Source organism: Salvia hispanica, chromosome 4, assembly GCF_029641045.1.
Source record: "Salvia hispanica isolate PSC_SH4W2 chromosome 4, Shi_PSC_v1, whole genome shotgun sequence".
Taxonomy (NCBI): Eukaryota; Viridiplantae; Streptophyta; class Magnoliopsida; order Lamiales; family Lamiaceae; genus Salvia; species Salvia hispanica.
Genome location: NC_142695.1, coordinates 16,150,760 through 16,211,707, shown reverse-complemented (window position 1 = coordinate 16,211,707; position 60,948 = coordinate 16,150,760). Strand labels below are relative to the sequence as shown.

Sequence of the window (60,948 nt, the reverse complement as noted above, 5' to 3'; positions counted from 1 at the left end):
CTATATATTTATTACAGAATGACTTTGCTACTCGGTTCTTCATGTTGTGGGAAGACTACATTTTTGAAGGCTCTTTCATCAAATTTGAGCAGATTACTCAAGGTGTCTTTTTTTTATATGTTTGAGCATTTCTTTTAGTTTTGTGATGATGATGATATTGTTTGTTGATGCTATTCAAATATTTGATTTTTATTCCCATAATTTTGGGGAGTATTTATTTGATGAAAGGATAGTTGATTGGAGAGGGTGTGAGTGATAGAGAATTGAGAGACAAATTAGAAGAACATTGAGTGAGAGAGTGATGATTGGAGGGTAGAAATTCCGGAGAGAGATGGTGAGATACAAGATTTGACTTGGGGAACTACATTTGAAAGAAGAGTAACAATTTCTATCTTATTGTTTTGTGATGATAATGATATTAGTTGTGATGATGCATTTAATATTTCGTTGTTTCAACATAAGATCCATATTTTCAAAATACCGATTCGTGCATCGCACGGGTGTAATACTAGTTTGTAGTAACATTTAGTTATGGTACGGGTTCTTATTTTTGTTTTGATTTATTTTAATGTAAATAATGGCATTTGGGTGTAATTTTATTGAATAATGGGGTAAAATTTTATGTGCAAATATGATAAATTCTAAATGTTACTCCAAACGTAGGACGAACTTTTATGGCAAAATGTTACTACAAATCTGTGACGGAGGGGGTACTTTTTTGTATTTATAGGAGCATGATTCATGTACTAGTACTTGAGAAGGCTTCTTCTCACTCTTCATGATCCATGATCCATGAGTTAGTGTATCTATTAAGAACATGTTAGTGTATTTATAATATGTATTGCATTACTTGAAAAGTAATTGATATTCATACAAGCAGAAAGAACTGTACAACGATATTAGTTGCAGGGGGAGTGATCAATTGCTAACTCATCATTTAATTGCTAACTACAACTAATATAAGGCCACGTGATTTTAAAAAACGTGTGGTCTACAATTTGCCACGTGTAATTTTTGTTTTTATTAATTAAATCGAAAAAGAATTAAAAAACGCCAAATTAGGGTTTTGGATGAAAATGTCAATATAGTGTTTCGAAAATATCAACACAATGCTTTGAGAATGTCAACACAAATTTAGGATTGACATTGTATATGCTTTATATTGACATATTATCTTAGCTGTATTGACATTAGCCTGTGTACGAAAAATAAGAAAATTCTAGATTTTTTTTTTCAAATTTTGACGTCGGAACATATGCTTGTAGTATATCGTTGGAATCCTTATAAAATTATCTTTAATTTGATATATGTTATATGAATTTAAAGTTTTGGGATTTCTTTTAAAAGTTAGTTATAACTAACTTGACATTAATACCCCTATTGATTTTTATTGGAATTAATCCTATAGCCTTATTGACGTTTTTTGTTGATCGTATTGACATTTTGTGGTTAATGATCTAGGCCTTTAATTTAAATATCTAATGGCTATTATTGAGTTGTAGTTAGCAATTAAGCATTGAATTAGCAATATAACACTCCCCTTAGTTGCAGCATGTACATTTTTTCATGCATGTTAATTTATATGGAATGATTGGAGGGAGATTGATAGATAGTAGAAATAATTTGCCAAATTTGAATTTCATGGCACATTCCTTTCTTTTTTGAAAGGAGCTAACCATCCACTATTATTATTTTAATTTTAAATTGAGTTCATCTATTTGATCATATTATGGAAAATTATACACTATATTTATCTCTCTAGCATTTAAAACGCTCTATCATTTTATTCAATAAATTGCATCATGATCTTATGTGACCAAATAGTTGCAAATTCCAATTTCCATAATTCGATCATAGGTTTCATAGCATAGTAGTCACTCATAAAATAATAAAGTACAAATAAATACAAAAGGAAAAATCATGTTTTAAATATTCGTCAAAGTGAATCATTTTCCTTTTTTATATCTTAAGTTAATTAACTCAAATTTGTAGTAAAAATAAACTTTTACTAATATTTTTTTATCTTTCTCTATAACTCTACATTTGCTTTACTAATGGGGTCTAAGCTCGACAGGCTGCTTCAAGATGCAGCCCTCCATCTGAATCCCTCCCATTGACGCATATTTGTAATCAAGAGGATATTTTCCGGCTCGAGTTGCCCACTGCGAGCCATCCCAGATAGTCGCATAAACTGACATAGGCTTTGATGGATAAGCAGGGGATATGGCATTACTGTGAATGACTTCTCTTACGGGTATGTTGTCCACCAGAAACCTGCATGTTTCACTGTCAATTTGGGAAAGCGGGGAGGTTTAGTGGCCTACATACACTATATGGTGATTGTTCCAGAGAATGCTGTAGTCGTCGAAACCCTGTGTTGGATCGAACCACTGGTAAAACTTCTCTTCCCTTCCTGTCTTCACGCTTCCGTTTCCGTACATGTTGGTCTGCAGCACCCATTCCCTTCTCTTCTCATTCTCATCATGGTTGTGAGGAAAAGCATCAAAATTTGGTAGCTGGAACCAAAGAACACATTAATCGAATAAAACTTTCAGTTAATCTCTCGACATCCGGAGGCCTATAGACAGGTCCCCGGGAGTATGCATGGACTGTGTTGCACAGAATAACAATTGATAGTAATAGATTTTTGTGGGAAATGGCCATTCTTGCAATATATGGGAATGGATTTAATGTTGGTCGCAATATTTATATAGACTTTGGACATAGATTTTGTGCTTAGTTGTTGCAAGCTGCCTTTTTTTTTGGCTCTTTTTCAAATTGTGAAGGTACATGTGATGGAGGCAGCTTATTAAGGACTTTCATTTGCGATGAAATATGAGATTAGCAAGATGTTTTTGCACTTTTTTCGAATATAATCAACTCTCAAAGTAAAACTACTCGTCCATAGAAGTCTAATCGATAGATAGTGACCTGATGATTCACTAAATTTATTAGCCATAATAATATTTTTATTCAACATCTATTAAGTAGTACTATATGAACTAGAAAATGAAATTGATAATGAGGCTAATCAATTGAACATCAATCAATACAACTGTAAACAGAATCATTCCCAAGTGTAGCTTTCCTGGATACAATTTTGTTGAATTTCAAAAATTGAAACAGGCTTCCATTTTATGTAGATTATCACCTATCTACATCTCTATTTCCACAATAAAATATGACCCTATATCTTGAGTGTATTAATTCCTAATTTTGTTAATTAAAATCGTTGAAACGTTAGTGATGTCACATCCATGAATGGTGAAAATGTTGTGTCTTGAATTCATTATTGATATAAAACAAGTAAAAATCAAGTAGGAATGAAGACAAATCCTGAATTGTTGGCAATATAGTTCAACCCTAAACTGTGGGAAAATAAACAACCTGGATCTCTTTCTGCAGATGCTTGACATAAGCTACAGCTTCTTCTAACATGTCGGCGGTGTTTGTTTGCTGCAAGCAGGAAAATCAAAAGACTCCATATTATTTCAGTACAGTGTAGGCATGCTAGATTTCGTGACGTTTCAAATATATGGTGTTTCCTATTCATTAATAAATAAATAGTGACTCTCAGCTGCTATTATATACATATGAAGTTCAATATGGGGTACCAACTATCATCACTGTGATTCCAAATCAATGCACACATAATACTCCTACTATAAATTATATCACCAGCGAGTTTATACTATTCCTCACATGCAATTGCAACTAAAATGCTTTCTTGGTTTCCTTTTCACTTTGAATTTTTGGACATGCGTGCCTATGTACTTCAAATTTATGTTACCAAATATTCAAAATATAAATCATCAATAACAACTCATTAGTTGAGAATAAAGTTCATGCCTTCAAATAAGAACTCCACATTGAGAACAATACAATTACTTTCTTCCATATAAATTAACGTCAGAAAAGAAGTTTGAGGCAAAATTTCCCAACTCAAAGAGGAATTTGTAATTCCTAGAAATTAATCATCAGTAGTCATTTTATATAAAATCGATAATTCACTAATTTCCTACAGTGTCACAGTTAGTCAAATATTTCCTGTTATAATTTGCTCAAACCTTTTAAAGCAAAAGCACAATTAGCAACGAAGAAGTAATCCACGAGCCAAAATAGAAGGAAAAACACTGATGCTTCTTGGCTGAGCTATAATATAGTAGGAGTATCAGTTATCACTAAAACTTGATCTAATTCATACCACTTGAGTAGAAGAAGACGAAGACGGCGACATTTTCGGCGAAATCCCATCCAAATCCTCCGCCTCGCGTGCGCGCTTACCTTGATTCGCCGGCACGAGTGAATCATGTCCTTAATTATACCAAAATCGTAAAGTTTTCTGCAGTCATGTCCTTTTATACCAAAATCGTTAATATGACTCACTAGATTCCTCGATAGCGATGGGACTCACCAAAATAGCAGCCACACTAGCACTTTTCTTAACACGTATATTGACTTGTTCACATTTTTGTGCTAGATTTTTTATTCTTGTAATCAAAAGGGGAATTTTGTTACAAGTAAATTAAAATAAAGAAAATTGCAACTTCTTAATTATATATAAGGTGAATGATTCTAGAGTCCAAACCCTCCAAAACACTAATTCTGGGAGTGAAATGTCTACATAAAATGAAAATAGAGAAAGGTCACAAATGCCTAAAGAGGCAAGATTTTTACAAGCTGAGATTTTGATGTAAAGAGAGAATCCAAAATGGTGTTTAGTAGTAATCAACAGTCCAAATCTATAGGCAACCATCAATACATTTCATAACTACGAAAAAAGATCGTCTACGATGCTTCAGAGCTTGTTCATTCCATTATCTCCCGATTCGAGTTAACTTACCATGCACCAAGCAAAACCAACAAACTCCGTATAATCTAGAATTAATCACATTTGATATTCCTGTAAATTCTCCTCACAAACAAGTTGGAGCCCAGATATCCAACGGCACCTGAAATTCGAGGAAATTATGTTATTTTTGTTCGTTTTTCTCATTTAAGCTGAGCTCAAAGACAAACAAACTTACCGCAGAGGATTCCCAGACCGAGACAGAACATCAGAGTGTATCCAAAATAAAAGCTGGTCTGGAAGAAGCCTGACATCTTAGTCTTGACATGATAGTAGTATATAGAATAGAAGTATACATATAGAGCGGTGGAAGCTGCAGAGAAGAACGAAGTCCATTGCCAGTGGTAGTTTTCGGCATTCAGTAAGAAATATGTTCCCACAATCGTCACACAAACGGTGACAATGATCAGAATTACAAAGACAAGAAGCATGAAGCCGTAGACATAGTAAACCTGCAGACAAGAACACCACATGAATTATCCAGGAGACTGCTGACTGTTTATAAGGATAGGAAGAAAACCATGTTCATCTTATAAAACTAAGTAGCTAGGCAATTCAAGGTATTCAAATTCAACCTATAGCTAGGAAATAATAACACATCAGAAAAAAAGAAAAAAAAAACTCTAGATAACGCAGGATCATTGACATAGTCACAACCATACAAGGAACAGAAAAGATGTAGTTATAAAAACTAGCAGCCATATAATTGCTTACAAATTTAATTTAAAATAAAGAAATGAGCTCATAACATTTCAAGAAATGTAAACTACCTTGTAATTCCAGAAGGAAGTGAAGACGAAATACATTTCGATAAAAATGCTTCCAAAAGGGAGCAGACCTCCCATGAGAGAGATAATTGATGGGGTCAAATACCATTTCTTCTCAGGAATTGGACGAGGAATGGTCTTGACTCGGCAAGGATTGTTTGGCGCACCACTCCAGTTTCTTCCAACAACAGTGCCAAGAAGAGCCAAGGGGAAAGAAATAAAAGCCCATATCACAAAAACAACCACCATGGTACCAAAGGGAATGGCAGCTAGAGACCCATAAAATATGGCAACTGTGTTTAAGATGAACCCAATCCCAAAACACAAGAATGGGAAAAGGGATGCCGTGAGGATCATTGATGTTATCCACTTCTTACCTAACAAGATTTAACAGAAGTAAGCAATACTAGACACACCAGCGAAGTATATAATAATTTATTTATGTAAAATGGTACAATCATAGTACAATTTTTTTTTTCAATAAAGACATTATAGGCTTTTTAAAGAGGATGTGATTACATACCCCCATGACGTGAATACATGCCACCGCTCACATAACCAGCTATAAATGAGGTAAAAGCATAGCACACAATAAAGGTAGTTACAATAGCTCCTCTCCTGAGACATAAAATCACAGCAGGCGTAAGTTTAAACAACAAAGATGGAAAAGAAACTGAGAAGATAAACAAATTTAGCACAGTACCAGGGACAAATCTTCAATGTGGTAATAAGTAGAAATAGATGTTCAAGGAGGAGATAAAAAATTATGTACTTAAAGATGCAAACAAATGGTAAATAGGTAAATAGGTCTTCTGCTTCTATGCAAACAAATGGTAAATAGGTAAATAGGTCTTCTGCAGCTGTAGTAACAGAAGTTACAGAGAACAGAGATTAAAATTTCATTGGAAAGGGGTGCACAAAATTTGGGGTCATAAAATGTCAGAGGGGTGATATTGGTCCAAATTTTCGTAAGGTGAATAGTGCATTTCCACAAAAGAATGTTCGAAAAATTATAGTAATATCAATGATATTTTCAGAACGGGGCACACAGGATTCAGTAACATTACTGTAGTATAATATAAGGAAAAGGATAATTCTAAGCTTTTTTTTTTTAATGTAGAAACAAAAATGGCATCTAAAGAGTCTCTGACATACCCTATGTACAACATTCCAACAATAGCTAAAATGATGACAAGCAGAACCAGCGTTGCTAGTTGAGCACCAGTGCCAACAACAGCAGTGAGTAGAGCCAAATTTTGGGGAGGCCGAAAAACATCACCATGGACAAGTTTCCAACCAGATTCTTCACTTACATCTCGTTCCTACAAAAAATAAAAAGAGTAAAACAAGCTTGAAAACATAGAATCTATACATTAGAACAACTCTTTGACACACTTTCTACAGATACAAGCTCCAACGAACGTAACACACAGAAGTCAATACACAAATTTCTACATAACAGACAAGTACCAATAAGGTACGCAAAGAAAGGTAATATTCAGAGTTCGTTACCAGAGTCTCTAGATCATCATCTTCCCGAGCATATTTTGCATAATCGTTGCGAAGTGTGCGCATTAATATCATAGACACCAAGCCAGTGAGGAAAATCACCATCATGAAAGAATTGAAGACAGAAAACCAATGGATCTGCAAAGTGAAAATGCTTGGATGAGCTGGTTGTGAGAAAAGTAATTGTTCCAAATACAAGAACGGGAACACAAGAGTAAAGTAGATTGCTGATTGGATGTGCTCACACAAAACTTGATACATATAAGAGCATGTACCTGGTGCTCAAAAAATGGGTAATCCAGATATACATCAAAACGGCGTGCAAATGTGGTGTTAGTTGGAGTCCATTTGACAGAGTAAGTCATATCCAGTGTTCTCCCCTCTTCAAGTGGCTTAGGATTTTCTTGAGTGAGATTGACATGAATAATCTGCCAGGTGCAAATTTCAGTTCAGAATTTCAAATTGAGCAATCATATAAATCTTGTTTGAATGAATAATCACATAGTAAAAATCCTCTCTTTTAGGCCAACCTGATTCCCATTGTAGTTAATTACTAGACTTTTGTGTGTAAAGAGCACATGCTTGTTATCACGATTCCTATCAGGAAGAACCTCACCAATAAAACCTTCAGAACAATAGGCAGCTCCATTAGAGTTATATACAGTTCCATAAGGGCAATAAACTATTATGTACAGATAAAAACATACCCCACAATGGCAGATCATCTGATTACAGGCCACCACCAAAGGTATGCAAGAAAAAACACAAGTTAAAAAGGAACAAAAATGTCAGTGCGAGAAATGTATCAAGCTTACTCAGCAGTAGTGTAAAGGAAGAACGAGATGGGACTTACCCATAAAAAACTCAAACCAGTAAGAATTGTCAATGGCATCCTTGAACTGTTTAACTTTTGCTGCATCTAGTTCAATTTCACAGATTACAGTCTTGTCGACGTCCTCTGCAAAAAAAATCGGTCACGAATTTTACCCAAAATGGTAGGAAATGAAAAGAGTAGGGAATCAAAACCAGAAACGAGCTATTACTCTTAAACTTTATGTCGATTTGGCTATCGATAAGTTCATTCCCTCCAAGAACCTCGCCAAGCCCACCCCACTTGTGAGCACCACCATTCTTGGATGGATGGCAAAACGGGAGGCTATAATAGTTATAGGTCTCCTGGGGGTTGTTATATGGGCCAACCTTGTTCACCCATAGAGTGACGGGATCATTAGCTTTGAACTGCAGATTAATAAAATATGTGTCAATCATAAAAGTCATAATGCTGTCAATCCTTTGTGCATGCATCCGAAACTACAAATCTCTTGAGCTGAAGGTTAACCGGAGCAGTAGAGATCTTGTGGACAGTAAAGAGAAAAAACTTTTTCAGATTATCATACTTTTTTCATTTAGAAACTAAACGATATGTTATCACATATAACTAAATGGATAGCTATGAAAATTCGAGTAATGCGGTGCTGATAAATGGATGAAAACAGCATATCATAAAGTGCGTCATTAAAGAAGGCTTCCATTCACCTGAAATATAGAAAACTTTATTACTGCTTTTCTTCCCGATCATTACCCTCAGCTAACTAAAATTAAGAAAAAAAACCCTCGTCTCCCAATCTAAATCACCAGGCAACCAGATAGATAAAATACGCATCGAACAGAAACCAAATTGTGGCACCGATGTGAAGACGGTGAAAAGATCCACCTAAGGCGAGCAATTCAGAAGCAAAACCACAACAAAATCACAAATTCCTCACCTTGCCGAAAACAGGAGAGGCTACGGACGCGAAGACGATGATGAGAACGGCGAACGATCGGACAGATGACAGCATCGCTTCGTTGTCGACAAGGTCTGGCGGATCTGATTCGAGAAAAAACTGGCCTGATTGGAGATCGCAGAAATGCGGCAATTCGTGTATCCCTGTGTGCTGGTTTCAACGGAAATTGAGTCAGATCTCACAAATTGATCGGATCCCCTTGCGAGAAAGGGCTGGATTATGCCGCCATTTGACTGAATCTGCGATTTTTTGAGCGTAGGGGATAGAAGGAGAGGTGCAAATCTGGGTTTATGGCTTTCCCCGAGCGCTGTGGTCACAGTAAATAATTAGTCTTCGCGCAAATGTTTCACCGAAATTTCCATATATTTTTTTTTATTAATTGTTTTTTACTCCAAACCATTAGATTGGAAGAAGTACTCTTTTAAAATAATCCTAATAATATTTTCATGCTTCTCATAAATTCATCAAATACTATTGAAACACTTTGGTGTGCGTTTGGCGCATGGCAGCACCTTAATTATGTGCAATATTAATAGCGTTGATTATTACTACTACTATTAATCAAGTCAACTAGGTCTTACTTACTTCGTTCTGACTGAAATCACATTTGGTATGAGCGCAAGAAAGGTAAAGAATAATAAATTAAAAAAATTAAAGAATGCAGGATGTCAAAAACACCTGCATAATTTTACTTAATATTTTTTGCACTTGTGTTCTTACTTTGAAACGAAAATTTGCATATTTGTTTCTTCTCTATTCTTTTGTTAATGGTTGTCCACACAATATACGAAATGTAAAGTTGGATATAAGATGGAAAATTGAAGACACCGACTTGATTTGAGTGAGCAAAAGCAAATCGTCGTCTAGATCTATTAGAGCATCCACAATAGCGGCTAGCCCACTGGCTAGCCGATCCGCGTCGCTAGCCGGTCGGCTAGCCGAACTATTGTAATCGGCCAGCGCCGAATCTGCGAAAAAATCGGCGTGGGAGGGCGCTGGCTGCCATTGTGGCGTGCCGATCGGCCAGCGCCAATTTTCGTTTCTTTAAAAAAAAAATGAAAACCTATATATAAGCGATTTTAGTTTCATTTTCATTTGCACCACTTGTTTTAACGAGTTTTCTCTCTCTCTAAATTTTTGTACAAGAGCAACATCGAGCGATGAGTAACGCGGGTGGTAGCAGTGGTGGTAGTGGTGGTGGTAGTGGTGGTAATGGTGGGGATACTGAGGAGTACGAACGGCAGATGAACGAGGCTATGGAGGCCTAGATGAACCGCGAGCTAGAGCAGTACATGCGAAGGGTCGAACAGCAGGCGGTACCTCGCCCTCCACCGGTTGTCCACCGCCGAGCAGTGATTGATCGGGATCACGTAGTTGCATATCAGCGGCTACATGATGATTACTTCGCTCCGGACCCACGGTTTCCAGCAACCATGTTCAGGCGGCGTTTTAGAATGCACAGGGAGTTGTTTATGCGTATCGTTGACGCTTTGGAGCGTCGATATCTTTATTTCCGCTTCAGGCACGATGCGGCTGGCAGACCCGACCACACCCCTATCCAAAAGTGCACGACGGCAATCAAGCAGTTGGCCTACGGAGGCGCGGCAGACATGTGGGATGGGTACCTCCACATCGGTGAGACGACTTCTCTGGAATGTCTGAAGTTTTTTTGTCAGGGCGTGATTCAAATTTTCGGTGAGCAGTACCTTCGAAGCCCTACCCCCCAAGATTGTCAGAATCTGATGCAGATGCACGGGGAGCAGCATTGGTTCCTCGGGATGTTAGGCATCATAGATTGTATGCATTGGGAGTGGAAGAACTGTCCAACTGCCTTAAAAGGGGCCTACACGACCGGCTACAAGGGAAAGAATCCCATGATGATCCTCGAGGCCGTAGCTGATTACCGGCTGTGGATCTGGCATGCGTATTTTGGGGTAGCCGGGTCGAACAACGACCTCAACGTCCTCAACTCGTCGCCCCTCTTCAACGAGAAGTGTCAGGGCATCGGTCCAGTCGTCTCATTTGTGGCCAACGGCAACCGGCATGATATGGGCTACTACTTGGCGGATGAGATATACCCTAGGTGGCCTGTCTTTGTGAAGACGATCAGGCACGCGGCGGATGACAAGAAGGCCTACTTTGCGGAACGGCAGGAGTCGGCGCGCAAGGACGTGGAGCGCGCATTTGGTGTGCTCCAGTCTCGATGGGCGGCAATTAAGGGTCCAACGCGTTTGTGGGATGTCAAATGCGTTGCTGATATAATGTACGCCTGCATTATCATGCACAACATGATCGTCGAAGACGAAGGCGTACAACTGACTAGTTGGGCCAATGACGATGAAGCCGGTCCAAGCCACGGAACAGCCACCCCTAGCGTACGACGTGGGGTACCTCACGATGAAGTCGGCCGCCTCCAGGAATATGCCAACATGCGTCAAGTGGATGCCCATATTCAACTCCAAAATGATATAATTGAAGAGTTGTGGGCACGGAAGACTGCACAGCGATAGTTTTTTTTCTTTATTATGTAATTTATTTTTTTAAATGAATGTACTTTTTTTTAGTGCAATTAATGAATTTTCCCGTATATGTCGTAAATTTAATTCCGTAATTTAATCGTAAATTTAATTCCGTAAATGTAGTTGTTTTGAATTATTTTTATTGCGGCTGGCCTATTTGAGTAAATGCTGACGTTACAGGTGGATTTTTAAGTGCTGCTGGCGTGGCAGGGAGAGAGAGTGGCTGGCTTATTCTTATTGTGGATGCTCTTAGGTATGAATCCTACATCCATTAGAGCATTCCCAATGCTCTCCCTAAAAACTCCCTTATTTCTTCTCCCTAACTCCTGCCACATCAGCGCCACATTAGCACCAAAATTTATCCCCAGTTTTTAGCCAACTTTTAGCCAACTGCTCCAATGGTTTCTCCCTTATTTCTCCCTTATTTTTCCCTAACTCAACATTTCATTTTTACATCATCACTAATATTGTTTAATTTTCCCTACAAATGTGTTTAATAAATAGATTTTCATCGACAACAACGAGTTCATCCACTGCTGATTTGTTTCATCAGTGGGGTCCGGAATTTGCAGATTCGGCTCTTTGCCCTTACCTTTTCGGGAATGTTTCCTACTTGAACTCATAATTTTGAAGATTGAAGATTGAAGATTGAGATAATGAGATTGAAAAATTGAGAGAATGAAGATTGTGTGTGATGAATGGAGGAAGAGGAGGAATTATATATAGGTTTGGAATTATAGCCGTTGGAAAAAAAAAAACGCCGAAAAATCGCCGAATCGCGCCTACAGTGGGCGCCGATGATTCGGCGATGAAACGGGAGTTGGCGTTAATTCGGTAGAATAACGCCGAAACACTTCCAACGGTCGGCGATAACTCGGCGATTTTCGGTGAAAAATCGCTGAGTGTTATCGCCGGACCATTGGGAATGCTCTTAGTAAGCACAAACTAGGATTCATTTTCCATCTTTATTTGGTTGATAATTTTGTATATACTTTATGTATTTCTTATATAAATTCCAAAAAACTATATCTCAACTATATACTTAGATCAAACTTAACAAAAAATCAAATTAGTCAAAAATTTAATATGTATCAAAAATCAATAAAATGAACAATATTTTACATTTTTATTTGATTCAGATCGAATAAAGTAGAGAAAAGAGAATCAACTCATGTCACAAATCCTCAAAAAAATTGTCCCCTCCCTCATTTGTGTCTATCTCTCAAAATGATATTTTCTTCTAATTTCTTAGACTTAGGGTTTGATAGAATATTTCTCACACAATATTGTAGTCTACATAAATAAATCGACAAGAAGATCTAAGATCCTAAATTGTGTTTGGAGTGACGAGAATAGTAAGTCTTGGTCTACGAAAAGAAGATATACAAAAAAAGTTATATATATTCAAAATTCTAGGAGCATGTCAAGGATTTCTCCTTTTGATTTGTTGCCTATCAATTTAATTTCTTATTGAGATTAATTTTGTGAATAAAAAATTTAAATTTTTGGAATCATCTTATAAGATCATTCGAGAACGCATGCAAAGCTTCATTGACTCCCAACACTAAGAAGGCCCTAAGTCTAACCAACCCATATGCATGTATTTGTAAGAGCTAAATGTGTGAAATATTGGTGGGCTTTAAAATACTGAATTTTGGGGAAATCACAAATTGACAAGAATTATTATGTTTTTTTCGCATGAAAGGACAATAATCTTCATAGCAATTATGCTTAGTTTTAAATTCAGTTCTCATGAAGCTATACGGGCCCATGGCCTGCTTCTTTTCTTCCCAAACAAACCCAATGGGCTTTCTGAAGAAAATTGGGCTCTAAAACTATTATTAGTACTCTATTCTTCCATCAATACAAGACCAATTTATATCGGCCATGAATTTTAAAAAAATATACCGACGTTTATTGATGAACGGAGAAAGTACTATGTTGTGATGTTACATCATATTCGAGTCTTTTATGTGCAGAGTAGATATTTCTTTTAATTCCCACAGTGCATGGACATTTTGTGCAAATTAAAATACTAAAGCCCCTAGACGTAATTAAATTACAAAAATTTATAGTTTTGACATTCTGAATTCGATATATAGAAAATGTAACTTCCTTCCACTAACCTTTACTTCATCCGACCGTCGACAAACGTTGTATATGTAAAAACAATTAAGTTACGTGGCAATATCGTGAAAAACGTGTTGGGGTTTCGTGACATGGTCTTGGGTGGATGACTATTTCAATAATACCTTGGTGGCTTGGTGCAATACTATGAAATTTTGCTCAACAATTTATATAAAAATTATTTATCTTAGTAGAGACTTAAACATACATGTGAAGCCATTTCCTACTAATTTAAACTTTTTTGCATGCATTCAGACTTAACGAGCTCTAGTGTTGATCCTAATTCTATATTTTCTTTAAAAACTCTACTAATTAATCTATTTCTAATACTATTACTCACTATTCGCTTTTTTATTATTATTTTTGAATATTTGCATAAGTAATCAAAGAGTATTATTCATAAAAATGATCACCGCACTTCTCTAGTTTTTGTGAGATTGTCAACGCAATTTTTAGTGATAATCACTGTACATATATATAATTGTTGCCCATTATGGCTCTCTTTGAGCATCTCTGACTATTTACACTAAACTCAAATATATTTTGATGGAAATTTCATAATTTTACTATAACCATTTACACCAAATTCAAATTTAAAGAATATTTTCCATATTACGTTTTTTACTCACAAAATTTGAAAAAAAAAAGTTTTGGTTTAGTGTAAACCCAAAGATAGATATTTTTTACTCAAAAACCAAAAATGGGATTGGTCTTTTAGTACCATTGGAGCTAATAGCATCTCCAACCATTACACTAAACTCAAACCCATTTTAGTGTAAACGTCATACTAAATATTTATTTTACTCCAACCATTTACACTAAACTCAAACCCAAAAGAATATTCTCTACTTACTTACTCCCTCCGCGCGCGGTAGTGGAGGCGTTTCTTTTCGGGATAAAATTTAAGAAAAAATGTGTTAAGTAAGTTAAGCAATGGAAGAATAAAGTATAGCAATGAAAAACATATAGAGATGAAGAAAGAATAAAGTAAAAGAAAGTAAAGTAAGTGAGAAGATATTTGTTGACTTACTAAAAATAGAAATGACTCTACTAGTATGAGACGTACCAAAATTGCAAAATATCCACTACTGTGGAACGGGGGGTGTACTTATTATACTTTTCAGTCATACTCATTTTTTTTAAAATTACACACAATTCTCATGACACTTTGTTAATAACTTAAATTAAATTAAATTGAATAATATAATAATATTTATTAATTAAACGATATATTAAATTTATTATTGACAATTAATGATTCATGATTCTGTTAATTTTTAAAATTAAAATAACCAATCCTTAATATTTAAAATTATGAGAGTGTAGAAGTTCTCAAATATTAATGCACATTTAGTTTTAATTTAACTAATCTGTACGTGTTGTGTACGTAATTTAATATATTAAGTAACTTTTTCCAATTTAACTATATGGCCCAGCCCACTAATTAATAACTAACTAAATATTAATATAATTAAATTAGGTTATTCTTCGTATCTTCTTCTCCACATTGCTCTTCTTCTTCCTGTAAGTTTTTCTGTCTCTATAATTTTAATTTCTCATCCTTCCTTATTTTATTTTGATAAATATAAATTGATTTGAACTGAATGAAATAAATAAAAATCTAAAAAGTATATTTTGTATAGTTTTAGTATAAATTTAAAGATGAGTATTTTTTCTTAAAAAACCTATAATAGAATTGATTTTATCAGTACTGTTGAAAGTATTTATGTACTACATTTTAAGTTTTACAATATTGTTGAAAATAATCTAATTACCTATTCATTTTAGATTTTAGTATACCGTTAAAAATGGTGTTATTACTTCACTCATCCCTCTTGGCTCATCATCTACTACTAAAGTCGCAACAATTTTTTGTGATATCACTACTGTTAATACAATAATTTCGGATTGTAGTATCAAACTTTTGATTCCGTCAGTTTGAAGTCTTAACCATCCTGCCGATTCTGTAGGGCCCATAACTCAATAAGGTTACATACTTATTTAAAATTGAAATTACATAGTAGTACTATATGCATGATATTAAACACTAACATTAAAATACATGAAGGTTAAGGTGAATCATTAAATAACCTCACCAGGTGTTCAACGCTAACTTTGCATGCACACAAACGTATGTCCACGTATACATGACATGCAAAAAAATAAATTAAGTGGACAAGTCAAAATTAAACCCCAGCTTCAAATATTTGCGGGATTTCACTTGTAAAATCTGCAACTGCAATCAGTCTGCAAATTCTCCACTGAAATGTCGCAAAACGACGTCGTAAACGGAATGGCGGATTATTCGGGCCGGCCCGCCAAACGGTCCCACTCGGGCTTCTGGCGCTCTGCTTCCTACATCATGGGTAAGTACCACATTCTTGATTGATAGTAATTGTTGTCTACTCTCTCTCTCTCTCTGATCTCAAAGAAATTTGGATGTGGAGTTGCAGGGGCGGGGGCGGCGGAGAGGTTTGCGTATTTCGGGGTGGGTACGAATCTGATATCGTATCTTACCGGGGAGCTGGGGCAGTCCACGGCGGCAGCGGCGGCCAGCATTAATTTGTGGGCCGGCGCCGGTTTACTTCTCCCACTTTTGGGTGCTTTGGCGGCGGAGTCGTTTCTGGGCCGCTATCCCACCGTCGTGTTTTCTTCACTTCTCTATATATTGGTCACTACTCTCGCTCTTTCTTCGTCTAATTCTTATTAATTGTGGAATAATATTTGAGATTCAATCTACTATGTCAACATGCATTGTAATTATGGAGCAATTTAGTCCAATATTTGAGATAATCCATGCAATCCATCTCTTTTAATCTTGAATTTGAGAAGATGAATTTCTTTATTCGGTTTGATGATGGGGGTTTTGCATAAAAATACTCCATTCGTCCCTAAAAAATAGACAACATTTGAAACGGCGCGAGTTTTAATACACAATTGGTAAAGTAAGAGAGATAGCGAGTTTTAATACACAATTTATAAAGCAAGAGAGATAGAAAGAAAATTTGATTGGAGTTTCATTAGTGGAGAATTAGACTCACGGGAAAAGTTTTCTAAAATAGAATTGGTCTATTACATTTCAAAATGGCAAATGTGATCTACTATTAAGGCACGGAGGGAACATATGATAATGCGATGATTTTATATAGCAACAATTTTTTTTTTATGATGGGGTTTTTAAGTGTTGAAATTATGACAAGCGTTGGTTTGTTTTCCATATCTAGTTTGATAAAAATAAACTAATTTAAATGCACACATTTAGTAACTCTTTCTATCATCAATTAATGTTTAGGATTGAAATCTCACTAGATGCAGTAGTTTTGTTTTGCGAAGTCTAAATTAAATCATGTGGTTTTTGCTGTGTTAATTGACCAGGCACTTGGATTGTTGACAACATCGGCTTTTGTTGATGAGCAAGGGTCACCTAGTGAGCTTGACATTGGGTTCTTTTTTGTGTCACTGTACCTAATTGCCCTTGGACAAGGGGCGTACAAACCTTGCATCACGGCATTTGGAGCCGATCAATTTGATGAACAAGATCCTCTCGAGCTAAGAAGTCGAAGCTCCTTCTTCAACTGGTGGTATTTTGGTCTTAGTGCAGGTCCACTAGTACCACTATTGGCCTTGAACTATGTTCAAGATAACATTAGTTGGGTGATTGGATTTGGAATCCCTTGCGTTTCTCAAGTGATCGCACTCGTAGTTTTCCTTCTGGGGAGGAAGTCCTATCGGTACAACATCAAGAGAAACGAGAAAAGTGCATTGAATTGGGGAGTTGTGTCTCCTACCATTGATGCTTATAGCGACGAAGAAGATCAAGTGGGGCTCGAATCGATCCCTCATCTTAAGTGAGACATTTTTTCTCTTAGTTATATAAATCCATGGAGTTCTCGTCCACAGTCGTGTTGTACTGACGTGACATGTGCCATGATATAAATCTATGGGAACCATCTTAAAAATCTATTGGTGATAATTGGAGTAACTCATCTTGTTCTTTATTTACATTGATGTTGGCCATATACTTATTTCATTTGCCAACAATGACAGGGACTAAATTTCATTTTCTCATATGAATGGTTTTAATTCTCCATTTCTCATGATCATGTTCAAACAGGTCTCTTAACAAGCCTTTATTAGTATCCGGAAAAATGGAAGAGGCGAAAGAGATGCTAACTCTAATTCCATTATGGGCGGCATCCTTGCCATTTGCCATTGCCATATCTCAATCCGCCACTCTATTCACCAAGCAAGGCATCACGATGGACCGGTCCATTACTCCAAGCGTTGACCTACCGGCCGCCTCACTTCAATACATAATCGGCCTCACCATCATCATTCTCATCCCCCTCTACGACCGGGTTCTGGTACCACTTGCTAGAACACTGACAGGATCTCCCTCCGGATTGACAGAGCTTGAGAGAATCGGGGTAGGTATGCTTCTATGCACTCTTTCCTTAGTCGTTGCAGCTCTAGTCGAGCAAAAGCGGCTTCAAACTGCCATACACCACGGGCTAGCCGATATACCCGGGGCTAGGGTTCCCATGAGCTTCTGCTGGCTAATACCTCAATACATATTGTATGGTTTCATGGAAGTCTTTGCCTATATAGGATTGCAAGAGCTTTTCTATGATCGTGTGCCTTGTAGCTTGAAATCGGTTGGTCTCTCAATATTTCTAAGTATAATGGGGATGGGGCAGATCTTGAGTAGCTTGCTTATATGCTTGATTGAGGAGATTACTAGTAAAAATGGTGGAAATGGGTGGTTCTCGGATAATACAAATCGAGCTCACCTAGATTACTTTTATTGGTTGCTTGCTAGCCTTAATGCAATAGGTTTTGTAGCATTCTTGTATTTTGCAAAGTCTTTCAAAAATAGATCTGAGCTTGTTGTTATCATTGTAAATTAGCTAGGGTGTATAATGAACCAATGATATGCATATATATGTGACTTTCATACATTTGTGTTCAAATGGTAACCTGATTTTTTTTTAATAGGAAATCGAAATGCGACAAATAATTATATTTGACTGTCTATGTTGATGCATTTGTTCATGTATAGATGTTCAAAATCGCGTATCCCAATTTTTTTATTGGATTGTGACCTATAATGGGAGCTGGCAGCAAATTATTCAGCGACATTACTTTCAATTTGGCCAATTTATTATTTTGAATGATGGAAAATGACTTAATTTTTTAATTGGCTCAAGCAATTTTTTTAGTTTTTTATAATCTTTTAATTAAATCGTTTTATACAAATAAAAGGCATTAAAATATTTATACATAATTAATTAACAAGATCAGGAGGAAATATTTAAAGAAAAAGGCAAAATCTTTCAGGGACAGAGTGTGCATTCATATACAAATGAAAAGAAAATAAAAGTTTTATGTGAATAACTACTATAGTATATGCATGGTGGGGGTGGGTGGCGTTTCATCATTTTCTCAAAGTGACAACATTGCAAAGCCTAAAGCGGCCCCTTAATTATCGCCATATCCAACTCCCTTTTCTTCAACAGGTGTCTCTTGATTTTATTAAAGCATAATTATGTACAATATGAATGATGGTATTACAAATTAAAATTCAACGGTGTGTACTTGATATAACCCCAATTGCTACTGTCGAACCGACTGTGAAACGTGGCATAGCGAATAAGATAATTGAGAGTTCAAAAATCATTAGTATCAATCATTTATTTTACAATTAATAGTAAAGTAAAAATTTAACAATTGGTGTCGTTCCATCGTGACATCTCAATTTAAAACGAAAATATATCACCATTGAATAGTACTACTAGTACAACATTTTTTGCTACCAATATGATCTTTTTCTATTATATTGCTTTTTGAAAAGAACATAGAAACCCTTTCGAAAATCGACCCAATTCGAAGAAACAAATAGAGTCACTCAAAATTGATTACAGTTGAAATAAATAACAATATTCACATATACTCCCTCCGTCCCCGAGTAGGAGTCACACTTTGACCGGGTACGAGTTTTAAGAGATGTAAAGAAAAGTTGGTTGAAAAAGTTAGTGGGATGTGAGACCTATTTTTTTATATTAGTTTTACAATAAAATGTGAGTGAATAGAGATCTACTTAATATTTACGGTAAAAATGAAGTGTGACTCTTAATTGGGGACGGATCGAAATGAAAAAGTGCGACTCTTAGTCGGGGACGGAGGAAGCATTTAGTGATGAATAAAGTAATTCTTCATTGAGATCTTGAGCAATTAAATATATTTGAATGAATTGATTGTCAATGTCTTGTTCCAAAAGATTACAGATATGATACAGGCATACAGCATTGAAACAGTAGTAGGAGCATGTTTCTACGGCATACAGCTTTTAATGATTGATGGTTGAGAGTTGCCGTTTTAATAAAAGCAACAAATGAACTTTTCAAACATTGGTGTAAATACTTGTAATGGAATTTGCGACAACTGTTCCTTTCATGTTATATCCAATATCACATCAATTGATTAAAAAATTTCATGCACCTAATTCCCAATTTCTTGAATTGGGCTTATATTCCAATTCTAATGCGATTCAATATTAAATGAACTTACAGTCATGAAACTCGATCGTATTGATATTTTTCATCGCTCCTTACTTTACTACTAATTTTGTGTTAAATTTCATGTCGATTATGGTTAAGGCTATTTTTTATGGAGGAAAATTATATGTTACATCTCATTCTTGAATTTAATGATATTACAAATGTTTGAAACATTACAATCAGAAGAACAATAAATTCAGTCAATTTTGCTAAAAATGGCTACTCTTTTTATTTAAATTCAATATCTAACTTTTTTAAATTTATGGTCCCATTTTCTTGTAAAATGCAAACCAAACTGGAGTACTATAATTATTTTCTCCAACGGTTTCAGACAATGCTAGGCCCTCACAACGTTATCTATTGTTTAAGGATTTTCATTTCCTCGTTACAGTGTTAAGAATTTCAAAAAAGTTTAGAATTCAAAAAATATTTTTTCCTCAAAAAAGTTAAGAAAAGACATCCAGCAGCTTTCACTGCTATGAATGTATCAGGGCCTACTCATCAACCAATTGTATGTTAGGACAGCACCATAAATCCGTTACCTATGCTTACATAATTTTGTATATATCCATGTTACTCTATATTTTCTCCTAAATTTGAAAATTTATTTGGAAACAATGTAATCATGTGAGATATGGCTGTTATAGTTTATACTTTTATCCCAATCTTTATAGTTTTTCCAAATATATAATAATCTTCATAAAATATCAATAGTCTATCTGATATTTTAAAATAAGAAATAATCATTTAAATTTCGGTACTCATATTAAGTTTAAAATTAGAATATTAAATTACTCCTACAAGGTTTCACTTTTTTTTTAATTGTTCAATCCAGTTTCAGTTTTTTATTTTTTTATATAAATTCTTCCATCCAGGGATAAAAATATAAAATGTGCCTTTTAATGAAATTCAAAATGACATATTTTATTTAAATAAATATTTTTCTTATCTTTTTTAATACTACAAAACATTGTCTTATAAATAATAGTTTTTCAGCTACAATTTTCAAATTGGCTGTGTTCAGTTCATTTTTTCGTACTCTTTTTGAAAAACATTTGTAGCATTGTGCAAATATGGAATGCAAAGTTTAATATTTTGAAATAGAGAATCCTTTGAGTGAAGAATATCATATTTATTTTTATTTTTTAGAAAAATGACACATGGGATACACATATTTTTTTGTTATTTCTAAAAGTATCAAAAAATTACTACTACTAGCCAGTAATAGTACGTATTACTCCTATGTCTACTACTAGCTAGTAGTAGTATGCATTACTCCCTTTGTCCACTGTACATGTCTCACTGCCTGAGAATCCTATTTTTATATGGAGTACTAGTTTTATACTTCTTCCATCTCATAAAAATATGGGCATATGTTATAGCACGAGAACTTTAATAAAATTGGTAAAGTAAGAGAGAAAAGATGGATGATAGTTAAAGTAGTGTTAGTGGATTATGAGACCCATATTATTATTAGTATGGTAGTATAAATTTGATATAACTTGATGTATAGAGTACTTAATAAATTGAGATAACCTTCTATAAATGAAATTTCCATATTTTTATAGAATAAATAAAAATGGAAAGTATACATATTTTTCTGGAGCATATGGGGTAACAAAATTTGTCTGAAAATGAGTTAGTAGAATAAAAGGTCTACAACTAAAAATGGTAAAAATGAAATGAAACAATTAATATAAGAAAAACCGAAATATAAAAATTGGGACACCTACGGTAAAGTATGAATTTCATATTTTGTGAAAGTTGGAATATATTTAAAAAGGATACCCCAAAAGAAACTATAGTTAACCATAAAATTAGATGAACCAAAATTAAAATTACCAAATTACATGCATTTGATTGGCTAATAGATCTTCTCAACCAACTTAACGATTCTAGTGGTATGATATTAAATAGTATCACACAACAATAATTGGAAAATATTAGTAGTATTTTTATAGTGTACATAGATTGTAATCTTTGATCGATTAAAAATCAAATTTGAAGTCTTAAAGAAAAGGGCCAGAATATATTTGTTCAAAATAAGTTGTTAATCATCATTAGTTGTAATAGTCGGCTAATTAAAAAATTATGACGATAATTAATAACAACCAAAAAATAGCATGGAAATATTCAAACGAAGCAAATATGAGATAAGTTGACAGCCTATCACAATAACAACTATGCTTCTTGGATTACACGTATCACTAAGAGAATGTTTGGTTTTATTGTTTTTATTCAAATTATTTGACAACCATGCCACCAAGTTTTTGGCTGGAAATTAAAATTGAATTTAGAAGAGAATCAAATCTTCCCAACGTGAAATCCAGAACCAAACCAAACTTCACAAATTAAATTATAAACAAGATAGTGAAATCCAGGGGCACCCAATTTGGGAGTCTTATCATTGACAACAATATTATTAATTTCATTTTAATAATTTGTATTTTGAGCTTTCCACAACAATGACACGATAACGATACCCATTATACACACGATACTTTCAATTTGTACAAACTAATGTTACAATTTTTAATTTCAATTTTTTGTGTAACAATATTTTTTAAACTATTTAATTGGGAAAATTTAAGACAAATCAGCCTATTCGCTAGATAAATAAACCACACACGATCACTTGAGAGTGAAAGTTATATTTTTTTCAATACAACTAATTTGAGGATAAGTTAGTGAATTAATAGATTCAGTGCAGGTACATTATTACAATAATGTTTTTATTTATTTATTTTAACGATACTATATAATTAATTATATATTGTCTCCTCCTATTTTTATCTAGTTATTCTCAAATTTATTTGGCACTTTGTTATTGTCCAACTTTAATTACGATGCATTTCATAGGATATCGTCTCGTGTTAAAGGAATAACTAGTTTTCATATTACACGCAATCATCAAATATGTTTTCCCTCAGTTGAAACATGTTTACAATCACGAAAGTTCGTTTTAAAATACGGTACTCCATATTTTTAGAGACGCTAAAATATTACTCGTATTTAATATGACATACATCTAACGAGAAATCTAGATGAAATTACTTATTACCATACATAATGTTACTACTCTTTTGGCAATGATTATTATTTTCGTTCTTAGCCTATCATCCATTGCTAACAACGATCACAATATTGCTTTTGGTCTTCTAAATATCGATGCTATTGACTACTTTTTTCTTTATGTTTGATTTAGTAAAGTTGATTGGATTCATCAGCATGTATCTTTCAAATTACTTAAAACGTCGTAATTAACTTCCTTTCCATTCTTGCCTCATCACACGATGTAGAAATGTAGAAATGGATGTGTAGTGGAGTACTTAATTTTTGGCTCATCATTAAACCGAATAAATACCTGTTAGCTAAAAATAGAAGGATGAATGAGCAAACAAAATATAATCGTTAGAATATTCGGTGCCAGTACTATTTATTTTCACTCCAATAAAAATTGGAAAAATAAAATAAAAACCAAAAAGTTTGTATAAACGGGCCGTGCTGACGAAAACGGGCCCAGCTAATCGAGCTGGCAAATTTCAACTCTTCAACAGTCTGTTCTGTTCATCTTTCACACACACACTACAGAAACCCTCCACTCCCCATATTAATAGCTCCTCACGTTCCCTATCTCTCTCACCCATCTCTTTCTCTCTCTCATATTTCGAGTTTTGTTTGCTCAATTGCAAAAAAACAGTTTCTTGTTTCCTTCAACTTTTCTACGTCCTAAAAAATCGTTCATCATTTCTTCTGTCATGGCCGAGGAAACCAAGAAGGCAGCTCCCGAAACCGCCGAGGAGGTCGTGGTTTGTGACGTGCCGGTGGCGGAGGAGCCCACCAAGGCCGTTGCGGAGCCGGAGAAGGCCGTGGAGGGAGAGAAGGAGGCAGAAGTTGCCGAATCTGTTTCCTTCAAGGAGGAGAGCAACAAAGTCGATGATCTCATTGATCCAGAGAAGAAAGCTTTGGACGAGCTCAAATCCTTGATTCAGGAGGCCTTGAACAAGCATGAGTTCACCTCTCCCCCTCCTCCGCCCGTTACAGAGACGGCGGAAGAGCCCAAATCCGAGGAAGTGAAGGAAGAGCCCAAACCCGAGGAGGAGGAGAAGAAGGAAGAAGAAAAAATTGAATCTTGTGAAGCAGCCCCGCCGGAAGAGAAGGAGACACCGGAGGAGGCGGTGGTTGAGAAGGTGGAGGAAAAGGTTGAAGCTGCTGAGGAAATCAAGGAGACCATAGTTCAAGAAGTGAAGGCGGAGGAGGAAACAGCGCCGCCGGCGCCGGAGGAGGTGTCGATTTGGGGGGTCCCACTTCTCGCCGACGAGAGGAGTGATGCAATCCTGCTCAAATTCCTGAGGGCTCGGGATTTCAAGGTGAAGGAGGCTTTCGCCATGGTGAAAAACGTGGTGGCGTGGAGGAAGGAATTCAAGATCGATGAGTTGTTGGTGGAGGAAGGAATTGGAGAAGGGCTGGAGAAAGTTGTGTATGTGAATGGAGTGGATAAAGAGGGGCACCCAATTTGTTACAATGCGTTTGGAGAGTTCCAAGATAAGGAGCTGTATAGCAACACTTTCTCTGATGCTGAGAAAAGAGCTAAGTTCTTGAGATTTTATATTCAGTTCTTGGAGAAGAGAATTAGGGGGCTTGATTTTAGCCCTGAGGGGATTTGCACCATTGTGCAAGTTACTGATTTGAAGAATTCGCCTGGGTTGTTCTTCACCAAGAAAGAACTGAGGCAGGCTACCAATCAAGCCCTTCAACTGCTGCAGGATAATTATCCAGAATTTGTTGCCAAACAGGTATGTGTGGAACAAGAGATTGAATTTTTATGGTGTGTTCTTGCAATTCATTCATCTTTTCTTTGTGGGATGATGCATGATTTTGTTTGAGATGTTTTGGTATATGGGTTTTGGTTGTGTGCTGCTAGATGAACAAGAAAAGATTCATTCTTTATGATTCGGACAAGCTGAATTAAAAAAAAAAGATTCAATCTTTATGTTGTGTTTTTGCAGTTGTGTTTGTTTGGTGATGTTGTATGTTTTTTGGATGTTTAATTTATTGGTGTATGATGGGATGAAGGTGTTCATCAATGTGCCATGGTGGTATGTTGCTTACAATAGGATGATCAGTCCATTCTTGACTCAGAGGACTAAGAGCAAGTTTGTGTTTGCTGGTCCAACCAAGACTGCTGAGACCCTCTTCAAGTTAGTAGTCTCGATTTCGCTTCACTTACGAGTTTTTAAACGATATACTTCTAAAAAAATGTTGTCTTGGCTTGTCTCATGTTTAGGTATGCTGCACCGGAGCAAGTCCCCGTGCAATACGGTGGTCTGAGCAAGGCCGGCGGGGAGTTCACCACTACCGATACTGCAGTAGAGGAAATTATTAAGCCAGCAAGCAAGCACACAATTGAACTGCCAATTTCTGAGGTTGGAATTTGATTAAGTCTTATGTTTTTGTGCCTACTGTTTTATGGGTGTGCCGTGTATTTACATTGCGATTTACTCGTCGTAGGGTGTCACGTTGGCGTGGGAGGTTAGAGTCGTCGGTTGGGACGTTTCCTATGGTGCGGAGTTTGTCCCGAGTGCTGAGGGCGGATACACGTGGATCGTCCAAAAATCGAGGAAGATCGGGCAGGTGGACGAGGATGTATTGAGCGGCTCATTCAAGATTGGTGAACCGGGAAAGGTTGTGCTCACATTTGACAACCAAACATCTAAGAAGAAGAAGCTTCTCTTTAGGTCCAAAGCCAAGTGCTCTGAGTGAAGATGAAAGAGGGCTTCTTTGTTCATTCATATGATTCTTTTTGGGCTGATTTATATTTAAAACTTGTTTCTGAAATTTTAAGGTTGTTTGGGAGTAGTTTATTTATATTTCTTTGTTGTTTTTGTTAAGTTGGATTGATTATTTACATGTCCGAAGAAACAATTGGGAATTCAAAGATAGAAATTTCTGTCAATACATCACTTTATGTTGTCCTTTTCTGCTGTAAATTTGGTTCTATGATTTTTTTGGAGGTTTTGTCGTTGCTTTTGTTTCTTTTCATGAATGATGATATTGAATTATTGAGTCTTTACAACACATTCTTTCTAGCTAACATTATTTATTGCCAAACAAAATGATCGATGTTTTCAAGGTAGGACCGAACTAGCTAGCTTTATTAAGGTTATACCTTAGTCTAAGAATGCAACAAGATGATATAATAGTATAGTATTATATCACTAGTTTTATCATTAGCATTGGAGTTTGTACTTACCTTTTGCAAAAGTGCGTTAAAGATTCTTGTAACAATTTGTTTAAAATAAATTTAGTAATTTACCAAACAATAGAACTTGGTACTAGTAAGTAGCAGGAGTACTTACTCTATCCCCGCCACAAGTGAACGACTTTTTTTATATATAAAATGAGTATTATTGAGTTAAGAGAAGAGAGATCAAAATGAAATATGAGATCAAAGAAGTATGAAAAATAAAGAAAGAATAAAATAAAAGAAATAATAAATCAAAAAAAAGGTAAAATATTGTTTTATTTTATTAAAAAGGAAAATCAATCACGAACCAATAATAATCATCACGACATCAATAATAATCATTAAGTTATTATGTTAAGTTATTATGATAAATATAAGTATGTAACAAAAAATAGATAATGCTAAACATAATACTAATAGTTATTATAGTCAAATACTCCTAGTTATTATAATCAAATACTCCTAGTTATTATAAATAATGTTAAACATGGACTAAGCAAGCTCACCAATAATGTTGATTTAACATATTCCTATAAATAGTTATGCTAATATAAATACATAATTGCAAATTTCGAGCCCACAGCTTTTTAATTTATTAGTTCTGCTCTAATTTGCACTAAACTTAGACGAGCACCATTAGAAAAATGATCGGTATAGCAACAATTTAAGCGTGAAAAAGGTTTAGAAAATGGAGTGTATTTTATACGCTCTTCGTCTCATAAAAGTGATTGATATTTTTTTTGGTTGTTCTATTACAATTTACAAAGGATAAGTTTTATCTTTTAGCAAAAAAAAACCCCTATTTTATTCTCTCTTTATTATTAATTTTATTCTTTTACCATAATATATTTTTAATTTCAATGCCAAAAAAAGTTAATCAATTGCCATGGATGAAGTAGTTAATATTTGTGGACCATAATAACTTTAGCATTATTGGGCCGGCCCATGATAATGGAGTAACTAAAGCCCAATTGTTTTTATATTACGGAAAATGTAATTAACTGCGAAATTCGATCAAGTGAGCAACCCTCAAAAATCGAACTTGATTCTTGAACAACAGAATTTGGGGAAAAAAAGCTGTGGAGATTTCTGATCGATATTCTGAAATGGCGGACGGAAGCAAAGCGGAGATACCTGCGAAATGGGATGCGTGCCTCGATTTAGGCCTCCGTCGTTTCGTCTACTCTTCGCTCGCCGGCGCCGTTTCGGGTTTCCTTATCTTCCGTGAGTATTAACGCCGTTCCTTTTTTTTTTTTTTTTTTTTTTTTTCTCTCGTTTTCAATTTATTTCTCTAATTTGAGGGGGTTTCTGTATATTTCGGCAGCTCGTGTTTAGTAGTTTTGTTGAATTTCGATCTTGAATTGATATTTTGAGGGAATTTTCTGAACAATGCTAGTGGAGTTGCTAGTTCGCTGATGAGTTCAATGATAAATGTCACACTTATTAGATACGGAGTATTTGAAAATTGCTGTGATACTATATGCATTTAGGTTAATTTTAAATGTGGCTTAAATTTTAGAAGGGAGCTGGAAGTAATTGTGGTTTATTTACTTCTGTTAGGAGATTTTTTATTAGATCTCCTTTGATAATTTCGTTACTAGTTACTAGTTTTTGACTATTTCGGAATAGATTGTAGAGGAAGTTACTGATGTGGCAAAGATTGCAATTTACTTATGGAAATGAGTATTTGATGCAAAACCACGGGCAAAGAGTTCATGATCATTCTTTGTAATGTGAAGTGTGTCATTTGATCACTTACGCTTGTCAAAACTAGTGCACCTTTTCTATTTCCTTGACACGCTTCAGAAGCATCACTGCATAGTTTTCTTTATGATACCAAATAGCCTGTTTGGAACAGGAGCATATTTACTGGTTTAGTTTACCTGGTCAACTTTTTGATGGTATTTATGTTTTAATAGAGTTAGAGTAGATATGTACTCACCTTTTTTACAAGTGGCAGTGGTCTTATTGTATCTTCCGACTAATGAGAGAGGTTACATTCGCTGTTGTTTCAGGGAGTCCAGCAACACGGTGGGCGTCTATAGCTTTTGGTGCTGGAGTGGGGATAGGTTCGGCTTACTCAGAGTGCTCTCTTAAATTTGACGAATCTCCCCCCAAATTGACTTCTAATGTAGCCAGTACTCCTCTACCTGAGGTAATTAGAACATGTAATATTGTCTTCTATTTTTAGTTCACTACCTTTGTTCTTCCCAGTTTCAGATTTTTGTTTTAATGAACACTGCCTTTACTCGAAGTAAGACAAAACTGAAGGTTATAAGTTGCTCCATCTCTTATCTGTATAGTATGGATTATAGGTGAAAATCTAATGGATAATAGGTGAAAATCTAAGTAGTCCTTGGTACCATGAATTTGTTGTTTTGGCTATATGAGTTGTTTAGTGCGAAATATAGGTCAAAACTCAAGTAGGTCTTCAAATCTTTGTTCTATACTCCCTCCGTCCTAAGGTATTTGAGGTCGTATTCCTATTTGGGTTGTCCCTAGGTAGTTGAGTCATTTCTTTTTTGGCAAAAACTTTATTATCTCTATTATACTTGACTCTCTCTTCATCTGTCTTACTTATTCCATCTCTTACTTTAATATTTCCACTTTAACCTTGAACACATTAGTTTCTTAAATCCAACGCCCAAAAGAAATGGCCCACCTACCTTGGGATGGAGGGAGTACAATTTTCTTACTTTTCATCAATAAGTGATTGTAGTTATGGATTTGTCATCTTTCATGCTTGTCAACACATCACGTACAGTTTTAGAAGTGTATCTTCTTTGGTGTACGTATCATCTCAGAACCGCCATACTAAAACAATGTCTTTCGATTTAATGCAGGGTGATGAGTGAAGTTGAGATTGTTGGGCATGCTTTCTCATTTGAAACTTCAGTTTTCTTCTTCATTGGTTGTTCTAATGGTGTATTTCCTGGAGACCGTTTGGCTACTATATCTCACTCTATGATGTGTTACATAATTTTTTGTTATGGAAAATTGTCATTTGAAGTACAATTTTGGTTAACTTATGGCCAATCTCATATAACTTTCAAACCCAACGAATTAAATTAGTACCTCTCGAAATTGTCCCATACGTTTAATTTTTTGTGGCGTTATTTAATGAGAGACTTCATTTATGTGGTGTTGACGTGGATTAAAACTGAGGATGGACAGAGCAATGTGTCGAATTGTGCCATCAAAGTCAACAACGTCGTATCTCCCTTTCAAAAAAACAACATTGTTTCCTCTCAGGCTTAGCCCTAGTTCGCCCCCATTAATCTTTCTCACGATATTCAACATTCCCTTGTTGGATTTTTTGTGCCATTATTCGATACACGTTCATCCTCTAGTTCTCATTACATTGTCATCGTTGAAAATGTTTGGACCACCACGACACTAGTCACAGGTGGACCACCATGCCCTCCTTTTAACGAAGCCAACAACAATGATAATGCAAAATTTGTCGACTGGAACAGTGCGTGATGACTGTGTTTCGAATAAATGCATTAGAAATCCAACAAAGGAATGTTAACGTGAGAAATAGGGGGTTAAAGCCTAAGAAGAAAGGACGTCATTTTGTCCAAACCCCTTGCTTTGATCCACATCAGTGCCACGAAGTGTTTTCTCATCAATTAAATAACGCTAGATAATCATTGAAAACTACTTGTTAGGGATTAACCATAAATCAATCACGTATGATTTAAATCATGGAGTAATTTTTTATCCATAAAATTAATTAAGATTATATGATTTTATTATCAATGATACGATAGAGACTGAATGGATACGAAATTACATTTATAAAAGTAATATTTTTTTAAAATAAGAGAGGTAAGTTAAAAATATACTCCCATGTAGTGTGGTCTAGAAAAAGAAATCTGTATATTTTTTTGGTCACTCAATATAGCTAAAGAAAGCCGGATATTTTTGGGGACACTCAATATAGCAAATGTTGCATTATACTATTTTATAGATCGATTGAATCTTATTATTCACATTAATCATGATCATATCATTGGTGCACCTATTTTAACTATATAAACATTTTTGACATAGTATATCAAAGCTGCATTCCTAATTTTCGTGCAAAAAGTGTGCGTTGTAAAAAATAAAATAAAGTCCAATCATTTTCAAAATGAAGATTGGGCCCAACTTATTGGGCTGTGCATTTTCTTCTATAACTGGGTTTAAGTCTTTCCGTATATATTCATCTAGGGTTTAGCTCACATTTCGATTTGTCATCTCTCTCACACAAAAAAAAAACGCACAACACAGTTAGAGATCCTGCAATGGCGCCCAAATCGGTTAAATCGATCCGTAACCCGGAACTGATCCCCGGAGTTCTCAAGTGCTCACGCTCACAGATGTACCACAAGCGTGGGCTCTGGGCTATCAAGGCCAAAAACGGCGGAAAATTTCCCCAGCATGAGAAGGCCGCCGCAGCTCCGGCAGCGGAGGAGAAGCCTCCCAAATTCTACCCTGCCGATGACATTAAGAAGCCCCTCTCCAACACGCGCAAGGCCAAGCCTACAAAGCTCAGGTTACCTTGTTTCCATTTTTTTAGCTATTTTTATTTTTCGGTTGATTTTTACGGTTTTTTTTGGTTAAATTTGACTTTGATTTGTGTGTTGTTGTATGCAGAGCGAGCATCACTCCCGGGACAGTGTTGATCGTATTATCAGGGAGATTTAAGGGGAAGAGAGTTGTTTTCTTGAAGCAGCTTTCCTCTGGATTGCTTCTTGTAACTGGTAGACTTTTATTTTGGTTTCCATTTCTGTTTTTATGTTGCCTTCTTTGATGCTTAAATTTGTGGTGAGTTTATAATGCATTGCTTTTATTCTGTCAATTTTCTAATTCCATGAGTTGATTTTTTGTTTACTTGCAATGCCTTCTTGTTATGTAGACATAAATATTCAACTCTGATTTAAGATTGCTCTGTTGTTTATTCCACTCTTGATATTAGATGTTACTACGCTGAGCAATTGGATATTTTTGCAGCTGTATTTTATGTCACTATGTTTCATATTTTAAGCTGATCTAAAACATCCTCCAACCTCTAGTAGTAGTGATTCCAGAAAATGATTCTACTCTTGTAACTATTGTAGCCCATTTAACTGCGTACACTTTTGCTATTTACATCTTTCGAAGCAGTATATATCTATTAGCTATTCTTCTAATCTCTAGATCACATCAACACTTCTATTATATGTTAATTATGTGCATGAAGTATTCTGTATCTCGTTCTGGCAAAGTTTGTGTCTTTTTGGGTCCTTTTCTACTTTTTAAATTGTAGATAAGAACTACTCTCTATGTGTGGCTTGGTGGTTGGTACCCCTTTCTATGTTCAGTTGTGCAAGATATCTAAACTAGATCGGCTTTCTTTCTCCTGATTGTTTTAATTATCTTACTGTTTTATTGATTTTACAGGTCCATACAAGGTCAACGGTGTTCCTTTGAGATGTGTGAACCAGGCCTATGTCATAGGTACATCAACTAAAGTTGACATTACTGGTGTAAACCTGGAGAAGTATGATGACAAATACTTCGCTAAACAAGTTGAGAAGAAGCAGAAGAAGGGTGAGAGTGAATTCTTTGAGGCAGACAAAAAGGTAATTTTTTCAGTTCATGGGCACCTTGAGACTGTTTTTCTGGTTCATTTCTAATAGTGCAATGCCAATACACAGGAGAAAAATGAGCTTCCTGCAGAAAAGAAAGAGGATCAGAAGGCTGTTGATACCTCCTTGTTGAAGGCTATTGAGGCTGTTCCAGAATTGAAGACATATTTGGGTGCCAGGTTTTCGCTCAAGGCTGGAATGAAGCCTCATGAGCTTGTTTTCTAAAGGAAGTTTTTGGTTTCAATTTTGTTTCTCTTATCTCCCCTTTGTGGCAAACCTTATTTGACAGGTTTTATGGTGTTCAAATTCATTTAATATAACATCTTGAGTTTTTGTTGAGTATTTTAGCAAGGAATTTTATCGTAATATGTTAAAGTTTTATTTGAATCCCTCTTTGTTTGTGTTTGTGTATGTTTTGTTAATATTATGAGAATAACAGATGTAGTATATGATTGAATAGTCATTACAGCCATTACTAGCTCATTTTTGTACAAGCAAACCATCATGTAACCAGTTTCTCATTATATTAAAAGCTTCCTCTGCATCTGCATCTTCTTCTGCAGTTGGCCTATGGACGAAACCATGACCTCTCCCGTTGAAGACAACCACCTTTGCACTATCATTCCTCTTTGTAATTTCCTCTAATTTAGTGATTGGGCATAGTGCATCCTCATCACCTGTGATTAATAGCAGAGGTACCGTTATCTTGCTTGCAACAGAAGAGTCAATCCTAGTACCATAACATGAGACTCCAGAGCCAAAATACGCATCCTGATCTTGAGCTAGAATATCTACAACTCTACCCCCTCCAAAGCAGAATCCAATGATCCCTAGCTTGTTTGATATCCCTGCAGCTGCAAGTTCATCCTTTATCCATCTTGCTGATGCAAATATAGCTCGTGCCACGTGTTCTGGCTTCTGCTTGGCGATCCACTCTTCAAGCAGAGCCTGTGGCCTGTCTTTTCTCCATGAATCCCCTCTAAACAGGTCAGGAACTAGAACACTGCATTTCGATGAAGTGAAACATGAGTTTTATGTGCTTATAACTTGCATTATGTTCATTGAGATGTGGGCTTACTTGTAACCGTTGCAAGCAACACGATAAGCAAAATCTGTGGTGGCAGAGTCATGAAAACCGAATATGTCAGAGAGGAGCAATATGCCTGTGCCGTTGTTGTTTTTGACTGCCGTGAATAGGTAAGCTGGTATTACTTCTCCTTCGTCTTCAATTGTTAGCTCTGTTCCATTCACTAATTCACAGGCTTCGTCGATTATGCTCTTGTCTACACTCACCTGGCTGCATCCTACTGCCAATTTCTGCCTTCTCTCATTCCATGAATATGCAATGCTTTTCTGCACAACTGAAGTACATTTCAAGAATGTGAAATTTAACAAGAAAGCACGTGCATTTCACTAGTTTATCGATTTTCTGGAAGCGACCAACTTACAACGAAAGGCAGCCGGGGAGGCTCCGGTTGCTGGTCTGAGGTGATTCTTGTGCAGCTTATAGATTGGTGGAGCCGTAGAAAGGGGAGCTGAACCCAAACCCATTTCTATCTAATTCCCACTAACAACAAACAAAAACCGAAAATGCATCAAGAAATATCCTACTCAAAAGTATCTTTTTTGTCAAGGATTTTGTGGTCAGGATTTCAGAATGATGTTTCCATTTGGTCCCATTTAAATATTAATTGGCTCAAGTGGATTCTACTCAATCCTAATGCTTTTCTTATCTTATTTCTTTTTCCAAGAAGAGAAATAGAGAAAAGTTAAGAACTTTGCCTGCTAAAATATAGTTTTGATTCCTCTTTTGCTTGGAACTTACAATATAATGATTTGTTGAAAATAGGAAATGTTTGTAACCTAAGCATCTAAGCTTCTAAATTATCTAACATACGGTTATAAGCATACATGAATATCTTTTATTTTTCCAAGCCGAAAATTAAGTATAAAAGTTACATATACAATCCTTGATGCTCTTACAAGATATGCTTCATACTATCTATTCTAAGTATATCTTACTCTGTTTTAACCAGAATTCATTATACAATCAAAGAATCATGATAATCCAAACCAATCTCACACTGCTTATACTACATGGTATAACAAACAATCAAGAAGCAACTCAAAGCTCTGTGTGAACTATGTGTTGTGTAGTAGGTTGAACAATTTTAGCATCTTTGTCAGAAGAGGAGAGGCATTCTGCTGATGGATTTATGTACCCGTAGCCAATGCCCGCTGCAGAGTTGCAGTAGGTCTCCACTGTTCCGTCGCTCCTCTGCAGGTTGATGTTGTTAAGGATGATGTGAGTGCAAGGAACTGTGTCACTGCAAGAAAATTTCATGGCCTTTTGGCTTCTTGATGTCCCAGTTATGTTGCGGTACATGATTTGGGTTATGTTGACTGCTGATGTCTGATGATCGTAAGAAACGAGGTTGTTAGGTCGTATAGAGTTGACAAAAGATCGAGTCCGGATGGGCCATGATATCTATCGCATTATATTGCCCGATAGTTTTCTAGCTCTAGTCATTATGGCTTACCTGATTTTCGCAACTTTTTGGCGAGTCGCAGTAGAATTGGTCTATGATGATCGGGTTGCTGACGTTTTCCATCCTGACATCTTGGTAGCGCACTGCTCGCACGTAGCCAGAGCCTCCCTGCAATGGCCATAATGCATAAATAACCACTTTGGATAGTAAAAAATGTCTTACCAACTTAGATGCGCTTCATTATGAAAATATTTTTACAAGTTACCTGCCAGGTCTTTATTCTGAGGCCGTTGGTGGTGCCTCGGAGGAAGGCCTTGTCCACAACCACGCTCTCGACAATGCCAGTTGTGTTGTCCTTTCCAAGGCTGCCAATGCTGGTGGTGCAGTGCAGTTTCTAGTAATGTTAGTCTAATAAAAATGGATTGAAATTGTTTTTCATTGTAAGAGTGTATGTATATTGTTACCTAATTCCATGGCCTGGTCCACAAAATATATTCTTTATCTTGATATTGGAGCTAGCATTTACAATTGATATGCAATCATCTCCTATAATCAACACATGTTTTGAATTAAAAAAAAAATCCAAGAATCATGATTTCTTGAAAAAAATGGAGCACAATACTAGTGTAGTAATGTAATAAGAACCTGTCCCAATTTTGCAGTTTTGAAGAACTACATTTGTTGATTCAGTGATATGAATCCCATCTGTATTGGGGCTGTCCTCTGGGGCTGATACTTTGACATTTATGACCCGAACGGAGTCTGAACGCCCGATGACAAAGTTCATTTGCTGCCCATTCTGAACTGTGATTCCTTTCACTCTCACAGCTGAGCTCGAGTCTATTGTGAGGGCCTGAAAATTAAGATATTCCATGTCATTACCCGATTCAATGATCATACATAGTAGGCGACGAGGTTTAGTAGGCAAGTTGGCCTCACCGTTGGTGCACTCTTGCAAGGCTGAGAACAGGTCATAGTCACAAACAAGAACAAGAAAAACAATATTGGTTAGTAGATTGAATTAAGATTAGGACATGAATGTTTGAATCAAGATTGAGTTTTTATTTACATTGGACTTGTTTTTCTTGCAAGAAGCAGCCCACCATTTGGTGCCTGAGCCATCTATGACACCATTCCCTTGAAAATAAACCTTGGTTAGATTGTTGAAAACCAGCCAAGTTCTTGGATTCTTGGGATCCCAGCTCTTGGGATCATCTGGTGCAACGATGGTCCCTTCGATCTGCAAACACAAGAGTCATTGCAAGACGAACAACGGGTTGTGATCCAAGACAAGGGCTTTACCTGGATCACAATCTTGTCTGCACAGGGCCCTCTGAATCTCGTTGCATTCACTAAGTAGCGACGCCCTTCGGGGACCAAGAGAACTGATTTTGGAGTGGAACAAGCTTGTTTCCATGCATTAGTGAAGGCCTAAAATAAACAAAAACAAAATAAGATTAATCAAGAATTTCAAAACACACTTTTTTTGTCTTATATTAAAACTTGAATGTGTAAAACCTGAGTATCATCAGCTACACCATCTCCAACAGCACCAAATCCATCTACATTGACAAGCACTTTGCTGATATGGCCACCATGCATAGATGGGAGGTCTAAGGCCTCCAACGGGTCGTCCTCTCCTTCTTCGTCTTCCACATTCAATTCGTGGAGCTTGGCGAAAACCTCAAATGTGTCAGAGAGATCTTGGCCAGCACTTGAAAGGGGAACAAGGAGCAACACTAGAAAGCAAAGCAACATTAGTAACTTGTTCATCATTTTTTAAGGATGTTTTTGTCTGGTTTTTTGGTGGATCAAATGACTTGATTTTTGTAAGATTGTGGGATTATAATATATAAGTACGGATTGAGTTTGTAAAGTGCAATGGTTTTGTGGAGGGAGGATATGTCTTGACTTGAAAGGGCATGAATGTGCTACATTTTTCTTGATATGACTACTCTTCAAGGATAAGAATATATAAATTTCAAGAAGTTTGCTTTACTCTTAAACTATTGCCCAACTCCACTAAAATACATACATTTCACTAGTTGAAAATTTTATCATGAGAGATCAAAAGAAAGTTGTCTTTTCGTTTCTTAGTTGTTGAGATTGATAAATGAGAATTGTATGGATTGAAAGCCCATAACTAAACCGACTTATGTAATAGAACAATTTGTAGACCCTTAAAAGAGAATTTTAGATTGATAATTGTGTAGCACTATTGAGATTACTACACATATTTCAATATAAATTCATGTTATATAAAATGTTTGGTTGACTTCTGTTAGGCTGCAATATTCACCATTGAATTAGAAAATCTAAAACATCATGTAATTGGTAGATTCTATTACAAGCATGTATGTACATATTGATGTCTTTATCAGAGATGAAATCTAAACTTTTGATTGCCAAAGTAGTAATGACAAAAACAGAACTAAAAAGCATTAGTTTTCTCAAACCAAGATGGTTCATATACTGATATACCAATCTCAGACTCCATAAAACTGGAACAAAAATAATCCAATAATCTTGATCCAGAATCCACATAAGGTTGACAACATATGCGTGTGTGAATTTAGTGATAATATATAAAGCCAAGGTTTGAGGTATGGGTCCGTCACACTATCTTTATAATGATTTGTTCATTCACCAAAAATAAAAAATAAAACGAGGTAAACATCAATAGATCTCAATTAGCCATGCTCATAAGTTAAGTAACATAGTTAATCAACATCACGTGAAATTACAATTTAACCCCTGTCCAAGTATAGATCAACCAATTCTTCCGCTATGTTTAAAAGGAGTACTCATTAACACATGTAATTTAGAAGCACTAATCCATGATTCTCAAATCTACATGTCTGCAACAGACCATAGATATGCCTCTGCCTCGGTAGCCCTTTTGTCGTTCGTTCTTTTAAACAGCTCTTTCTCATACCCTACAAGGCAAAGAACAGTGTATAAGGATTATCTCTCTTTTGCTACACAATCTTAACACGAAAATGATGTACAGAGGAGATAGGATGGGATAAGGAGACTCACCTGTGCTGCGGTCCACACCATCCCAGTGTCGGCCAGGCTTGATCCCATAGCGGTTAGGGGCTGCATCGATTCCTCTTCTTATCCAGCTATGAGTTGGGACCTCCTGGGGTATTATGAATCCAGATTCTTTCATCCTCTCACTATCACCTAGGTTCGGAAGGAGTGCATCCAACTGCTTTTTCTGAACAATCGGTATATAAACTTGGGTGAGTATGGAAAGGGAAAGAAAAGGCCAAATTAGTTTTACTTCAATATATATGAGTTCAAATAATAATAAATGAGCAGCTCACCTTAGCCAAATGTGCCATGGGATCACCCCATCGAACTCTATCCTTGAGCATTGCATCAAAATCAGGGTCATCCCTACATTATAAGTTGTCACGTGAAATGTCATATTTAAGATCATACACACCTTAGTTCACCAAACAAGTACCTCATATTTGTTGTTATGCTATTATGACAATAAAAAATGCATTACAATTGTTTAAAAAAGTATAAATAAATGAAGAAGCATTGTGATATGTGGAAGTTCAGTAAGTATTAGATATACTGCAAGCAAATTATCATATTAAGTATTAACATTAACAGCTCTATCATCCACATTGTGAAGCATGTTTGTTTCACTCAGAAGTTAAAGAATGAAAAAAAGGAGAAATTCCCAATTAATGAAGCTGTTGATTCACACAATTATATCTTTAATCCCCAAAAAGAAATTTCATGGAAGATATATTTAGGTAACTGTCAAAATCCACAAGTATAGGACTTCAACAAATACTACTATAAAATTGTCTAGTAAGCATAAATGTGGTCAATGTGAACAAGCTTCTCTTATCATATTTGCCTAACATACTATTGCACGATTTCCATTATATTACCTCATAAAAAGACTACAAATTGGTTTTCTTTCTAAATTTACCTGCTCCGAGCAAAGGGTTTATCCTTCTCCGCTTCCATTTCTTGAAGTCTAGCTTCAGCCTCTCTCTTCTGTGCCAAACCTTTGCCCCATTCTAGTTTTATTTCCTTTGGTTTCTCTTCTTTCTTCTGGGACTTCAGATATTCCTCCTTTGACATGCGTTTCCCAGTTTTGTCGCGGTATATCGCTTCTGCATCTCGGCCGCTTACTGAAGGATCCATCTTTTTAAAGCTACAAGATATAGGCACTATCAGAGTTTGACTGTGAGTAAGAAAAAACATAAAAAAATCATGCAATGAAACAGCTCAGAGCAATAGCATGTGGTATTTTTTTATGTTTGCAACGGTAACCTATTTGAACTTAGTCTATATGCCCAGATGCCGATATTACCCACCACATTTAACAATGTAAAACATATTTTTAGAATTATTAAATCGATGGAAGGACAATATTAAACATGGTATGACTTATGAGGCAAAGATAGGGAGGTAAGGATTTCACTGAGCTGGTTAAGAAAGTTGCATTATGCTTGGGACTACAAAGTAGTTACCTTAACCAACTGTCCTTCTTCTCTTTATCGATTTGTTTTCTGATATCTTTACCAGAAAATAAACCAGCTCTCGGATTATCTGATTCCTTTGGCTTCCTCCTTGGAGGAGAAAGGTCAGAAACTGATGTAGCACGTCTAGGAGGAGATATTGATGATTGCTTATCTCTTTGTTGTCGTCGAGGTGGGGACAAATCTTTGTCTTGATGCCTAGAGTCCGGACGAGCACGTCTAGGTGGAGATATATCTGAATCATTGGCCGCCTTATGATGCAAGGATCTTCCAGGTTCTGGTGACGATGCATGCTTATCACTTTGCTGTCGTCTAGGAGGGGACAAATCCGTGTCTTCACCATGTTGCTCAGGTGAAGGGGTATCATGCCGAGCAGTCCTCCCACCTGAAACACGACGTGACTTCCGTGGAGGGGAAGAGTCTGCATCTGCTCGTTCTGCAGGTTCTGGTGATGGAGTATCATTCCGAGGAATCCTTTTCCGAGGTGGGGAGATATCAGAACCTTGGTTTTCAGATTTTGTTAGACTGGGATTAGTGGATAAGGGAACCCAGCCACTTCCATCCTCAGAAATGACTCCAAAAGGACGTTTGGACCTCACCTGCTCCAGTCTTCTCATGCGTTTTACATCAATATCTTCGTCAACTAGAGGCTTCTCTTCATCTATATAAAATTCCAAACATTTAAGTTAGTCGTATTCAAGAATATGTTGGATTCTCTTATGCCAAAAGTAGAAAAGATCAAGTTACCAGCTGAATCTTCTTCATCTTCAACGTTAACAGGCTTTTGCCACACAGGATCTTCATCCACCACTATGACACCAGCAGCATTGGGCTTTGCTTTTCTCTTCTTCTTTTTCTTCTTATCCTTATCATCATTACTTGTGTATTTCTTAAGGTACTCTTTAAGTGAATTTGGATCTGAGGATGCACCAACCATTATGATCACTAGGAAGTGCCTGCAGAAATCAGCAATTTAAACCTGTAAGAGCAATACGCACTTCATTCCATACAACGTTACAGGACAAAGGAAATGAAAAATGGTAGTTAAAACAAAAGCAACACCCAACAAAAAAAATCATATACACTATCATCAAGACCAATCATACAAAGATGCCACGGATATCAAAGATCCAACATATTCAAGATATCCAGTTTTCATAAGCATTATACTTTGAAGAAAACACACTTAATATATTGTATAAATCATACTTAATCTTATTGTATAAATCACTAAATAATTTACAAATTAAGAGCAAAATCGGAAGTTGAGATGCTTTGATTTGGGATAACAGTTCATTATCTACACCTAATTCCACCACACAAAAAATCAGCAAATTCAAAACTCTGCCAACTAACTGCTACTAAAACCAAGAGAAAACAACTCATGTGTAAAGCTAAGATTGAATTTCTCACAATATATGAAGAATTCATGTAAGATTTTGATGTTGCCAGCAGGAAAAAGCTTCAAGAAGTATGAACGATTAGGAACCAAAACTAACTACAGATATAAATTAAATTAGGGCTGGGCACTGAGTCAGGGGATTACTTTTTTTTATCAAGAACCACAAATCGAATGTTTGATATAATTTCAATACACAATAATTAATTATGTCAGGATTATGTATGCTCATAAATTGATTGAGACTTATACTAGGACATTTACCTTCGATCTTCTGAATCAACCTCGCTGGGTTAGCTGGAAGTCAAGCCCTCCACAGAAAAAAATTGAGAAGGAAGAAGAATCCAAATCAGAAGGTGGCTTGAGTTGAGAAGATTATTGGAATACAACGACGATGGAGTTGTCGCCGGAAATGGAGATTTATCGCCTGCGCAGTGGGAAGGAGATGGGCTGCATATGTTGGGCCTAGTGGGCTCCACATTTGTAACACTGAGTAGTAAAAGCCCAGCTTGGATAAACTATATCTTAGTTAACAATGTTTTCAATTCATATTGATTTAACTTAAATTATTTATTTTAATGCCTTTATATTGTCTAACAAATTACTATTACAAAAAGTTTTATCAGATATTTTCGTGAACCGGATAGTTTAATCATCACGACTCCAACAGTAAAGGAATATTTCTTCTTGTTTCATGAAATTATTCAATAAATCTTAATAAATCAAAAAATATGGAGCACTATGAGTTACTAGATTTTGATAAAAGTATCCAATTCATGTGTTTATATCCCTAGTATTGTTTTATGGCTGTACACATCAATTTTGTAGTCGATTGAGTCAAATTCCAACCTAAAGACAAGGCTAAAACAAAGGAAAAAGAAAGTGTCATTCTTATATACTTACAAAAATAAATGCTATATAGAAATTATGATAAAAATCCAAAAATTGATCTTTCTGGTCGGACGGTCGTGATTAAATTCTGAATGGATCAAGGGCTGAAATAAGGGTCCAAGTGTAAAATACGTAAAATATGGAGTATCTAATTTTCAGCTGCTTATATAATAAGATATTAATTGCATCAAATATCTAACATTTCGTATATCTCTCGACTTTTGATGTTCTCTCTTCATCCAGTTTCTTGATCAGTAAGTGATATCCAACAATTGCTTTTCTTTTTCAGTAATGATTGTGAGGTGTATTCTATTTCATGTCACGATCATCCATTAAAGTTTGATTCTTGACTCAATTTCCACTTATGCAGTTTTGAATTCTCAAAATTTTGATTTAACTTATGTCTTTAATGATGTTTCCCAATCGGTGTTCGTTTCTGTAATTTGAAGTATCTCCTTTGCTTGTGCTACTGTGTTTTGTGTGTTTGTGGTAAGTTTCTACTTTTTTTTACATTTTTTAGTTTTTTAGTGATTGTGTTTATAGTCAAATAGATTCCCTTAATACAGGTTTTTTTTGTGCAATTTTTGCCCCTTTCAAGTTTGATGTCAGTTGGTGGTTCTATGACCTATTAATAGAAGCTTTCAAGTTTTGATTTTTATGGGATGTGTTTATAAAGAAGAATATGAATTTACTAAACAAATATTGATTTTAAAAAATATTTTTGCCCTTTCAAGTTTTGATGCCGGTTAGTGAGTTATGGGTGAGGCTTTTACAGTTGGATTTGGTATATAATTAAGGCTTTTTTTTTCTTTTAATTATGATTGGATCTTGTAAATTGCACAAGGATACTCTTATGCCATATGTTTTGAGTGTTGTGAATTCTGTGATGAAAGTTATCTATCTTATTTGTGGCGTTTGAGGGTTATATATTAAAGTTAATGTGTTTGTTTTATAGCCCTTTTTTGCAGTTGAAGTTTGTGTGATGGGGGGGAGTGCAGTTGATGATGATTGGGAGTTTACTTCACCTTCGAGGGAGGTTAGAACTGTGGTTTTAGTTGGACGAACGGGCAATGGGAAGAGTGCCACAGGCAATAGTATACTTGGAGAACGGGCGTTCAAGTCAATGTCCAGCTCTGCTGGAGTTACAAGCACTTGTGAGCTACAGAGTACTGTCCTCGAAGATGGCCAGAGTCTTAACGTGATTGACACTCCGGGTATAGTTTGTTTCTAAAAAAAATGTTTCCACTCCAACGAGTTTTTCTGATGAATTTGAAATATATGTATGTGTGTTTGTCCCCATAGATGTGTATGTTGTTTCAGAGAGAAGAGTTTTGGGAGATAACAGATGAGATCTGTAGATTTTTAATATTTCACTACCTTTGTTTGCTTCAATACGTCTGAACTTGAACCACTTGCAATTTTCAGGACTGTTTGATTTTTCTGCTGAACCTGAGTTTATCGGGAAGGAGATTGTTAAATGCATCAATATGGCAAAGGATGGTATCCATGCTCTCCTTGTCGTCCTGTCTGTTAGGTCTCGCTTCTCAAGAGAAGAAGCTGCTGCTGTTGAGAGCTTGAGGAAATTCTTTGGCAGCAAGATTAGTGATTACATGGTTGTAGTTTTCACTGGTGGTGATGACCTTGAAGAAAATGAGGAGAGTCTCGATGACTACTTGGGTCGTGATTGCCCTGAGCCTTTGAGGGTAATTCATTTATTAAATGAACTTACGTGGTTTCTGATCTTGAATAGTTTTGTGTTATGATTTATGGTTTCTGATCTTGATGCAGGAAATTCTCAAAATGTGCGGGAATAGGTGTGTTCTATTTGATAACAAGACAAAAGAGGCAGCCAAGAAACGTGATCAGCTAAAGCAACTTCTGTCACTTGTAGATAAGGTTGTTGAAAGAAATGGTGGGAGACCTTACACAGATGATGTATTTCTTGAACTGAAGGTGAGTGCTTTAGCTGCTTGGCTCGTTGATGCATCCTTCCACGATACGTTCATTATGATACTAATGCTTGTATTTGATCTTCAACAGAAAGGAGCAAACAAGCTACGTGATCAAACTGCTATAGTCAATTCTTTAGAGGGATATACCAAACAACAGATTTCTGAATTGACGCAGCAGTTCCACGAGGCCTACGAGGAGCAACTGAAGCGAATAACTGAGATGGTAGTTTTCTCATTCCGTAAGATTATGTTATGATCCTACCACTGAATGTGAGTGAGAGTAAGCAGTGACACAATTTTTTGTTGTTGAATAAACTGTATTTGAAGGTTGAGTCCAAGCTCAAGGAGACCACACATAGGCTGGAACAACAACTGGCGGAGGAGCAAAATGCTCGGCTGAGGGCAGAAGAAATTGCGCAAGAAGCTCAGATGAAATCGAGTGATGAGATACGCAAGCTGAGAGAGCACTTAGAGAGAGCTCAGAAGGAGACCGAGGAGCTGCGAAAGCAAGCTCAGAGCAGCGGATGCACCATTTTGTGATCACCACACACTAATAGGTGAAATGTGTAATCTTTTCACTTACCTACCTACTTATAAACCTAAGTTATCAGCAGCTCTCGTTTTCACACTCTTGTGTGTGGAAGGTACTTGAATTGGTGTTTTCTTGAATTCAATATCTATTCAATACTTTTATGTTCATACATATACATAACTAGAAGGTCGAAACCCTTATTAATAAGTAGTGAATTCAGCAAGATTCAAAGATCAGAAGTTTGAGTAACATAAGGACAGGAAATAAAACACAGAACAGAACACACACTATAATGCAATGAGTTCATGTCTCTGCACACACTACACAGCCATAGTGCTGCAACACGGTTCACGCTATTATCAAACACACAAACAGATCTGCGCGGCAGGTTTATTGCCTGCACAGACAAGAGAAGGGAAGAGAAGCTAGGTTATAAAGATAGAAAGTAGTCATGAGAAAGCTCTTAAAAATCTTGTAGTCGGAGATATACCTGATTTATTCGAGAAGGGAAGGGGGCTTACCCGAGAGGAAGAACCTTCCTATCCATGATGGGATACACCGCTGCCTGCATCATATTCAGCTGGAGCACATTTCCAGAAAGGTATGCCTGCATCGCGTAGTCTTGACCACCAGGCATCATGCTCAGTTGCTGCAGCTTCTCATTTTCTGCTATCTGAATGTTGCAATTTATAAGTATATATAACTGTTTTCTACAATGAAATTCAAAAGAAACACTTTGTTTTCTTTGAAGAAATAACTTAATTTCCATGATTGAAGCTCTTTTTTTAATCTATTCATCATAGTTTGATTAGTTGTTAGTGCATGATTATTTGCTAGCTAGCTTTACCTTTGCTCTGAGGCAGGCATTTTCCTGCTCCAGCTGAATTTCCTATTAAGCAAAGACATGTTCCATAAAACCAAGGTTTTCCAGATTTTGTTTTGAACCAACAAAAAAGGAAAAAAATAAAAAGAAAAAAGAAAAGAAAGATATGTTTGTGAACTAATATCCAGCAAGAAAAGTTGAGATAGAAAAGTACTCTTTTCTGCAAGTTCTCAGTTTCATTAAGTATGAGCTCGTGCTGTTCAAAGAGAACAAGATCAATCAATATGAGATGAAACATGAAAATGTATATTATATTCATGTGGTCGTGGTTTTGTACCTTTTTTGCCCTTATCCTAGCAATGCCTCGCTCGAGCCTACTCTCGAGCTGCTTCATCTCCTTCACACTCAAAGAAGCTAAGCCATCGCCAGTAAGATGGCTGTAAAAGAGTATATTCAGCGAATCAGGAATTCATTTCATCAATATTATATCACAATTGCTTGATAATTGTGATGCACTCATATAGATTTATTACCTGTTGAAGTTCTGCATCATCTGGATTTGCTGGCGCAGTTTCTTGGATTCTTGCTGGTAAAACTAAATCATCAATCAAGAAATCAGATACACATGCACATACATATGTATATTATGGCTTCATTTCATAAAATAGTAGTACTATATAAGTAGGATTTTATAAAATTTACACTAGACTATGAATAATGCAATAAATATTATAATCACCATCACTTACCTGAGTATTGATCTCTTGAGTAGTGTATGAACTTGAACTAGAGGTTGCCCTTTTGTACCTCTCTATAGTAGACCTGATGCTGCAATCATGTGTGTGCAGATTTGTGATTTAAAAAAAACATAGTAAGAGATAATGAATTAAAAATATTAGGACAAATTAATTAAATTAACTAATACTGAAACTAATTTTTGTTGATATAAATTTCATGATCATACAGTTGTATATATTTAAATACACATTATTTATGATTTTAGACCTGAGACATGTATATTAAAAGTGTTGCATGGTTAATATAAATATTCTAGAATAGGAAAACGTTGGAAACATAAAGATGACCAAAAACGTGAAAGAATCAGAACTGCTGTTATATCAGACAACAGATTTGTGGTAATATTTGTTCGGTCTACGATTCTCTATATCCAACTCTTTTTTTCCAGAGGCAAACTTGATAGTAAATCATTATTGCACAAAATTTTCATTTCTCTCTCTTACATTATATGCCAACTAGTACACCGAAATATTTCTTTTCACATAGTATAATACTAGTAAAAAAAAGAAACCAATTTTACATGAAAATGAGGAGTAGCTAGTGTTAGTTCTTGAAATATTTGGTGAGGCTACAATAATTACTGACAAACTCTTACCTATTTCAAGAAGCTCAGGTCACATGATGCCCTAATCTTTTCAAGATTTTGTGCAAGAAAAAGGTGAGGAACTGATAGAGCTAAATTTCTTTATAAAAAAGAAATCAAGCCAATAAGAACTGAGATTAAACAGCTAAACTCAAGGTTTTGTCTTTTTTTATATGGAAGACTCCTTGTTATTACACACAAAACATGCTATACCTTTAAGAAATGAAAGTTTTCAAGTTTTTCTGTTCTTTTTTTTTTAGAATAAGCAAATATACTAACTTGAAGCCAGAAAAGGTGAGAATATAAACAAACAGATTCAAGACTTTGGTTATGGAATAAACTATTTGTTAATTACACACAGAACATGTTATACCTTTAAGATTTTAACCCAAAGAAATGAATATTTTTATTTTTTTAACTTTATAGAATAAGCAAAGTATCATTTAACTTAAACCCAAAAAGGTGAGGATCGGAACCGATACATTGAACCGTAAATTTCATCAAAAAAGCGAAATCAAGCCAGTGAGAATAGAAAATTAAGCAACTAAACTCAAGATTTTGGATATTGAAACATACTCTTTGTTATTACACACAAAACATGTCATACCTTTAAGATCTAAACCCAAGAAATGAAGATTTTCATGTTTTTTTATTAAAAAAAATAGAATTAGCAAATATACCACTGTTATCTTGATCCCAGTAAAAGGGAGAAGAAATGATAGAACCCTAAATTTCTAAAATAAAATGAAATCAAGCCAATGAAAATATAAACAATCAATATCATACTCTTTGTTATTACATACTACAGAACATGTTGAACCTTAAAGATTTGAACTCAAGAAATGAAAATTTTCATAGAAGAAATAGAATATACTCCATATAATTAGGGGTTTGTTGAAAAAGTTTATATTTACTTGGTGTTGGCATACTCGTAGACACGGCCACGAGTAGAGAAGCAAATTAGGGCAACCTCAGCATCACACAGCACAGACAGTTCATAGGCTTTCTTCAGCAGACCATTCCTCCTCTTGCAGAATGTCACCTGCCGATTCGTGTTGTTCTCTATCCTCTTTATCTCGATCTTCCCTCTCCCCATTTTCTTCATCACAATTTACTAGATTAATTAAATAACGTGCAAAAACAACATCATTATATACAGATTTGGAGAGAGAAAATGCAAAATATGCATTTGGTGCTGTGCCCTAATTTTGCATGACAAGTGCAAAAAAATAATTCAAGAACACCTCTTTTTTTTCTTTTTTTTTTGAAAAAAATATACTCACAAACCTGAGCTGTCGTTTGTGGAAAAGCGTTGGCTGCCTTGGAAGTTGTAATTGTATTGTGCACAGGCTTCTTTAATGGTTTTGCTTCAGTTTATATCCCTAGCTTTTGTAAATTTGCATAGCTGTGTGTCTTGAGAGAGAGAGAGAGAGAGAAGAAAACGACATGCTATATTTCCAGAATTAAGGGTTTGCGTGATGTTGCATGGTGGTGTGATTATAACAGGTGTGCTCTCAGAGCTCTCACCAAAAACTGCAATTCTCATCCCCTTTTACTTAGTGGACCAGTAAATAAATTGACACCTACATTATTCGCTTTATATACAAAAAATAATAATCATATAATGTGTGTATTTGTTGGCTTAGTGGTAGAGTGGTTGATATTCGGGCTAATATGTTTGTTTAACCATTAAGAAAAGTCATAAAATGAATTGCATGTATGTATGTCGAGTTAATAGGTATTTTATACAAAAGAAATGTTCATGACCGCGATAGATGAACAACATAGAAGTAGAGCAAAAACAAAAATAATATATAAGCAAAAGCAAATGTTCTAGCCCAAAAATTCTGTGAAAGTAAACAAACGTTTAAAGTACTCCGTATATCTCTAAATTGTGTAAGTATGTAGTTTTTGAGAATTTAAATGTGTCAGTGCCGATCACTGGCCACTATGGAATTCAATACTACTAGCAAAGATGTTTTGACTGATTCACAAGAGTGAGGATGTTTTGACTGAACCCATGAACTAATTGAGGACAACCAATTATATAGAGAAAACTAGAAACAACTAAAATAATTGTCAAATATAGGGTTTTGCTGCCTATACAAAAATGAGTCGTCAAACTACCCACTAGTCCACTACTACAAGCGGTGTTTCCAAATATCAAATTTGGATATTTGAATTCAACATGTATGTATAACGTATACAGAGGGAAACCTTTAATTATTGATTATTCCATCATATAGTATCGTTAAGGCTATCTAGCTAGTTTAAACTAAATATCAATTCTCAATAGAACTCATACAAAATGCAAAAATCAACAAAATTATCCACATACTCTTACAACATAAAAAAATACTATTTCTGTAAACTAAGCTTGATGATAAAGAAGTTCCGTAAAATTCGAGTGTTCAAGCGCAGTATATTATTTTAGCAAATTTTTAATATTTTTTATGTTAAAATAGTTTATCTTTTTGAACTCATCATTGTGCATAATAAACTAGTTAACCTTATCATAATTTGGATAAATTTTTAGTACTTTAGTAGAAAATATATATCCAAATTCAAACATATAATTAATAGGTTCTTAATTTTAAATTTATTTCCGCCATACAATATATAGTTTCTTTGACCTAATTATATATAATCACAAATGATAATTGGGATAGCAAAATAAGATTGAGCTCTTGCTTAGTTTATGTTTCTATCATCACAAATGTTTAAATTAGACATAGATTGCTAATATAATTATATAAACATACATCCTTATTAATAAAGTGTATACTTATATTATTTTTCCTAAAAGGGGCTACCAATATTTATATTGTTTGTAAAATGGCAAACGAACACAACTAAGAATATAAGTTATATATTGAATTATTATTTTTATTTTCACATATATATTATAATTCCGACTGTCTTATTTGAATCTTTCATACATGTGAAACGATCTTTCATAGTACTATATGATTATAATTTATATCTAAGAGTACGACCAAATCATAGCTTGAACAATATTCAAGAATGTAATTAAACTTAGGTAATCTATAATTTCATTAACTAGCACCAACTACTAATTTCCCATTTAATGTTTGTTGTTTTGGTCCATTCATTCCATTTTGTAAGAGTTATGATAGAGACCAATTTGTAAAAGTTATGATAGAGACGCACAAAAGAGGGTAAGTAGAATTATTTACATTATTGAGCTTTGCATATATATAGTAAAATAAATTCACTGGGGACCAATAGAAGCTATTTTTGACCGCCAAATTAATGTGTTACTTAGGTTTCGTGGTCATACTGGTTTTCTATAAATTTAGAGATGGATCCTACAGCAATAAATACATATTTAAAATACATATATATCTATATCGAAGTTCTTGATTCTTATTTTACATGGGAGTATATATGTAAAAAATGCATAGTGTTAATGGTTCTAGGCTTCTAGCTACTTAACCATTCAAGACATGTCACGCTTCAATATTTATAACTATATTAAACATTTAAGGTCTCGTGATTTCTTAATTTCAAAAGTTAATTTGTTAGTAAGGAAAATGGACGTGGAGAGGTAACGAAAAGAAGAAAACTTAATTTTCAAACTTCCCAAATAAGTTGTACTTTTACAATTTAAGAATAGAAAGTGACTTATGGTCACAGTTTTAAAATATTTTTTTAGACAATTAATTAGTATTCTCAACATTACTTTGAACAAATGCTAGAAAAAATCAACAAAACACAAATTTTGTATGTAAATTCTTCAAAAATTTTGTTTTGTTGATTTTTTCTATAAGTAAATTATGTAGATGAATTCAAATTTTGTGAGGAATATATAAGTACATTATTGCTTTAGAATAAAATAAGTATATGATAGAAACATTATGTGTTTAAACTTCAACCAGTCTCTTCATATCTAAAAAAACCAAAAATTTCATAACGGACAATATGACATCTATGATATTAAAAGTAGATGAATTAAAAAAATTAAAAAACATGAAAATTTAGTGGATAATCGATCGGGCTAGAGAATAAGCTTGTTAGTCCCATTGGACCCGGATAGTTCTTCCTCGAGTTCTTCATCTGGTTCGAACAACTTGACTAAGCCGGCTTCTTTATCCCCACTTTTTTTCCGTTGTGCCTTCTTATACTTGTATAGGAAAACACATAAAAGAGCAACTAAAAGGACAAGACACAATACCAGGCTCATCAGTATAATCGAATTTATCTTCATCTTTTTAGCCACAATGTCCACTTCATGACGAGTATAATCATATGTCGACGATGCATTGTTCGCCATACCTACATAAGCATACAAACCTAACAACAATTTTAGTTTGAGAGAGAGAGAATGAAACGAGAGATGTTATAAAAAAAGTATTGAGGAATATGTTAAAATGTTTTCTATTTTGTTTGAACGCAATCTTATAGAAAAAGGGAAGCATTTTAATGTAGTCAAAATATTAAATAAATATTTTTGACCAATTCTGGAAATATGCCATTTTTTCACTTATGACTTACCAAAAAACTTTTAAGGATCCTTTCCGATTTGTGAACAAGATTTATATAGTACAAGATTCAATGAATGCAATAGGATTGTGTGATATTTTGGGATTTGATCGATTCAAATTTACTGATTTGGCTTAAATTTGTTATGAATCGCATAAATTTAAAATCGTAATTAATAATTAGCAAGTTATTCTCTTCTATTTTATTTATTGTATGTTTCTTCTATATTTCGTATTAAAAACAAATATAATTTTTTATCTTGAAGTTGTTATTAATAAAAAAGACATTTTTAAAGCCAACAACACTCCCTCGTATGATGCTTGCAAAAATGAATAATTTAAATTTCCTTTTTTATATAGACAGATAGATGGATCATTAATTGCAAGTTTTGTTTTTATGTATTTTCTGTGTTTAAATTATTTATATTTTACTTAGAGGATTTTTATGATGAGTAGTGATTTAGAGATATAATGTCTCAATGCCATAATACCCCTATATATGTCTCTATGTCATAAGCATAATTCTTACTTTGACTAATTTACCCTAGGAGTGCTATTTAAAGATAGATTTGTACCATTGAATACTACTCATTATACATATTCACTTCTTTGAATATTGAACATGATTTGTATTTATAAATTACCAAGATAGATTTAAAAAAATTAATCCGATTATAAGATCTGATATTAAAACAAAAGTTAGTAAATAGTAATAACTAGCATCATGTTTATATATTTAATCCAAGTATAGATAAAAGTGGTTTTTTAGCTTATGAAAGCAAAAGTGCAAAACGTCTTCTTTTATTTAAAACTTTTGTTTTGAAAATTGTAATGTTAATTTTTAGTTTTGAGTTAGGAATACCAAATTCATATCTTAATTTTCAATAAACAAACATCAACTAATTTTAATTTTAAAGTTAGTTTCTTTGCAACTTTCTCCTAAAACACAATCTTTTAAATATTATTTCAAATTGTTTCCATTAAACTTCACAAACATAAGAATTAAAACTTTAGAAAGTAAGAACTAAAATTAAAAATAAAAAATTCTTAAAATTAAAACTGTAAACTCAATTTGCACTAATATATTATTTATTCCATAATACAGTGAATAATTATAAAATCTTTTTAAATAGAGTATTATTAAACAGATGAGTCAAAAACCATGTTATTATTTTGTAATCGATGTTCAACATAATGTTCCAAAAATTCAGAAATGAAAGAAATCAAAAATTTTTCAAGTAAAAAAATCAAATTAAAATTATAAAATTCTTAAAATTAAACCTAAAACATATTTACTATTATCATATAGTATCAAATTTTAATTTGTTAGATAACATAGTGAATTGAGCTATCTAATATTTTACAAATAGATTAAAAAATATTAAGTATATAGCTTTAAAATGTTAAATAGATGGGTTAAGAACATGTAAATACTTTAAACGTGGTTCGACTATAACATTCCAAGAATTAAAAATAAATATATTAAATTTTTGTCTAAAATTCATAAATCAACAGTATACCCCATTAGTATTCATAAACTACTCATCATATATCAAATTTTAATTTGTAGCATGTTATAGTGAATTGAGCTAAGAATTATAATATTTTACAAGAAACAAATAAAATAGTTGCAATATAGCTCTAAGATATAAAATACATGAATTATGAGCAAGTGATTATTTTTTGGAACGAAGTTTAATGTAACGTACTAAAATAAGAACTTAAAGAAATTAGAATTTTGGAAAGTGAAGAATTAAATTAAAAACTATGAAATCCTAAAAATCAAAACGGTAAATTAACAGTTTTTATTTACAATATAATACTAATATTTTAATATATTTGCATGTTATAATGAACTAAGATAGGAACTCTAATATCTTAGAAAGAAAAAGAGAACATATTAATTTTATAGTTTTAATGTATAAAATAGGTGAGTTTAAAATATATAATTAGTATTTTTTATAAGATTCGATGTAATGTTTCAAAGATCAAGAATTTAAGTAATTAATATTAGAAAGTGAAGAATTAAAATATTAGAAAATGTTAATTAGAAGCATCAAATTTTAATTTATTGCATGATATACGGATTGAGTTAAAAGCTATAATAGACTAAAAATAAAAAGAGAAAGTATTAGATATATAGTCTTAAATAATAAATATATGAGTTAAGAATATGAGATTATTTTTATTAAAGTGACCATACCATTCCAAAAATTTAAGAATTTATAGAAATTAATATTTTGAAAGGAAAATAATTTAAATTAAAACAAAATTAAACCGTAAACTCAATTAGTATTATTGCATATATAAAAATTTAACTTCTTCCATGCTATACCTAAATTGACCTAAGAACTTTGATATTTTAGAAAGAAAAATAAAATTATTAACTTTATAGCTTTAGTATTAAACAAATTAGTTAAAAAATCTGTTTTTATGAGGTTTGAGATCTAAATATTAATAGATAAAGTAGGAGAGAAAAAAAAATTGAGAATACATTTTTATAAATAAAAATAATATTGATATTAACCAAAATAAACTTCACCAAAAGAAAAAGTAGTACTCCATAAATTTTATATTTGTATAATAGTGAAATTATTAAACTTTTTCATACTATTAATTCTTACACATCAGAAAAAATTTAGGTATTCAATATACTTTTTCTTATAAATTTCTGAAAGATTTAATTATCATAAGATTCACCCAACTTTGCGTAAATATGCCGTCAACATATATTTCCCATGATTAAGGTATTCTAATTCATGACCTCATTTAATACTCCTTATTAATGGTTTAGGGGCAACAAGATATATATACAAAATGTAAAAATAATCAAAAACTAAATATATGGTGAAATTTACTATTATATCCCCATTATGGCATTATGGCTTGGAGACATTATGTCTCTAAAACATTTTCCTTTTATGATATATTTGAATGAACCCGATCTTTGGTACTTAATTAGTGTATTATATTTGTGTGATTTTCCGTGATTTTAGGTAGGTTTTAACCCTCACTTTATTTAAACCATCTTATCTTATATGAACTCTTTTTTCATAAAAAGTCATTTTGATAAATTTGTTTGGAAAAAAAAAGTAGTATAATGTTTTTAATATTCTCATTGTACGATGCTTTATAACCCAATTAAAAAAATAAGTACTACTATAAATGTTGTAGGGCCAAGTAAAATTGGGTTTGGGATTCAAAGAATTGTTACGTGCGGAGTAGTATAATATTTTCAGTTAAATTTAAACCATATCCTATGTATTTGAAGCAGTGTTTTAAAATCCGGATTGGACCGGTCAGTTCGATCGGTCGGACCGCGAACCGACAGCTGGTTCGGTCTGGTTCGGCCCCAAATACCGTTAGTATGTTAGGCCGCCTTGAACTGTCAGAACCGGCCGGTCAGACCGGTTGAACCGAAAATCGGGAACCAATTTTTATGTTTAAAATGCTTGGTTCAGCCCCAAATACCGTTAGTATGTTAGGCCGCCTTGAACCGTCAGAACCGGCCGGTCAGACCGATTGAACCGAAAATCGGGAACCAATTTTTATGTTTAAAATATGAGACGAGAGAGGATTGAACGCTAGACCTCTAGGTAAGATACCAACATCTCTCCCACTCCACCACATGGTCTTGAATAATATACTGTGAACTAGTCCTTAGGACTAGTTCAAGTTTTTAGATATGGCATGAATTGGGTTCAATTCTAATGATAAGTGGGTGTTCATATTCATTAGATGCAAAAGGGAAAGCCCGGGGTTAAAATTAGGGCCCACACTGTTAACTTCACATATATGCCCATTTCATTTAGGGATTTTTTGGTGTGTTTTGAAAGTTGCATCGAACGACGCGTTTAGAATTGAGTGCCATTTTCCTAATTTGCCCTGAAGCAATTGAATTTACTCCCCAATTCGCAACATTCATTTCAAAATCTCCTATGTGAGCGGCGAAACCGATAGAGCCCTAATTCAACAATCTGTGTTCTTACTTGCTACCAAAAACCTCCAGGGACTGATCAATCGGTAGGAATTCCATCCGATTGCTGTTCGTTCTTGATCCCCAAACGAAGCAGTTATAGGTTTTTTTTTTTTTTTGCTACAATGTGAAGGATTTCATATACGTTTTCCACAGGTACGAGCGAGGTTGTTTTGACACAGTTTGGTGGGTGGCGGGGTTAATTCAGAAGTGGAATCTGAGCTTTCGCAGTTGTTCTTCACGAGATTCATAGGTAATCCACAATTGTGAGATTTTTTACATTACGCTGCTTCTATTTTGGGTGGTAAATTCGTCGATCTATATTTGTTGTCTGAAGCCCTAATTTGAATCCATATTAGTCACATTTTTTGAAAACTAGCAATTGATTATGTCCTTCTGAAGATCGGTCTTTAGACGGTGTGCACAGAAAAGAATAACAAGATTCCTAGGTCCAGCAAATCCACTAGATCACAGGGTCTAGGAGCTCACTGGTCGTTGGAAAATCTCGGTCGTCGGACACACAAAATACTTCTTCAAAAACCCTCAACCACTTATACTAAAATTTAGTACAGGGAAGTAGGGATCGATCCCACAGAGATGGATGCGTAATGAACATGCTCAAGGATTTGGAAATTATTTTTGGGTTGGCTGCTGCCACGCATTTTTTGGGTTGAGGAAATTAGACTAAACTTGGAATTGAAATCTGCTACGCTAACAGCTAGATCTAGGCAAAACAGAAATCATGCATGTAAATTGAAATCGAGACAATCACTAGATCTAAGAAACTATTCTAAATTACCTAGACCTGGGAAATAAACTGATGGTGGGGACCATGGCTGAAAAAAGCAGAGTACGGACGAAAAGCTGGTAAAACAACTAACTAAAGTACTAACTAACAACGACATCATCTTCTCCAATTCAAATTGCACAAAACTCAGAAGAAACAGGTACGAAGCGTTATCGGAAAACAGAGCAGACTGGATTTTAGCAATTTAACGAAGAACAATTAGGAACTAAACAGATCTACGGTTACTAGACGAAGTAAAACAGAAAGGAAGTAGAAAACTCAAAATTCCATGCACAACTTGAATCCCCTGTTCAAATCCAACCTCGAATGCTAAATCCACTCCGGATCCAAGCATCCGACACAAACTCCGGCCAAAAAATATTCCATAACTACAAAATCACCAAACAACCTCCGATCAACAATAACACCTCAGATCCACAACCAAATTCCCCAGATCAAGCACCAAAGTGACAAAAACAGAGATTAACATGCAACTTGCCGAAATAAAACTTCAAACAAACAGGATCAACGTAGATCAACACGAGATAACACCAATATAACAGAAACTAAAGGAATGCATAGATAATTTGTAACAGCAACAACCAAATCGACTTCTAAAACGCGAAGTTCGAACGAGATAAAGTGCAAAAACAGAATGAAAGTAGATTGTTTCTTCGCCCTCACGCGGACGGTGTTACGACTGACTTTCTCCGGAAGATGAGACCCTTCAAACCCTAGACTACTCCAGAACTCCCATTTCCCAAGTGTGTGTGTTGTGTGTGAGCTAAGAGCGAAATTGTATATCTGGCGTGTGCTGCATGCTCCTTATTTATAGGCGTTGAAGTGGGGCCCAGCGAGGTATAGATAGTCTTTGTTGCCCTCAGCTATTGACTCCCTTCTTCTAGCCATTCTTTTCCCTTCACCACTGCTCATTTTCCTTCATTTCCCTCGCTAGTCCGTTTCCTCCGGCTTCTCCTGGATCTAGCGATTCTGTCACACACCTGGCTTAAAAACTGTGTCAGACCCAGTAAAATATAGCGTTTTTCACCACTTAACCGATGCATGAAATTAGCCTTATCAAACTGCTCACACTTAAACCATACTTGTCCTCAAGTATAAAGACAAGAAAAAAAGAATAAGGCGAACTTCAAAGCAAGGTTATCCCCTGACCGACTCTTTAGACTCTAGACAGCCTCCTAGACCTAGACACAACCTGAAACTAAGACACTTAAAGAAAAACACATAAACACATAAACACATATGCATGAGCTAGCTTCAACTTTTAGGCAACCGTCCCCACAAGATTAAGGTCAATCCAACAAGCTGCACTCCTTCAAATAGGCCCTTTCCCTTCCTCTACCTAGCCAATCTGTCAGTTCGTCAAGATAGCCTCTAGCTTACCCAATTGTTGGACTCACTTGATCACTCATTCCTCACCAGGGATGTTAGGATCGATTCTCTCTTAAGTTATTGCCATACCACTGAAGCGTCGGGTTATGAGAGTTTCCTCCTCTTTTCCTGGGTCAGGTTATTATTGTTCCTGCCCTTAGACACCTTCTCCTGGACTTCGTCCAGCTTATACCTCCTTCTTCTTTTTTTTTTTTTTTTTTTCTCTGGACTTTGTCCAGCTTATTCCTCTATTTTCCTCTTCTCTCCTCTGGACTTCGTCCAGCTTATAACTCCTTACCCTGGACTTCGTCCAGCTTATACCTTCATAACCCAATTCCCCTATTTTTTTCTCCTTCATGACTCTTCTCCCTAAGCATTCAGTGGCGGCCTCTTTATATGTGTTAGCTCAAAGTTATTAAAGGCTTATAACTCACTCTTAAAGTGGGGCTTCACAACTAAGTAAGTAAATGCATCCTCTATCGTTCTTGCTTCATTCAGATTGACTTGGCTTATTAAAGGAAAAGACTTCTAAGTTGAAATACCTCCTATTTTCAATTACTTTCACTAAGGAGATCATGATGTATTATATTCACTGGCTCATGCTACACAAACAAAAACTAGACCTAAAGACTCTTATCATGCTGACGATTACATGCATTGACTCCTCTCCCCCTCCCACTTCACTCAAGCTTGTCCCCAAGCCATCGTCGTGAAGGGGGGAAACAGAGAGATCAATGCAATACTCAACAAACTGTTTATGAAAATAAAAACTTCTCACACTTAGACCGAACAACGGGCTAAGTGGGAGAAGACACAACAAAACAGAAAATATAAACTTCTCACACTTAGACCAAGTATTGGGCTAAGTGGGAGAAAACAAAGACAAATAGCATTTAACAAATAGACAACAAAAACAAAGACAGATAACTGAAAGCAAAAATTAAAAGTTACTTGGTCATGGAGGGGTGATTCACTTCTGGGTCTGGCTCCCTCGAGAGCCAGATTTGGGTGGGATTCCGGGTCGGGTCATCTTCACTTTCTTTTTCGCCGGCTGCTCCGGCTCCTCTTCTTCCTGTTCTGGTTGGTCAGATACTGGCTTCCTGATCATGACGGATTTTGATTTTGTTGGGATTGATACTTGCTTGGGGACGGGTGGGGAGACCATCTGCTTGAGCCGTTGCGGTGGTCGTTGGACGGAGGGGCTGCTCTGGACGGGTTGCTTGACCTCGCTGCTGGACCCAGGAGTTACCTTCGACTGGGTCAAGGGGAGTGTCTTCTGCAACCATTTCATCATCTTCATTACAAGGTCCACCGCCTCCGTTATGCGCTCGTTTTGCTTAGCGGACTTCACCGCCAAATCTGTAATATTGCCCCGCAGGGTCTTCACCTCCTCCCGGCTTCCGTTCAATTCTTTCCTAATCCCCCCAAGTTCCTTCACCATTTCCTTTCTCATCATCTGCATCTCTTTTCTCACATCCTGAACATCCTTCCGCAGCTCTTCAACTTCTTCACTCGGCATGGCCTCCGCAACCTCCTCTGTCTCTGCCTTCACCTTTTCTCCTACCGTGTAGAAGAAGGTTTGTTTTCCGTGCGCTTGAAGCAACCCCTTATTGAAAAAGTATTCAAAACTGAAAACCTCAGGGGGCTCGCACATTACGACTAAAGGTGCGGCTTTGGCTATCTTCATTTCAACGTTCCGCTGGAGTTAGGCGCCTAGGAGGTGGCAGGTATACATATGTCGAGCAGGGTTGCTGGTCATTTGATGACATGCTTGATCCAGCCAATAACCCAGATGTACCTTAACGCCCTTTGCCATGCACCAAGTGAAATAAAGGTCGGTAGTTGTAAGAGCTGAATTAGCAGTTCCCATCAAGTTGTAGCTGATAAACGTCTGAGCAAAACGGAGGATTCTGTCCTCGATGTGAGAAGCCTTGGAATAGGTTGACTTGAATGTCCCTGCCTTGGAGTGAGTGATTAGTTCTCATGCTGCTTGTACTCTGAATCCCGACGTATTCTTTGGCACACCGATCATCCTCTCGTTCCATATTCCTTCATCATCCTCAGCCTTGGTGAATAGCCCCATCCTCAAGGACCATTCCCGGATGCTCATCTCGTGTTCCTCATTAAAGAGCCTGAAAGTTGTGGAGTCCGCATCAAGGTCAGAGGTGTTCTTCAGTCGTAATGTGGAGAAAAACTCCCGTGCTAGGTCCACCGGTACTTTCTCCTGGCTGTGCTTTAGCAACCACTCGAACCCTATTGAATAGATACATGCGCAGAAATCTTCATCGCATGCGATCAATCGAAGTTCCTTGGAGCTGTACTACTTCCCAGACTTAGCCATTTTCCCTGCACTGCATCGTTCCTTGTACACTGTGGCCCGTTTCTGATCGTCGAACTGCCTCATCGACTCTAGCAGTTCCTTAGTCAACCAAATCTCTGGTCGTGCCGGGACAAATTCCTCTTCAGATTCCCCAAGTTCAGAGTCGGACTCTTGAGTAGGCTTGTCTTGTTCCTCGGCAGAGGGATCTTCGGTCACTGGGGAAGGGTCTCCTCAACCTCCTGGACGGAGGGAGCTTTCCTTGACCGTGTAGACGTGGTCGCCGCTGCCTTTCCTTTTCTCGCTCTCTCCTTGACCAGGCGACGTTCCTCTGCCTCCTCAGCATCTGGAACTAAGTCATCAACTTCGTCGAGCAGAGTCCTCCTGGCTCGTCTCCTCTCTGTCCTCTTATCCACTTGGGGTTCATCCTCTTCCTGGTCATCCACCAGGTCCACGATCAAATTCAGCCCTTCCTCAACGGGCTCCGGTACTCCAGTAACATGTAGATCTGTTTTTTCCACAAATATTTCCGGGGTTTCCCCCACATCATCCACCATCGGGGTTGCCCCCTCAATATAAACGGGGGTTTCCACCCTGACATCACTTGGGGTTGCCCCCTCTTCCATGGGTTCAGGGGTCACACCCCTAAAATCCATAGGGGTTTCATCCCCAGTCTCCATAGGGGTTTCCCCCTCAGCCATCGATTCTTGAACAGGGGTTTCCCCCTAAGCAACTTCTACCACAACAGGGGTTTCCCCCTCAACAGTACTTTCCACAACATGGGTTTCCCCCTCAGCATCGTTCTTACCCTCAGAATTAGGGTTTCCGTCACATTGTCGTTCGGTCTCCACCTCTGTTCCGCCGTTCGTCTGCCCACCATCCTCCGGCCGTTCGTGCACCGCCTCTTCTTTATCCGCCTCCCGTGAAGCGGTTTCTGCATGTTGAGATCCAGAGTCTCGAGGCCCTTCTTCTTGGAAAACTGCTGGTTGCGCCGCCGAATCCGCTGGAATTGTCAGTGATGGTATGGCCGCCGCGGATGTCATTAGGCTAGCGGAGAACAGTGCGTACACTTCCTTCGCTTTCTCGGCACTCCCCAATTTCTGCGTCATACACCGTTGGCTGCGAACTTCCGGTGGCCTGGGTTGAATCCATTTCTGTAGATCTGAAATTAAAAGGAAACTTGGTCGAATTTGGTTAGGGTTTGTGTTCTAGAGAGAGAACGAAAGTAGAGAGAAGGGAGAGGAAATGCAGTTTTTTCGTCGATTGGGATTATTGGAGAGAGAAGCGACGGTTTGCCTTTTCTGATGAAAAGATGGTGCGGTTGCAGGTGTGATGTAAGCAACCGTACAACTCCCATAAATACCGGCCAAATTTTGAAATTCAAATTATCTCCATCCCTCCTTGACCTCTTCCTCTAGGCTCTCCTTGACTTCTTCCTCCAGGCTCTCCTTCCCTAGCAGACTTCCCTGACCATGACCATATATATAAAAAAAATGAAGGCGCCAGAATCCTAAGTCAAGGTTAGAATATAAGGCATCGGTTCCTTCGGAGTCTGGTGCTTCGAAAATATTTTTGGGAGATTTAAATTTTATATACATTTTTTTGGATTTTCCTTTGTTTGAAAAGCAGTTAAACTATTTACACATTTCTTTTGAGTATCCCCGAGATTCCCTGGTTCAGTACATATTTTCAAAAATGTCAACCTATTTACCTGACTCAGGAATTCATCGAGAATACCTCCTAGTCTGTCTAGGCGATAGTAGAGAGTGCGCGTAGTGGAACTTCCTCCACTACACACAGCTCAGAATTATCCCTATAGACTTTCACTCTATGACCATTAACAAGAAAAGGGACCGAGTTAGAGGCACTTCCCTGGATTTCCACTGCTCCGTTTGCGCGGAGGCCGACGATGGTATATGGACCGATCCACTTTGACTTCAACTTCCCTGACATCAGCTTGAGCTGGGATTGGAAAAGGAGCACCTTCTGTCCCACATGGAGTTCCTTGACCCGGAGATTTTT

The 60,948-nt window shown here is 35.8% G+C and overlaps 11 protein-coding genes across 18 annotated transcripts; 5 read left to right on the top strand and 6 right to left on the bottom strand.

Annotated features, from left to right (window-relative positions):
• Window positions 1–1,997: 1,997 nt before the first annotated feature.
• LOC125193625 (putative xyloglucan endotransglucosylase/hydrolase protein 33) lies at window positions 1,998–4,441 on the bottom strand. Its single transcript, XM_048091459.2, has 4 exons — window positions 4,205–4,441; window positions 3,388–3,456; window positions 2,329–2,516; window positions 1,998–2,274 (listed from the first exon to the last, which is right to left on the bottom strand). The coding sequence occupies exons 1-4, from the start codon at window positions 4,235–4,237 to the stop codon at window positions 2,052–2,054; spliced, it is 513 nt and encodes a 170-aa protein (XP_047947416.1). The 5' UTR covers window positions 4,238–4,441; the 3' UTR covers window positions 1,998–2,051.
• Window positions 4,442–4,573: 132 nt separating this feature from the next.
• On the bottom strand, window positions 4,574–9,240 carry LOC125193623 (transmembrane 9 superfamily member 1). Its single transcript, XM_048091456.2, has 12 exons — window positions 8,892–9,240; window positions 8,169–8,364; window positions 7,979–8,083; window positions 7,833–7,850; window positions 7,656–7,750; window positions 7,401–7,553; window positions 7,129–7,263; window positions 6,772–6,938; window positions 6,140–6,234; window positions 5,620–5,993; window positions 5,028–5,301; window positions 4,574–4,952 (listed from the first exon to the last, which is right to left on the bottom strand). The coding sequence occupies exons 1-12, from the start codon at window positions 8,964–8,966 to the stop codon at window positions 4,885–4,887; spliced, it is 1,755 nt and encodes a 584-aa protein (XP_047947413.2). The 5' UTR covers window positions 8,967–9,240; the 3' UTR covers window positions 4,574–4,884.
• A 6,534-nt stretch (window positions 9,241–15,774) lies between these two features.
• Window positions 15,775–18,514, top strand: LOC125193624 (protein NRT1/ PTR FAMILY 5.10-like). Its single transcript, XM_048091458.2, has 4 exons — window positions 15,775–15,924; window positions 16,012–16,229; window positions 16,934–17,406; window positions 17,673–18,514. The coding sequence occupies exons 1-4, from the start codon at window positions 15,825–15,827 to the stop codon at window positions 18,463–18,465; spliced, it is 1,584 nt and encodes a 527-aa protein (XP_047947415.1). The 5' UTR covers window positions 15,775–15,824; the 3' UTR covers window positions 18,466–18,514.
• Window positions 18,515–23,703: 5,189 nt separating this feature from the next.
• LOC125195995 (patellin-3-like) lies at window positions 23,704–26,071 on the top strand. Its single transcript, XM_048094328.2, has 4 exons — window positions 23,704–24,911; window positions 25,192–25,316; window positions 25,403–25,541; window positions 25,627–26,071. The coding sequence occupies exons 1-4, from the start codon at window positions 23,874–23,876 to the stop codon at window positions 25,876–25,878; spliced, it is 1,554 nt and encodes a 517-aa protein (XP_047950285.2). The 5' UTR covers window positions 23,704–23,873; the 3' UTR covers window positions 25,879–26,071.
• Window positions 26,072–27,376: 1,305 nt separating this feature from the next.
• LOC125193450 (MICOS complex subunit MIC10-like) lies at window positions 27,377–29,377 on the top strand. The gene is made up of 3 exons (XM_048091239.2): window positions 27,377–27,586; window positions 28,378–28,517; window positions 29,206–29,377. Exons 1-3 carry the CDS (start codon window positions 27,469–27,471, stop codon window positions 29,215–29,217), a joined length of 270 nt encoding a protein of 89 aa, XP_047947196.1. The 5' UTR covers window positions 27,377–27,468; the 3' UTR covers window positions 29,218–29,377.
• A 1,212-nt stretch (window positions 29,378–30,589) lies between these two features.
• Window positions 30,590–32,316, top strand: LOC125194040 (large ribosomal subunit protein eL6-like). Its single transcript, XM_048092041.1, has 4 exons — window positions 30,590–30,902; window positions 31,004–31,110; window positions 31,790–31,971; window positions 32,047–32,316. Exons 1-4 carry the CDS (start codon window positions 30,652–30,654, stop codon window positions 32,200–32,202), a joined length of 696 nt encoding a protein of 231 aa, XP_047947998.1. The 5' UTR covers window positions 30,590–30,651; the 3' UTR covers window positions 32,203–32,316.
• Window positions 32,317–32,401: 85 nt separating this feature from the next.
• Window positions 32,402–33,585, bottom strand: LOC125194039 (alpha/beta-Hydrolases superfamily protein). Its single transcript, XM_048092040.2, has 3 exons — window positions 33,426–33,585; window positions 33,056–33,338; window positions 32,402–32,980 (listed from the first exon to the last, which is right to left on the bottom strand). Exons 1-3 carry the CDS (start codon window positions 33,526–33,528, stop codon window positions 32,458–32,460), a joined length of 909 nt encoding a protein of 302 aa, XP_047947997.1. The 5' UTR covers window positions 33,529–33,585; the 3' UTR covers window positions 32,402–32,457.
• A 291-nt stretch (window positions 33,586–33,876) lies between these two features.
• Window positions 33,877–36,415, bottom strand: LOC125194038 (putative polygalacturonase At1g80170). Its single transcript, XM_048092039.2, has 9 exons — window positions 35,985–36,415; window positions 35,769–35,897; window positions 35,536–35,706; window positions 35,406–35,426; window positions 35,112–35,319; window positions 34,931–35,012; window positions 34,732–34,840; window positions 34,518–34,634; window positions 33,877–34,390 (listed from the first exon to the last, which is right to left on the bottom strand). Exons 1-9 carry the CDS (start codon window positions 36,240–36,242, stop codon window positions 34,103–34,105), a joined length of 1,383 nt encoding a protein of 460 aa, XP_047947996.2. The 5' UTR covers window positions 36,243–36,415; the 3' UTR covers window positions 33,877–34,102.
• A 721-nt stretch (window positions 36,416–37,136) lies between these two features.
• LOC125196438 (pre-mRNA-splicing factor of RES complex protein) lies at window positions 37,137–40,823 on the bottom strand. 2 transcript variants are annotated; one of them, XM_048094954.2, is made up of 7 exons: window positions 40,641–40,823; window positions 39,725–39,956; window positions 38,969–39,638; window positions 38,422–38,649; window positions 37,796–37,868; window positions 37,506–37,686; window positions 37,137–37,402 (listed from the first exon to the last, which is right to left on the bottom strand). In XM_048094954.2, the coding sequence occupies exons 2-7, from the start codon at window positions 39,912–39,914 to the stop codon at window positions 37,317–37,319; spliced, it is 1,428 nt and encodes a 475-aa protein (XP_047950911.1). In that variant the 5' UTR covers window positions 39,915–39,956; window positions 40,641–40,823; the 3' UTR covers window positions 37,137–37,316. The 2 variants fall into 2 exon arrangements, with proteins under 2 accessions (XP_047950911.1, XP_047950910.1); XM_048094953.2 differs by having other exon boundaries at window positions 39,725–39,933; window positions 40,641–40,822.
• A 550-nt stretch (window positions 40,824–41,373) lies between these two features.
• On the top strand, window positions 41,374–43,922 carry LOC125195895 (immune-associated nucleotide-binding protein 9). Of its 2 annotated transcripts, none has more exons than XM_048094174.2 (6): window positions 41,374–41,521; window positions 42,223–42,481; window positions 42,693–42,970; window positions 43,056–43,220; window positions 43,308–43,442; window positions 43,547–43,922. In XM_048094174.2, the coding sequence occupies exons 2-6, from the start codon at window positions 42,250–42,252 to the stop codon at window positions 43,757–43,759; spliced, it is 1,023 nt and encodes a 340-aa protein (XP_047950131.1). In that variant the 5' UTR covers window positions 41,374–41,521; window positions 42,223–42,249; the 3' UTR covers window positions 43,760–43,922. The 2 variants fall into 2 exon arrangements, with proteins under 2 accessions (XP_047950131.1, XP_088925852.1); XM_089069726.1 differs by lacking the exon at window positions 41,374–41,521 and adding an exon at window positions 41,612–41,756.
• LOC125195896 (agamous-like MADS-box protein AGL11) lies at window positions 43,879–47,411 on the bottom strand. 6 transcript variants are annotated; one of them, XM_048094179.2, is made up of 9 exons: window positions 47,243–47,406; window positions 46,870–47,069; window positions 45,324–45,402; window positions 45,108–45,169; window positions 44,912–45,011; window positions 44,789–44,830; window positions 44,599–44,640; window positions 44,242–44,424; window positions 43,929–44,148 (listed from the first exon to the last, which is right to left on the bottom strand). In XM_048094179.2, the coding sequence occupies exons 2-8, from the start codon at window positions 47,058–47,060 to the stop codon at window positions 44,269–44,271; spliced, it is 672 nt and encodes a 223-aa protein (XP_047950136.1). In that variant the 5' UTR covers window positions 47,061–47,069; window positions 47,243–47,406; the 3' UTR covers window positions 43,929–44,148; window positions 44,242–44,268. The 6 variants fall into 6 exon arrangements, with proteins under 6 accessions (XP_088925853.1, XP_047950136.1, XP_047950135.1 ...); XM_048094178.2 differs by having other exon boundaries at window positions 44,273–44,424; window positions 47,243–47,401; XM_089069727.1 differs by lacking the exon at window positions 44,599–44,640 and having other exon boundaries at window positions 43,879–44,148; window positions 44,273–44,424; window positions 47,243–47,404.
• Window positions 47,412–60,948: the final 13,537 nt, after the last annotated feature.

Excerpts from the sequence above, each read along its gene's own strand:
- LOC125193625 (XM_048091459.2), bottom strand. The coding sequence starts at position 4,237 with ATGTCGCCGTCTTCGTCTTCTTCTACTCAAGTG. Across the intron at positions 2,517-3,387 it reads ATCTGCAGAAAGAGATCCAG|CTACCAAATTTTGATGCTTT; the intron begins GTTGTTTATTTT and ends CTTTGGTTCCAG. Across the intron at positions 2,275-2,328 it reads TGGAACAATCACCATATAGT|GTTTCTGGTGGACAACATAC; the intron begins GTATGTAGGCCA and ends TGAAACATGCAG.
- LOC125193623 (XM_048091456.2), bottom strand. The coding sequence starts at position 8,966 with ATGCTGTCATCTGTCCGATCGTTCGCCGTTCTCATCATCGTCTTCGCG. Across the intron at positions 8,365-8,891 it reads CCTCTCCTGTTTTCGGCAAG|TTCAAAGCTAATGATCCCGT; the intron begins GTGAGGAATTTG and ends ATTAATCTGCAG. Across the intron at positions 7,264-7,400 it reads ACCCATTTTTTGAGCACCAG|ATCCATTGGTTTTCTGTCTT; the intron begins GTACATGCTCTT and ends TTCACTTTGCAG.
- LOC125193624 (XM_048091458.2), top strand. The coding sequence starts at position 15,825 with ATGTCGCAAAACGACGTCGTAAACGGAATGGCGGATTATTCGGGCCGG. Across the intron at positions 15,925-16,011 it reads CTCTGCTTCCTACATCATGG|GGGCGGGGGCGGCGGAGAGG; the intron begins GTAAGTACCACA and ends GTGGAGTTGCAG. Across the intron at positions 17,407-17,672 it reads GAATCGATCCCTCATCTTAA|GTCTCTTAACAAGCCTTTAT; the intron begins GTGAGACATTTT and ends ATGTTCAAACAG.
- LOC125195995 (XM_048094328.2), top strand. The coding sequence starts at position 23,874 with ATGGCCGAGGAAACCAAGAAGGCAGCTCCCGAAACCGCCGAGGAGGTC. Across the intron at positions 24,912-25,191 it reads CAGAATTTGTTGCCAAACAG|GTGTTCATCAATGTGCCATG; the intron begins GTATGTGTGGAA and ends GATGGGATGAAG. Across the intron at positions 25,542-25,626 it reads TTGAACTGCCAATTTCTGAG|GGTGTCACGTTGGCGTGGGA; the intron begins GTTGGAATTTGA and ends TACTCGTCGTAG.
- LOC125193450 (XM_048091239.2), top strand. The coding sequence starts at position 27,469 with ATGGCGGACGGAAGCAAAGCGGAGATACCTGCGAAATGGGATGCGTGC. Across the intron at positions 27,587-28,377 it reads TTCGGGTTTCCTTATCTTCC|GGAGTCCAGCAACACGGTGG; the intron begins GTGAGTATTAAC and ends CTGTTGTTTCAG.
- LOC125194040 (XM_048092041.1), top strand. The coding sequence starts at position 30,652 with ATGGCGCCCAAATCGGTTAAATCGATCCGTAACCCGGAACTGATCCCC. Across the intron at positions 30,903-31,003 it reads GCCAAGCCTACAAAGCTCAG|AGCGAGCATCACTCCCGGGA; the intron begins GTTACCTTGTTT and ends TGTTGTATGCAG. Across the intron at positions 31,111-31,789 it reads TGGATTGCTTCTTGTAACTG|GTCCATACAAGGTCAACGGT; the intron begins GTAGACTTTTAT and ends TTGATTTTACAG.
- LOC125194039 (XM_048092040.2), bottom strand. The coding sequence starts at position 33,528 with ATGGGTTTGGGTTCAGCTCCCCTTTCTACGGCTCCACCAATCTATAAG. Across the intron at positions 33,339-33,425 it reads CTCCCCGGCTGCCTTTCGTT|TTGTGCAGAAAAGCATTGCA; the intron begins GTAAGTTGGTCG and ends AATGTACTTCAG. Across the intron at positions 32,981-33,055 it reads GTTGCTTGCAACGGTTACAA|TGTTCTAGTTCCTGACCTGT; the intron begins GTAAGCCCACAT and ends ATCGAAATGCAG.
- LOC125194038 (XM_048092039.2), bottom strand. The coding sequence starts at position 36,242 with ATGATGAACAAGTTACTAATGTTGCTTTGCTTTCTAGTGTTGCTCCTT. Across the intron at positions 35,320-35,405 it reads CTTGCAAGAGTGCACCAACG|GCCCTCACAATAGACTCGAG; the intron begins GTGAGGCCAACT and ends CTTAATTTTCAG. Across the intron at positions 34,841-34,930 it reads GGACCAGGCCATGGAATTAG|CATTGGCAGCCTTGGAAAGG; the intron begins GTAACAATATAC and ends CTGCACCACCAG.
- LOC125196438 (XM_048094954.2), bottom strand. The coding sequence starts at position 39,914 with ATGGTTGGTGCATCCTCAGATCCAAATTCACTTAAAGAGTACCTTAAG. Across the intron at positions 37,869-38,421 it reads AAACCCTTTGCTCGGAGCAG|GGATGACCCTGATTTTGATG; the intron begins GTAAATTTAGAA and ends CTTATAATGTAG. Across the intron at positions 37,687-37,795 it reads CCATGGCACATTTGGCTAAG|AAAAAGCAGTTGGATGCACT; the intron begins GTGAGCTGCTCA and ends CCGATTGTTCAG.
- LOC125195895 (XM_048094174.2), top strand. The coding sequence starts at position 42,250 with ATGGGGGGGAGTGCAGTTGATGATGATTGGGAGTTTACTTCACCTTCG. Across the intron at positions 42,482-42,692 it reads TAACGTGATTGACACTCCGG|GACTGTTTGATTTTTCTGCT; the intron begins GTATAGTTTGTT and ends TGCAATTTTCAG. Across the intron at positions 42,971-43,055 it reads ATTGCCCTGAGCCTTTGAGG|GAAATTCTCAAAATGTGCGG; the intron begins GTAATTCATTTA and ends ATCTTGATGCAG.
- LOC125195896 (XM_048094175.2), bottom strand. The coding sequence starts at position 47,060 with ATGAAGAAAATGGGGAGAGGGAAGATCGAGATAAAGAGGATAGAGAAC. Across the intron at positions 45,403-46,869 it reads TACGAGTATGCCAACACCAA|CATCAGGTCTACTATAGAGA; the intron begins GTAAATATAAAC and ends ACATGATTGCAG. Across the intron at positions 45,170-45,323 it reads CTCAAGAGATCAATACTCAG|TTTTACCAGCAAGAATCCAA; the intron begins GTAAGTGATGGT and ends TTGATGATTTAG.